Below are 72,089 nucleotides of genomic sequence, written 5' to 3' on the forward strand. Positions count from 1 at the left end.
TGAAGATCGGGGCAGCCTCCGCCGACGGGTGCGTCCGCCGGTGGAGGGCACGCATGAAAGATTGGCTTCTGCAAACAGAAAACTCGACAACAGTAGACTGAGACCGGTGTTGTGTTTCGTTCGATCGTTGTCATGTCATGCGAGAGTTTCGTTTGGGACTACAGGGCGTCCGTATGTCCGTGCATATTTACAGGAGATAAATGGTGTTGGTCAATCTTGGTTGGCTAATTAATGGCTTATGCCACGAAGGTTTACCATGGGCAATAGGCCGAAAGGCAGTTGAGTTGCAATATTATTTTGTGATATCCCTTGTGAAACTCTTTAGGTTTAACTATTTGTTTGTCAAATAGTAATATGGAGTGTTCAAATAAATTGCATGCAACCATTCTTTCGGTTCCTGTTCATACAACAAAGGTCATGAAAGGGGTGAAATCAAAGCCCCTACAAGCCCAAGTATGTGTCCTATACTCCTATGTTTATTTTGTTCGACTAAGAAGTGACAGTAGCGGTTCAGTGGTGAACCAGTGATGGTGTCAAAGTTAAAAGGTGGTTCGGGTCTGCCGGTATAACGAAGTGCAACGAGGTTGTATGTCAACTTAGTTTTGGTGTTCATCGAGTTAAAGGTTTCAGTAATGGTGTGTCGTCACCGTGTGTCGGGGTGGTTGAAACTTTGTGTGTCGAGCAATGATGATGTGACATCACCGTGTGTCGGGATGGTTAGATCTCCGTGTGTCGGGGACGCGATGATGTGACATCACCGTGTGTCGGGATGATTAAATCTCCGTGTGTTGGGGTCGTTAAGTGGGTTGGATTGATGACCCAAAAGTCCCGAGTGATAAGTCTTGCTACAGGAAGGACAAGGTGGGGTCTTCCTGTAACCACCCTCCGGCGTGAGAATCAGTAACGTTCGTAATGAAGTAGACTAAGTATAGTCAGAATACAAGTGAGTGTGAGTATGAATCAATACCTCATGCAGGTTGACAGGGTATTTATAGCCAAAGGAGGTAGGAATGTGATTGGGCCAGCTGTCCTCTTCTAAAAGGTCTCGATAACTGCCTGGACACGTGTCCTCTTATGATAGGTTGAGCTATACGTTCCATGTGCATGGGTGTAACAACCTAGACACGCGTCACCTAATGATAGGACGAATTGCACCCTAGCCATGTGCACGGTTATAACAAACTGGCCATGTGTCCTTCTCTCATTGGTGAGCAAGTCACGTATTCTTCAAGTAACAATCGTGGACGTTCTGGAGTATAGTTAGTTATTGACAGCTGTCCCGTTGGCTTTGCCTTCTGAACATTCTGGCGGACAGATGTCCTGTCCTGCGGGTGACTTCTGAGGGTGCCAGGATGCTTCCGCATGTGGTACGAGGATGTTCTTCCTCACCCATGATATGCGGGTGATCCGAATGTCCCACGGGTGATATATGAGAGGTTCCTTAATGACCCGCGGGTAGTACTTAAGGGTATTTGGGTCTTTTTGGTACCCTACCTCTATACTCTTTTCTCGCCGACTTTTAATCATGCAACGAATGATCAATGGCATACATTGGATGATGGTGTCCCTCATTTAAGTGTCTACGCAACTTTTTCCTACTTCTCGTGCTCGTGTTTTGTCATTGCCGTGATCTTAAACATTACACTCCTCTACCGCCCAATGTTTAACTTGCCTCGAGGGTGGGCGTTTCTGGCTACTTTTTGTATGGGTTTGGGAATGGTCTCTAATTCATGGGTGGTCAAGTTGTTGGTTACGCTGCAGCTGATGCAGTTCAGGTTAGTTTTAACTTCTAAAGTCTGTATGAGTAGTGTTAGGAATCAAGTGGCACATCATAAACCCAAACACACAATCAAGAGCACACGATGTCACACAGTTTAGAAAATAAATGATAACGATACATATGTAAAAAAATAACCGTGGTGGGAATCTAAGTTCAAGGGCTACAACGAGGTTATTCATTATATACAAGTGTAACGATTACAATTACATAGCAGGAGTATTTGTAAGATAGACTAGGGTTAATAACTTACCGAATAAGAAACATAAACATGGGCCGAAGCCCAAAGCCCTCATAAAACCCATAAAGTAGTATTGTACAATCCAACAATGCATTTCATGTTATAACTTATTATGTTGTTGTGAACTAGTTTCGGACACTTCCACGGTTACACTTGTATGTACCTTTTGGACTGTGCTCTTTTTTGGCGAATATCACAAATCGTCGAGAAGAACATGTGTGCTTCTCGTTATTCATGTTTATTGTAGCTGTTGGAGTTCCAATGCCGTCTTTTGGACACCACAACCATTAAATACAGATCCTTAAAATTGTATAATCAACATTGTACAAGGCGAAAACAAATTCGATTACAAAGGCACAATGCATATAAGAATTTATTAGTCTAGTATCAAACTAAGAGTTGTATCATACTATGATAGGCAGGGCAGACCCAAATAGGTTCGATCGAGGACCCGGGGCACCAATGTTTTTTAAAAATTACTTAGAGACGGTATATTAAATTTTGTAAGGACCCCATAAATATTAATACTTGGAACCCATACTTTTAAGATTGAATTGATCTAATGAAAAGTCTCTGGTTTTACCTTTGAGAGGTTGCAGTCAAGTCTCACCATGCTTTGTTTTAATTTGTTGTTTTTTATATTTTTTTTATATTCTAGTTAATATTAGTTATTTAGTTAGGGTATTGAGATTTTGTTGTCTTTTTTGTTATTTTATATCCTAGTCAGTATTAGTTATTTAGTTAGAGTATTTGTGTCTTTCGTTAGTTTCTCTCATTTAGATATCATAACCATGCAACATATATAATGGCAACGTGGGTTTTGCATATTATTTAATTATTTATCTTGTTTATGTATATTATAATTAAACATTTATTTGTGTTAGAGTTAATTTTTCATGTTTTGATCCTGTATGTAAGACTATATATATATATATATGTACTTACGTTTATGTTTTCCAAGTATGGATAAAAATGAATTAAGAGTATATGTTATATCTAGTTTCTAATCTAGATTCTTTCTACTTACTCGTTTCCAATGACACCATATTTCCGTGTTTTATTATGTTCCTCGTCTCGACCCGAGCCGAATAACGAACAACCCAAAAATTTTGTAAACCGAAAAACTAGGACCCCATTGGCAAAAAATACTGGGTCCGCCACTGATCATGGGAATAAGTTGAATTTATGGGCATTAATTCAGTACATTCATCAGTATAAATGTAAGAATTTGTTTTGTTTATTAATGATATTCTAGTTACCTAATGGCACTTTGGAACATAAGTGACCCAACACAAGAAAGTATCCATCAAAAGTAAATAAATTATAAGTTATGACTATGTTAAAAAGCAAAAAATAATAACTAATATTGATTTGGTGTGTAAAATTTTATATACAAAATACGGGCTTAAATGAATGGGGTATTTGGGTTCAATCATTAAAAATACAAAAAAAATTCAAAAGATATATATGCCGAGGTGATCGGGCGGAAGCAGTCACCCCCCCCCTCTCAAAACCTTTAGTGCGTGTTTGGATCGGGCAATTGGACCCGTTATCATCCTTATTTTCTGTCAACAGAATCAAACACCAAGTATATTAAATCATGTGCTATGTTGTTTCTAAGATGATATCAGTTTTTTTAACATAAAGCACACTCATTTTTGTCACCTCTGCCGAAGGCCATTCAGTTTTCAAGGAAGAGAGTGTATGTAAGCCAACTCCAAGCTCATGTTGTTTAATTTACTAGACTCGAGCTTGTAGCTTGACTTATTAATAATGTTCAAGCTTGAGCTCGGCTTAAGCTTTGTTAGAACAATCATGTAAGACTTGAACCTAAAACCTTTCAATTTTTTACTGTCTTAAAGGCTTTGGCCTATTATCAATGGGCCAGCGGTCCCTAAACAAAGTATATTGTTTAGGTATTCTTATCGGTTATCATTATCTATATATAATTATATTTCTTATATTAAACTTAACTTAGGGTTAATATATATTAACATTAAATATACAAAAATCTAAAAAGAATTAACTCCAAATAACACCATACAACATAGCCCATAACCGCCATAGACCATTATTAATAATTTGCAACTTAATTTCAACCCTAAATATTTATTATATATTGCATTCCGTTTCTTCTTTTATAAACCCTAAACCCTAGAAGTACATCCATTCATATAGATAATCAAATGTCAAACAACATACCTGATGAGATCCACCTGGAAATCATGAAGCGGCTTCCTGTCAAATAGTTGATTTGATTCCGTTCGGTCTCCAAAACATGGAAGTCTGTCATAGGTAGCTCTGATTTTATTATTAAGCATTACAAGTGCCACCACACACATTCACACTCGCAACATCTGCTTTTAAAGTGTATACATAATCGTACATGGGGTGCTGATCCGATTGATAATCACTTTTTCTCGGTTTTTGATGATGGTACTTTTCCCGAATATGTTCCTATATTGGTTAAGATGATTCAATACCCATGCGTCGTAATTGGCAGTTCTCACGGGTTAATGTGTTTGCAAGATAGTAAAAAGGGCGTTGTTTTACTTTGGAACGTGTCGATTAGAAAAGTTGTTGCTGTTTTTGAGCCTCGACACTACTTACTTGAAAAAACTGTTCTCGGTTTTGGGGTTTGTGGTGAGACCAACGACCCTAAGATTGTCATGGTTGACAGGTTGGAGTACCATGGTATGGGAAGTGTAACCGACATTCAAGTTTTTACGTTAAGCACTGGGGCTTGGAGAAATTCGTATGGTAATCTCCCTCGTGAATCGATTGATTTTGTTTCTTCTGGTGGGGTGGTTATAAATGGACTTTTTTACTGGCTTGCTTATGATAGGAATAGTATGGATGGTGACCGGAAGTATGTGATTATTTCGTTTGATATGACAAGTGAAGAATTTGGAGAAATAACTGTCCCTTGTAATTTAAGCTACGCAAAAATATTTAAGCTTAGGGAGTCTCTTGTTGTAGTTGATCGACATAAATATTGTGACAAATATACAGGTCACGATGTATGGATGATGGGGGACGGTGTTCCAAAATCGTTTACAAAGCTATTTACTTTTACAACAAAAAAAAATGAAGGTATAATAGGATTTCGAAAGAATGGTGAACCTATAATTGATGGAGGAGAAGAACTTGTTGTTTACGACCCCAGCAAAAAACGCTTTAACAGTCTCGGGATTGAGGGATCACGTAGATCATTTGAGGTGTACGACTACATGAAGACACTACTTCTTGATAAGCCAAATTTTATGGTTTATAATGACTTTTGAAAGTGAAGAGTTAAACTGTATTTAAGTTATCTGATACAGTATATTTTTAAATTTCATTTTAGTAGCACTCTATTGCATTGGATTATTATAGTGTCATTCATTTAAGTCTGCACAGCTTTTTTCTATGTTTTTTTATTGCAATAATCTACAACATTTGCACTCCTATACATTAGATGATGGTGCATATATCCCTCATTTAAGTGTCTACACAGCTTTTTTCTACTTCTCGTGCTCGTGTTATGTCCTTGCCATGATCTTAAACATTACACTCCTCTACCGCCGAATGTTTAACTTGCCTCGAGGGGGGCCATTTCTAGCTGGCTTTTTGTTTGGATTCGGGAATGGTCTCCGGTTCATGGGTGGTCAAGTTGTTGGTGTTAAACGTGTCCAACACCAAATCAGAGACTCCTAGAATCTTGGAGAATATTTAATATAATAATTAGTTTATTATTATAAGATAAGTTAGTCTTATTTTATTTAAACCTATTTGTGTTGTGTGTATTTGAGTTAGTATAGGATTAGTCATGTATGGGTTCTATATAAGCCGTACATTGTATTAGTAATTAGTAAGTTTTTCTCGTTTGTCGTTTTCTTAATAATAGAGTCGATCGTGTGTTGATCAAATCTCGTGTTTGTGTTCTTGATTCACCCGCTGAAAGTTTAACAAGTGGTATCAGAGCCTAGCGCTCGTACAGGGAAACGGTTTGAAGATCGGGGCAGCCTCCGCCGACGGGTGCGTCCTCCGGTGGAGGGCACGCATGAAAGATTGGCTTCTGCAAACAGAAAACTCGACAACAGTAGACTGAGACCGGTGTTGTGTTTCGTTCGATCGTTGTCATGTCATGCGAGAGTTTCGTTTGGGACTACAGGGCGTCCGTATGTCCGTGCATATTTACAGGAGATAAATGGTGTTGGTCAATCTTGGTTGGCTAATTAATGGCTTATGCCACGAAGGTTTACCATGGGCAATAGGCCGAAAGGCAGTTGAGTTGCAATATTATTTTGTGATATCCCTTGTGAAACTCTTTAGGTTTAACTATTTGTTTGTCAAATAGTAATATGGAGTGTTCAAATAAATTGCATGCAACCATTCTTTCGGTTCCTGTTCATACAACAAAGGTCATGAAAGGGGTGAAATCAAAGCCCCTACAAGCCCAAGTATGTGTCCTATACTCCTATGTTTATTTTGTTCGACTAAGAAGTGACAGTAGCGGTTCAGTGGTGAACCAGTGATGGTGTCAAAGTTAAAAGGTGGTTCGGGTCTGCCGGTATAACGAATTGCAACGAGGTTGTATGTCAACTTAGTTTTGGTGTTCATCGAGTTAAAGGTTTCAGTAATGGTGTGTCGTCACTGTGTGTCGGGGTGGTTGAAACTTTGTGTGTCGAGCAATGATGATGTGACATCACCGTGTGTCGGGATGGTTAGATCTCCGTGTGTCGGGGACGCGATGATGTGACATCACCGTGTGTCGGGATGATTAAATCTCCGTGTGTTGGGGTCGTTAAGTGGGTTGGATTGATGACCCAAAAGTCCCGAGTGATAACATTATTGGGCTGTCCAAACGGGACAACAACATCATACGTTCGGGTCCGGTTTCGGGACTAGATCATGGCGTACGGAGCTGCAGCAAATTGAGGTGTTTGGAAGCTGCATGGGACCTGAAACCAGTGGTCAAACGGTACCAAATAGTAGTGGTTTGGGGCTGCCAATTATAACCATAAATGGGATTTCACTTTCGGTAAGACCAAGTGTGATATCGAGGCTAAATCGGCGTGAACAAACTGTGTTCATAGGAGAGTGTCGAAGATGATCAAGGCGCGCAACAGGGTTGTTATTTGGAGAAGAGTTGAATAATCCTGTGTGGATTAAAAAAAGTAACCGATCGAAACATAAATTCCAAGTTCGTGTGAAGACGTGTGACGAGTCCAAAGAAATACGAGTGTTGCGGGCCGTGAAAGATCTTGAAGGAACAAGTATGAATCTAGAGGGAGTGTTGGAATTGAACACTTGAGCCGAAGCCAGAAGACGTGACCTGTTGCATTGAGTCATAGGGTTGTTTCGAGTCGAGGTGCTTCGTGTGTGTCACGGTTAGAAGAAGCTTGGTGTTGAGAGGGAGTGTTAAACGTGTCCAACACCAAATCAGATCAGAGACTCCTAGAATCTTGGAGAATATTTAATATAATAATTAGTTTATTATTATAAGATAAGTTAGTCTTATTTTATTTAAACCTATTTGTGTTGGATTCAAATTGTGTATTTGAGTTAGTATACGATTAGCCATGTATGGGTTCTATATAAGCCGTACATTGTATTAGTAATTATTAAGTTTTTCTCGTTTGTCGTTTTCTTAATAATAGAGTCGATCGTGTGTTGATCAAATCTCGTGTTTGTGTTATTGATTCACCCGCTGAAAGTTTAACAATTGGTTACGCTGCAGTTGATGCGGTTTAGGTTAGTTCTAACTTCTAAAGTCTGTACAGTAGTGTCAAGAATCAAGTGGCGCAACGGAAATCCAAATACACAATCGAGCCAACACAATGTCACACGGTACATAAAATAAATTATAACAATTGAAATGTTAAAAAAAATTATGTGGTGGAGATCTTTCCACGAGCTACAACTAGGTTATTTTGTTATACACAGGTGTAAAGATTACAATCACATAGCAAAAGTATTAGTAAGATATAGACTAGGGTTAATAAGTTGCGGAATAAGAAACATAAACATGGGTCCAAGCCCAAAACCAAAAGCCTTCATAAAACCTCACTAGCAATATTGTACAACCCACCGATCAATGCAAGTTTATGGTTAACTTATTATGTTGTGAACTTATTTCAGGCACTTCCACTTGTAAGTACCATTTGGGGTGTGCTCTTTTTTGGCGAATACCACAAATCGTCGAGGGGAACATGCGTGCTTCTCGTAGGCATGTTATTCATGTTTATTGTGGCTGTTGGAGTTCCAATGGCGTCGTTTGAACAACGAAAACATTAAATACAGATCCTTAAAATTGTATAATCAACATTGTACAGGACGAAAAGCAATTCGATTACAAAGGCACACAACGCATATAAGAATTTATTAGTCTAGTATCAAACTAAGAGTTGTATCATACTATCATAGATTCATAGGAATAAGTTGAATTTATGGGCTTGTATTAATTCGTACATTCATGTATCGATCGTCAGTATAAATGTAAGAATTTGGTTTTGTTTATTAATGATATTCTAGTTACCTAATGGCACTTTGGAACAGATGTGATCCAACACAAGAAAGTATTCATCAAAAGTAAATAAATTAGTTATGATTATGTTAAAAAGCAAATATAATTCTATATAGAGGTTTAAAAATGCTTAATTTATTTTTTATTTTTTTGTTTTTTAGGTTTTTTGCTCATTTATGGTTTACCAATAAGTGGATCGAAAATGTCGTTAGAAGAGCTCAAGGCTAAACTCTAAAGTGGATTGTAAAACCGATAACTTTTAAATATATATCTCTAATGAAGTTCTAACATGTGGGAATACGATGAAAGACATTTTTTACGTACGATTTGTCGACTTCTTTTCGAGATAAATATACTTCTAAGTGTTAAAAGGCACACAATCACCACTTATTAAAGTTGGAGTTTTAGTGGAAAAAAAACTTTTTGTAGGTTCCGAGAATGGATCTAACAACGTATTCTTGGATCAATCTCCTTGTGATCTATCGGAAATCACTCACAAGAGAACCGAGATCTCGGATCTTGTTTGGGTTCGGTTTATTACCGGAAGTAGAGAGAGAGAGAGAGAGAGAGAGAGAGAGTTGGTGTGAAGATAAGGTTTTTTCTCAAAAGAGGTTATGAGATGCATGGGCACAATGGGCTCTAAGTACATGGCATCGGTCCCAAAACATACAATAAACGAAACCGAGAAGCTAATAAGATACATCGTAAATCGTAAATGAAATAAATAAATGACTATTGAACAAGGCTGCCCCTACAACGGCTTCCTGTCAAATCGTTGATTCGATTCCTTTCGGTCGCCAAAACATGGAAGTCTATGATAGGTCGCTCTAATTTTATTATTAAGCATTACAAGTGCCACCACACAGACTCACACTCGCAACATCTGCTTGTAAAGTATAGAAATATCCGTTCATGGTGTGATGATCTGGTTGATGATCACTACAAATATGTTTCGGGGTTTGGAGAAGTTTATATGACAACCTCCCTCGTAAATCGCTTGACTTCTCTTATTCTGATGGGGTTATAGTAATGGATTTATTACTGAACTGCTAGGAACATGATTTCTATGGATGGTGATCACTGCAAGCATGTGATTATTTCGTTTGATATGACAAGTGAAGAATTTGGAGAAGTAACCATTCCACGTAGTTTAAACCTCGTGCAAATATCAAAGCTAGGGGAGTCTCTTGTTTTAGTTGGTCAACATGCACGCAGTGTCATTAATTCAAGTTACAATGTATGGTTGATGGGGGGATGTTGTTCCAAAATCGTTTACAAAGCTATTTACTTTTACATCAAAAGAAGATGCATATATAATGGGATTTCGGAATAGTGGCGAACTTATAATTGATGTTCCAATATCGTCTGAACGTGGAGAACTTGTTGTTTACGATCCCAACACAAATCACTTCAATAGTCTTGGGATTGAGGGACGACATTATTTTTTTGATGTGAGTAATTACATCGAGACATTACTTCTGCTTGATAAGCCAAATTTTATGGTTTATAATGACATTTGAAAGAGAAGAGTTAAGAACAAAAGGCTTTTGAAATTGCATTTAAGTTATTTTGGTTTAGTTTTAAATTACATTTTCTCAGCACTCTATTGCATTGGATTATTATAGCGTCATTCATATAAGTCTACACAGTTTATTAGCACTTGTTTAGCCATGAACCGGCCAGAACCATTATCACTAATCTAACTAGGCCAAAACCTTATTAATTAAGTTGTTATTGCACTTTTGGAGATTTTTGGGTCCATATTATTTTTCTTATTAGCCATTCAACCCATGTTGGGTCCTTATTGCTTTAAAGTTTTTCTTTAATACATAAAAAAAATTTTCTCGAAAATTTGCAAACTGGCCTTAATCAGACGACGGCCGGGGTTGGTATCCCTCTGGGCCAGCGTTGACGGAGGCCGGATCGAACTGCTGATTATGCTGCAACATGAGTTCATTTTGAGTGCATGGTGTTTTTTTAAACAGTGAAACATCATTTTAAAAAAATGTCTACATACATTATTTTGATAAATTGCAACTCTTATATTTCATAGAAACATCCAAACGATTTACAATGAAGTGGCAGGTAAGCGGGCAACAAGCTGCGCCGCAACCCCCTTTTGGATAGCAAACCCAATCCGACTAAAAACAAAGTTTTGATTCTTATGGGCTGATACGTTACTATACACAACTTTCTGAACCCTATTCAAAAGGTCCACGGCATCGGAGCCAAGAAACCAAAAGTGTCAGAGGCGAAGGGAATAAACACGTGTTGATTCTCCAAACAAGCTCTCTCGTGTTTAGCAACCTTGCCCGATGCCGCCTTCAATGCTGCCTGGCCTGCTACAAATCCAGTGTCCCTAATCCCAACAAGAGGGGACACTCCTGTGAGGTCGACACAAGCGTGTTTTCCCCTACCCACCCAAAAACAAGTATATCGGCCGGTCGTAATGTAGATCTTCCTTCTTGAGGATCCGTAAGAAAGTTTACGGGAGCTTCCTTTTTAGCCGAAATTCCTTTTGATAAACATTCGGAAAATTATTTAGAGAATAATCAATCATATTTATTATCAATAAAGAAATCAAAAAGGCCTTTCAGGAATTCTTTATTGTTCCAAAACGTGTTGTTCCGGACATGCAAATCAGCCCACACCAGACCGTCCCGGGCCCATCACGTGAGAGGTAAATCAGCCTCAATCAGCGACAAGGCGATTGGCGCTTAGGATCGGTTTCGAACCCACAACTTCTAGGTTATTGTTCCAAGTCTTACGCCCCCTTAACCAACTAAGCTACACGGCGGGGACTTTTAGGAATTCTTTAAAGATTGCCTTAGAAGTTAAAACTAGCATTTACTGTTGTATTTAAACTGGCCACCTATCTTTGTAAATTTGTAACTTTCTATTGATCGTTAGTCAAAAGGACTAAAACCAAGGATTTAACGGAAAATGGATGATCGTCAGTCAAAATGACTATAACCAATGTATTTTTCTATTTAATGGACAAAGAGTGAAAATTAACTTTTTGAGGCACCCAATTTATAAATCAACTATGTTTAAAGAACGAAAATTGTAATTATGTCTATACAAATTGTAATTTGAGCTCGACTCATTTAATTTACTAAGCTCGAGCTTCTTATTTTTCAAACACGAGCGTAATAACCTGAACAAAGTGCGTTGGTAGCTTCTAGTTTACTACATATTGGTGCATCCAATTCCAATTCTTATTGATGTTGACTATTGAATCAATGCCAAATACAATTACTCTTACTTATTTTAATTACTATCCTAACCTAGTTCTCCTAAATCCTAGCATGATCACACTATCCACGACCCCACAATATCATATTGTCCTCGTTTAACAGATGTTGAAACTCAAGTAAACAGTCAATCTAGCGTCGCCTCACGCTACCTTGGATCTTGCCAGAAAACGAAAATCTTATAGGCAAAATCATTTTTACCATACGCAACGTATAATATTATACGAAACCTGGGTTGAGATTAACATAAAGAAAAATTAATCTTTCATTTTCTAGGCTACATGGCAAAACCGTATTATATATATATATATATATATATATGGTCATGTTTAGCTTATCTAGGTCAATGTGTTGGATTGGAAGCGGGTTCCAACTAGATCACGTGTTCTGGTTAGTAAGACGTGATAGTTAAAGCCTAAAGGCACGCCATGTAGGAGTCACCTAGGCGGAGGGGTGATCATATACTTACTATCGCTTAAGATGTGTTATGGGTAGCGAAAAGAGAAATGTGAGGTGCTTCTTTACGATTGACTCCGCCAACTAATACATATTTCTTAAAAATTAAATCACCACCTTTCACATCGCCTTTCACGCTTGAAAACACCCAAGATCAAAATCATGTTCACATTCGATCACTTGATGGAAGACGTGGTGTGTGTGAGAGAGAAGAGTGGGATCTATATTCCGTCCACCCCCCCCCCCCCTTTCCTTTTTTAAAGTAACGGACCATAGCGTTTGTTTAAAGCAACTCATGGAATAAGATCCATATGACCCAATTTTATACCCTACCTCCCTTGTATAAAGCATGACCAAAGGTTACTAGATTTGTACTTTGTCTCTACCACCTGGCTAACATCACTTCTTGTTTGTCTTCCAATAATCTTGGAGTCTTTTTTGAATCCGACCTACCCGCTATAGGTATTCAAATCTTTTTGGTTTTTACCATGTTAAGGTTGTGTTTTAAACATGACTTTCAATCATCCCAGTTATATTCTGACTGAAAGTTTAAATGATATTTCCAAAATTAAAAGTTTAGTATATTTTATTATTATTATTATTATTATTATTATTATTATTATTATTATTATTATTAAGTCGAACTGAATAACGAACCAAATTCGTATCCAACTTCAAATTTCAAAATTCAATAATTTGATTCAATTAAAACTTGGGAACCCTTCTATTTGATGAGTATAATAGTGACTATAATTATACCGCAATATATGATTTAGCATATAACATGATATTATAGCTTACAAGTTACAACCCTTGACTAATTTTAATTTAAAAAAACATATTAATTTTGTTATAATTCTATTTCTATACAAATATGGATTTTTAATTCTCTCTCTTTTTCTTTCTTTTTTTACAAAAACAAATTTTTTTGGATATATTGAATCATTGGTGCATATAACTTGTTTAATTATCTTGAACATGCAAAAGGTGATATTAACTTTTTAAAAATGTTTTGTCTTGGTCCATAATTGGTTGGAATATGTCATTTTCTTGTCCCTATTTTTATTTGTGGTGGTTTGCTTATTGTAACATGATATTATAGCTTAAGATTCTTTCAGTCACCTCCTCTGCCATGGTGAGTTTGACTTTTTTTAGTCAAGATGCAACCCTGTTATTGACTCATCTTCTTTATGTTTCAAACAGGAAAATATAATTTATATGTTGTAACACCTTAATCTATTCAAGATTTTTGAATATGCTAAGACCCTTTAATCTTTCTGCTATTTTGGATTCAGGGTTTCCCCGAATCCCGTTTCTTGATCACTTATACAACCGAGGGACTCGGTTCGGTTTTGAACATGTATTTAGTGGACAGCAAAGGAGGAGCGATAGCATGCATGCTGCTCGCGCTGCTCTTCTTAGGAACCTGGCCCGCCATTCTAACTCTGTTAGAAAGACGTGGCCGGCTTCCTCAACATACTTACCTCGATTACACGGTCACCAATCTTTTGGCTGCTGTCATAATTGCCTTCACTTTTGGGGAGTTTGGTCATTCTAATGATGATATGCCCAATTTCCTAGACCAGCTTTCTCAGGCATTATGCAGCGTTCAACCGAATGCCTCAATGAATCTTGCATGCATTATTCAAAAGTTGCATTATTGCTGCAGAATAATTGGCCGAGTGTTCTGTTTGCAATGGCGGGCGGGATAGTTTTGAGCCTCGGGAATCTGTTGACGCAATATGCTTGGGCATTCGTTGGTTTATCAGTAACCAATGTGATATGTGCAAGTATTAGTGTCCTTATAGGTATTATCATTATCATCATCAACGTCGTCATCATGATCTTGAGTTTTCACGGGTTTCTTTTATCATGAGCCACAGGTACGACTATGAACTACTTTTTGGACGACAAGATCAATAAAGCCGAGATACTATTCTCGGGTGTTGCTTGTTTCTTGATTGCTTTTTGTCTTGGATCTTTGGTGCATGCATCCAATGCAAAAGATATTCAAGCAAAGCTTGATAAACCAAAAGGGTATGTATATCTTCTTGCTTCGAAAACAATCATTTAGGTTTTGGAACTCTAATGACATAATTACCCGATTCTTGACAGGTTAATCAGTAACGAGTCAAACACGAGTTCAAGTAACAAAGCAAAAGCAGGGACCGCCAAGTTCCTTATTGAGCTTGAGAGCCAAAGAGCAATCAAGGTGTTTGGGATTAGCACATTGATTGGTTTGACAATATGTTTCGTTGCGGGAATTTGTTTCTCTCTTTTCTCGCCGGCTTTTAATCTTGCAACGAATGACCAATGGCATACATTGGATGACGGTGTCCCTCATTTAAGTGTCTACACAGCTTTTTTCTACTTTTCGTGCTCGTGTTTTGTGATCGCCATTATCTTAAACATTACACTCCTTTACCGCCCCGCCTTCAACTTGCCTCGGTCTTCAATCCGAGCGTATTTAAACGACTGGGACGGTCGAGGTTGGGCATTTCTGGCTGGCTTTTTGTGTGGGTTCGGGAATGGTCTCCAGTTTATGGGAGGCCAGGCTGCTGGTTATGCTGCAGCTGATGCGGGTCAGGTTAGTTCTAACTTTTAAAGTCTGTATAAGCAGTACTGTACAGCCCACCAATGCATCTTTATGCGGGTCGGGTCGGCTCACAAGTCAACCAGTGGGGGCATCTGCATTTAAGTTCTTCCATTATTGTACCATGTTGATATGTGGCACAACTAAAATTTTTTTACACAATTATTGCTAAGGTCTAGTTTGTTGTACTATATGGTACAACTAACCAATGCATATGATTCATAACATGTAGTGGTGGCAAAAATGCTTAGGATTCAGACTAGTAATATTAAAAAGGTAAAAGTAAAAATCTAATTCCTTTATAATAAAAAGATTTCTAAGTTTTTTTTGTTTTTTTTTCAGGCTATTCCACTTGTGTGTACCTTTTGGGGTGTGCTTCTTTTCGGTGAATACCATAATTCGTCGAGGAGAACATATGTACTTCTTGCAGGCATGTTATCCATGTTTGTTGTGGCGGTTGGACTTCTAGTGGCGTCATCGGGACACCGTAAACATTAAACACATTGCCTTAAATCAAAAGAAAAATATGTTACGCTGCAAGCCTGCAAGTTTCAATCAACTTATAATCAAAACAGCAAGGGACATATAAGACTTTTTGGCCTTGTTATCAAAACTGAAGGTTGTAATATATAATGCAATTTCGATACTACAATCATGAGTACCGATGTACATACAATCATTAAAATTGTTTCAAGAACCTGAATCCAATAAAAATGTTTTAAATTTTGTCTGTATATGTAAAATCTTCTAGTTTATCTTTTTATCTGGACTCGCGCGGTTCCAGGTTGCCCTCCACGTGATTGATGACGACAAAAGTCGTTCGGTTTTCCAACCAGATGATTGAAGCTGCCAATTATGGTAAAAACGTTAAATTTATGTAATCTTATAATAATTATATATTTAAATAAAATATACGAATGCAATGAACCTTCAAAACAAAAGCTTCGTAGTGTTTGTCCATCCATATTTGGCTATCCATATGTAACGATGTAGGGTTATGATTTAGAAGATTTGCCATGACAAGAGCATGAATATACCCCTGCATGACATCACCGGTAGTTGAATCTTTATGCATAATAATGCTGATGATTCCTTTCTTCTCAAGTAACAAGTATTTTGCTGAAACGCAAACAGCAATAACCAATATAATATAAGTATTCCATTTGACATATAATATTATTATTTTAAATAGAACTTGGTAATCTTAACCTTTCCCGTATTGAGATTCAGCAGAACCTAGTAACTCCTTCCTGTTTGTTGACATGTAAAATAAACATAATGGGTAAGTAAACGTCCAGACGTTAAGGTTCAAAGTTTTTTAAGGAATTATAAACTTACATTTCCAGGCTGTTTAGTGAAGAAACTCTGACACCTAAGCGAACACGTGTGTACAAAGACTTGGTACTTTTTGAGCTCCAAGAACTGACCCATAATGGTAAAACATGCTCCAACACCGAGACCTCTTTTGGTGAAAAAACTGCATAATGCAAAAGGACAATTTAAGTTATCATGCACCTTGATTATGCTTACAATATAACTAGTTTGTATTAGTCGTTTTAAAATTAAATAATAATAATAATAGGCTGTATTGACCTCCTTTATCTCACCTTGATCAGTTTTCATGAAATGCATTAAAAGAATTGAGCTTCTTTCGCAGTTTAATGTCGTCAGATTAAGGCATCTAACAGCTTTGTAATTAGCTACAAACCACCAGAACATGAAATACAGAAAAGTAATTAATTTACGTTAAGTACAACAAACTTATAAATGCAATGTGACTCTGAAATCATGAAGTGGAAGAATAAACTAACCATACATGTGGAACACTGTGAGCGACAAAAATGAGAACCATATGATCATTGGATGTCCCATTGTGATGTGTGCAAGAATCATTCCTAAAGCCATTCCAATCATTGTTGCAACCGTCTCTTGGCTTCCTTCCTATCAGAAAACATAAACATTATAAGATTATAGGATAATATTAAATGGGTTGAAATTGCTTAGAAATTTACCTTTGCAGATATATCTGCGGCATTATTCTGAAGAGCAAAATGCTGTGTCAAAGCAGCCCTAGTTGCTCCACTGGCAACACCAGCTAAAAAGAATATTTGATCATATTTAAACGGTTTAACTAATTTTCAAATACGCCACAACGCCAATGACTTACTGAAAGATCTTGACAAGCTCCCTATGCAAACAATGAATACAAATGCTGAAGGAAACAATGGAGAAACAAGGTCCATCAACATTCCTGCAACAGAAAAAAGTTAGCAAAAAAAAAAAAATTCAAGCAACCTCTAGTGAGTTAAAGGACCATTATTCCCTTACAAAAATAAGAACTTTATTAATTATCCTACTGCAAAGTGCAAAGTCAGCATACAGTAGAGCAATACCAAGATCATTCATGAGATCAGCAACCAAACGCCACATTTTAGCATTGCTGTCTAGGTTTGAGCCCTGGAAAGAACAAAAAAACTCTCATGACTGAGTGTTTTATCATTGATTTAATGCATAGAGATATAACAGACCTCTGAATGCATAAATGTTATCTATTTTAGCCTAATGTTTTGGTAGTTTACTTGCTGATAACTACATACTAATTGTACACGTAGCATACAGAGACCCCTGGGTACTTATGGGTTCATCGCAGACGCGAGGCGTTGCCGCGTTGCTATGTACAACTAAATAAGCTTTCTTGTCAATCAGAAGCTATGTCTCTCACAATGCTTCGCATATCAACCCTTTTATCAAGCAAACCTTACTACAATTCTTGACCACTTTGCTTGTTTTACACTTCCGTCTCTAACAAACCCTAATTATGACCAAGTTTGACCAACATTCATCTATGTCTTTAAAAACGTGCATGTGCAAACAGAAATAGCCTACAATATGCAGAACAGAACAATACCTGGTAGAATGTGAACATGACACCTCCAAGCATTCCTGTTAAATCCCTCAAAAACCACTGAAAAGTAGCCCCAATTACAGTTGCTGATTTCTCCCCAACTCCTATAGCACTCAAAAGAGCCTAGCAAAACATATCCAACCGAATGATTTCAACACAAATTTGAAATTGAAAAGATTTCGAAAGGTACAAATTCAACTGTAAAACATAAACTTTACCTGTGTAGAAAGCATTGTCCTTATGTATGTCGAGAGTCCCTATGAGCAGAGATTGAATCAGTTACAATTTAGTATGTGCAAAGTCGGCTCGGTTATAGAAGACTGCTTAACCATAAGAGACTGGTTGGTTAACTGTCCAATTCGGTTAATTGTCCAGTATATTTTTTAATATATTGTTTTTTCTATGCTTCAGTTAAAATCGGTTCATTTATGATGTTCCAAGCTCAATTATGAAGTTTTGAAGCTAAAATATACCAATTGCAAGCTTGTTATGGTGTTCCAAGCTCCGTTATAGACGATTGCAACATGAATTTATATGTTCGAATCTACAAATGGAGGTATAAAATATGGAAAACACAAACATACAAGGTTCGATTCGGTTTGGTTTCGGTTAAATCAGTTACTGAGAACACATTAACTGTAATCATAACCGAATAGTCGATTAACCAGATTCACTGTCTGTTATGGTTAGTTTCGGACAAAGTCAGTTAACAAAGACGCATTAACCATAACCATAACAAGCGACTGATTAACCAGATTCACATAAACATAACCTATCCGTTATGTTGATCATGCTTAATTTCAAAAAATTTCAACTATTATTTTCAGTTAACGGTTCGGTTTTAGCTAAAGTCGATTAACAAAGCCACATTAACCATAACCATAACCAAATGATCAGTTAACCATATTCAACCAAACATAACCAATCATTTTTGTCAGTTATGTGTAATTTCATTTAATTTTCTCACTTAACGGTTCGGTTTCAGCTAAAATCGAAGACACAATTACCCTAACCATAACCAAATGATCAGTTAACCAGATTCCACTTAAACATAACCTATCAGTTAAGTCAGTTAATATTTTCAGTTAACAGTTTGGTTTTCGGTTTTTGCTACAATAAATGCAATGTGAATCGAAAATAATCGAATATCAAACCTGCAATAAGTCCCATGTTTGAAAAGGAATGTAATCAGGTGTCACACTGTTTGGAAAACCCTAACAATTAATAAACTAATTACATCAATACACAATAACTAATAATATATTATAATATATTAACTAATTAATTACCTCTGGAACGAATGCTTCTATGAACCTTCTGGAGAAAACGTTGAACCGGTTACCGAGTTTTTTAACGGTGAAAGATGATGATGACGGCGTTATAACGGCGGTTAACGATAGCTTGTTCGATGAAGTACCGTTCCATTCTTCAACTGTAATTTGAGAGTCGATTTGTTCGTTCATTGAATCCAATTGAATGATTGATTATTAATCGTCTTCTTCAGTACAACAGTTGCAGGTTGTTCTGTGATTAGTTGACTTGAATACTTGAATTCAAACTGTTAGACCCTTCGCTTTAGATTAAGTGCAATTAAGGTCCTTTACATTTTCATAACGAAGCTCGACGGGGGTATCCGAAACTTAAAAACATGTGTCTGTGTTCGGGAATGAGATGAGGTTCGTTCCCAAGTATTTATATTTTCCATATATGAAATGAATAGTGAAAACGTTCTCAGATTCTCAGTTTTTCTCTATAGTTTCTTGTGTTTATCTTTGTTTGTCAAATTATCTCTCTTCTTTCGACAAGAACAACATACGTATCTAGTAAGAAAAAAAACAAAAACTTCTATGTGTGTATCTATACGTTCTTTTAAAGATGTCTATATGTCTAAACAAATAAAGCTAAGGCTTATGAAAGTATTGAAAAAACTAAGCACCTAAGACAAATCCCCCCCCCCCCCTCCTCGCTTTATAAAAAAAATGTTTTTCCCGTGACAGTAGACCAAGTCCACTTTTGCTCTTACCCCATATATAGTGAGTTTCTACTGTCCACATGCTCAAATCATCACAATCTTTCATCCTGTTGCTTATTCCTAATGTAACCCCCTCTAATGTCATCACAAATGTATCCTAATAATCCTCCCACACAAAAAAAGAATAAAAAAAAAAAGAAAACAAACAAAAAAAATTTACTTCCTTATTCGGTTCGTCCTTGTGTACCCCACATCCATCTCATCTTTGTCTCTCTGTTAGACTGTCACCTTCAACTTTAATACTTGTGTATTTTATATGGACCAACAATCTTGTCGAATTACAAACCTACAAATTTCCACTTTAATTTTTTTGGGAACTTTTTGTCACACAATACTCTCGTCTCTCCACTTGCATCAACTCTATAGACACAATCGACTACATCACATCTACAACTTAATCACTCCCAAGTCCCAACAATCAATTTTAAATACTTGAACCTAACTTGTTCTTAAAACCGAACTTACAAGTCAGCTTTTAATCAAAACTATTATAACCCTAAACTCATAAAAGTGATAAATAGATTATTTGAAATTTAATAATTTCTATTGAATAGGACATTATTTTACATAGACAACAACCAAAGGATCAAGAATGTAATTTTTTGAAAATAAATACAACATAAACAAAAACAAAAACATGTTGATTCGATGTTCTTGTTGGCTTTCCTATGATGTGGAGAAGACAAGTTATCCGTTTGATCAAACACTTCTCATCTTCATCTTCATCTTCATCTTCATCTTCATCTTCATCATCACCACCATCACTTTACTCCTTCCTTAAACCCTCAATCTTCACCATCAAACCACCCAATTCAAACCCACCTTTAAATACCCAAAACCCATCTCAAAACCCTAATCTTGAATTTGAATCCACCCACCAACCCACAAAAAATCTTGAATCCACAATCCAAATATCCATCCAAGAATCCAACACAAATGAAGCATGGAAACACTTCAAAACCCTTACATCATCAACAACAATATTACCAAGTAAACATATCATTAACTTATTAATCACTCATTTATGTTCCAAATACAATGACACCCATAATCTCAAAAGGGCTTTTGCCACTTTAATGTTTGTGTTAGAAAAAAACCCTAATTTATTACATTACAACACTATTCAAAGATTCTTGGATTGTATAAAGGCTACAAATAGTGCTAATGGTGTTAATGGTGCACCTGCTTTTGCTTTGGTTAAAACCATGTTCAAGAATAGATTTTTTATGCCTTTTGGGATGTGGGGTGAGGCGTTAGTCGAGATTAGTCGGAAAACGCGTCGGTTTACTGAGTTTTTCGAGGTTTTTAGCGAGAGTTGTCGGGTTGCGATGGACGAAAAGATGGAATCTTTGAAGCCGGATTTGGATGCGTGTAATGCCGCGTTGGAGGGTTGTTGTTGTGAAATTGAATCGGTTACGGATGCGCATAAGGTGGTGGATGTAATGGCGGTGTTGGGTGTTCGTCCTGACGAGACGAGTTTCGGGTGGCTTGCTTATTTGTATGCGGTTAAAGGGGTCGACGAGAAGGTAACGGAGTTGGAAGATTTGGTGGGTAAGTTTGGTTTTTCGGATAAAAGTTTGTTTGTTAGTAAGTTGGTTAGCGGGTACGTGAAATCGGGTAATCTTGAATCGGTTTCGACTAGTATATTGCATAGTTTGAGAACATTAGACGGTAAAGGTTTAAACTTTCGTGAAGAGACGTATGGTGAGATAGTGAAAGGGTTTCTTGAACATGGTAGCGTAAAAGATTTAGCAAGTTTGATACTTGAAGCTCAGAAGTTAGAATCTGAAACCGTATTAGTTGAAAAATCTGTCGGTTATGGTATTGTAAACGCATGTGTTAATCTCGGGTTATTAGAAAAGGCGCATAGTGTTCTTGATGAAATGAATGCTCAAGGAGGTTCGGTTGGACTTGGTGTTTATGTGTCGATATTAAAGGCGTATGGCAAAGAACAAAGAACCGCAGAGGCTGCACAATTGGTATCGGAAATGTGCGCTTTAGGGTTGGATCTTGATGTGAGTATATTTGATTTGTTAATAGATGTTTCTATGTCGAGTCAAGATTTTCAGTCAGCGTTTTCGCTTTTTAGAGATATGCGAGAAGCAAGAATACCCGAACTAATGGGAAGTTATTTAACAATAATGACGGGTTTAACCGAAAACCATCGACCCGAGCTTATGGCGTTTTTTTTAGACGAAGTGGTGGAAGACCCGCGAGTGAAAATCGGGACCCACGACTGGAATTCGATTATTCACGCGTTTTGTAAAGCGGGTCGGTTAGAAGATGCCAGAAGGACGTTTAGGAGAATGGTTTTTCTTCAGTTTGAACCGACCGAGCAAACGTATCTTTCTTTGGTTAACGGGTACATGAACGCTGGGAATTATTTTAACGTTTTGATGATGTGGAACGAAGTTAAGAAACGGTTGTCGTTTAATGATGAAAAGGGGTTTAAATTGGATCATGGTTTGGTTGATGCTTTGCTTTACGCTTTAGTGAAAGGCGGTTTCTTTGATGCGGTTATGCAAGTTGTCGAGAAGTCTCAAGAGATGAAGATATTTGTCGATAAATGGAGGTATAAACAAGTGTTCATGGAGAATCATAAGAAGCTTAATGTTTCTAAATTGAGAAAGAGAAGTATTAAGAAAATGGAAGCTCTTATTGCTTTCAAAAACTGGGCCGGTTTGAATGCTTGATGTGGAACCTGGGCTGCGACAAACAACAAACGATGAGAGTCGAGATAGATGTATAAACAGATGGATCTTTTATACATTTAGTCCATGATTCGACTCGGTGAGGTTGATTATTATACTGACGGCTAGAGGCTGCGAAATGGGCAGGTCATGTTGTGTTCTTAGCATGCTAAAGTTGGTTTTTTTAGCGCGGGTAAAAAGTGGTCGGGTCAGGCCGGGCTGACCCTCAAGCACATTTTTGTTCTTTTGAGTTTTTTAAATTGTGAAATTTGATTATAAGTTTTGTAATAAGGTTATATGTATCTTAATAGTTGTGTGTTAATTACTTAATAATTATTTATTTTTTTGCCTGTTTAATGATATGTTTGAATTAAGCTTTGGTATATTAAAGATTTAAGTCTGGTTTTGGATGATGACTGATAAAAATGTAGATACACCATTAGAAAGAACATTAAACTTTCTTGAATTTTCAAGATTTTAAACGAACTCAACACACGCTCGACTCAAACAGTGGAAAACATAAAGATTCAAAACTTTCTTTGGGTGGTTTCTAGATCGAAGAATACGGTAATGGATTGAGATCGTTGGTCGGTTGGTGTAAATTCAAAGTTTAAAACTTTGTTGTTTCCTTTGTTTGTTCAGTTCTAGCGTTTTGCTAGTCTGTTGTTAATATATTGTCGCCTTAAAAAAATGAGAGAGAACTATATATTTTTAACATCTCTTTCTCTTTCGAGGAAATTTATTTGAATTTTTTTTACCCTACTTGGCAAAATAAGTGGGCAAGATCGATTAACTGGTTAAAACATATTTGAGACAAAAATAAACCATAATAAAAATATTAATTTATTTCGGGTCAAAACGATACCAAAATGGGCCTGTATCAATATGAGATTACGAGCCATTTTAAGTGGGAAAAAGTATATTGATGCCGATCAATATGAGTCCGTTCTAAGTTAGCAAACTTTTTATAGTAAAAAGTTCACTAATATAAATTATAAAACTAGGATTTAGGACCGCGCGCTTCGCGACGGGACCATTAAGTCGAACAAAAAAACATAAGTAAAAACATTAAACCATAAGCTCGCTGCAAATTGATGCGAAGTCAGCCGGTATCATGTTACGACATCAAAAACAAAAGAAATAAATCTGTCAATGTCAAAATACAACAAATTATCATGTGTATAGCAAAAAAAAACCGGCACGTTACAGTTGTGATCCAACACACATTCGATTAGTATCAGTGGTACCAACACAAATTCGTAATCATAAATTTGTAAGCCAAAAAAAAATATTTTAAATGAGAGGTATCAAACGTTGAAACGCGGATATAAAACCATGTGACGATGAGATATTTTTAAATTATAGAAAACGTTTTGGTCAAAGTTTAAGAAAATCGTTTAACCGACAAATAAAATATATAAATCCGATACTTGTCCAAGTTTAATGTTAAAAATATAGTTTGTTAAATATTTTTGTTAGTTGAAAAAAAATAAAGGAAATAAAAACACTCATTTTTATTTATGGATTTTGCCTAGTGATTTAATATAAAACATTAAACTATTAAATAGTATGATTGAATCCTCATTTTAATATATATATATATATATTAATAACATATATGTCATTCAATCACTTTAAGATAAATTCTTTACACCAATGAGCTGGTGGTGATACGAAAAGGAAGTGACTGTGTTTCATGTGACCTAGATTCGATTAATGCTTTCATCATTTAGTTTCGGTGGCATCAGGTGACGATGGGAAACTAGACGAGTAGATGGCGTTCATTACTTGGACTGTCGTGCCTTCGAGAAAGTGTTCACAGACGTGTTGGCCTTAGATGAAGGTTTTTCACAGATCGAAAGACGAGTGTATCCCAATGAGTAGCTCGTTAAAAAAAATCATATGGAATTATTTTTACCAGTCAAAATATAGCAAAAGGGACAATCTAATTCTTGTTTGTGAAAAGACTAAAGAGGGAATAATGGCATATACCCAGAATTGTTTTCTTATAATAACTAAAGAAACTGAATTTAATCTGCTCACTGCTGCAAGAATGCCACTAAAGCAATAAACTTTAGATCATAATACACAAGGGTTTTTGTTTTTGTGCTGCTATGCTATGATGGTAATCACTAATCAACTCTATCCTTTGTTTTTAACAATCATATTCTTGATTACACACTTCAAGTTTGTTTTTTTTATCAATCTTTCACCTAATTTAAGTGTTCAGTATATCATTTAAGTTCAACAGTAGAGCTTTATGCAAGTAATTAATTAGTAATCTTGTTAGGGTTTGTTTGCATCAGCTATTAAATTTCAACTGTTTTATCAGTTAGATTGCTATTATATAAGCATGTTTCAGTGGCATCGGACGCGTAATCAACGACGTGACGCCTGATGCGTGTAACTGATGTCTGACGGGTTAACCAGTAGGGGTGTGCATGGTTCTGTTTGTTTGGTTTTTGAACTTTTTAAAACTGTTCGGTTTCGATCTTTTTTTTTTTTTTGGCCAATTGAGCTTGAATATTTTGGGCGGAAAATAAAAAAATTTGGGCTTGAATCATTTTGTTAATTAATATCTAACTGGTTATTATGCATTTAAGCTAAAATATTTCAGTTACTTATATATATTAAATTCTTATAAATTAGTTGATTTTTAAAGTAAAATATGAAAAGTGAAAATCTATAAATTCAGTTTGGTTTTCTAAACCAAAACTGAACCGTAAGTTCTGTTTTTACAAAAAACATGAAAACCAAACCGTTGGTTTTTGTTTCGGTTTGGTTCTTATTGTTTTTCGGTTTGAGCTCGATTTTTTCGGTTTCATGCGCACCTCTATTAACCGGCATCGGACGTGTTACTGGCGCCAGACACGTTAACTAGTGTCGCAAGTGTCACAGGCACCTGATGTGTTAATCGATGTCAGACGGGTAACCAATGACTTATGTAGATGATTGCTAATAAGCATATTTCTGATGTGATTTCGAATACAGGGAGGGATGATTCGAGTTCTAGAGCTCACATTGCTAGTAGGGTTCTTGGTCCTGTTGACCCTTAAAGAAGTGACATCACATGAAGATCATCCTTTTGCAAAAATTGGCATACATCAAGTGACATTTGCTTTAAATGATGCTGCATATGTGAAAGCTTCTCCTGAGATTCTAGGATCAAAAGTATGACATACATGATATTTACTGAAGTAACTAACATTTTAGTTTTTTATATCAGTTTTGGAGTTGAAAAGTGGCATTGACATCTAAATTTTGATTTGTTTCCAACTTTCTTCGCGGAAGTGTAGGCTATGTTTGAATATTGATTTTCATTGTCACATATCTACGGTTAAAAGTTGTTGGGGGTGTAAACGAGCTGAGTTGAGCAGATACCGAAATTGTATTGGATTTTTTAACTTACGAGAGCTCGAGCTCTATTATAAAAGCTCAACCATGGCTCGTGAGTAGTTTCTCTAGCTCAAGACTTGCTCGGGCTCGGCTCGTTTAATAATTATATTATACGCATTTATAAATATTTTTTTAATATATTTTAGTTATAATTTTATTATCAAACATAATATGTAGTATTTTGTTATTTATCATAATTTTGTATATAATAGTATATTAGATAAATATAATAATAATAATAGGGCTCGTTTAGGCTCGCATATCAGCTCAAGCTCGATAAGTGAAGCTCGGCTCGTGTGAGCTCAGGCTAGAGCTATTCTTGAGATCGTTTAGCTCGGCTTGAGTCAAGCTTTTAGCGAGCCGATCTCAAGTAGCTCACTAGAGGCTTGGCTCGTTTACACCAGAGTTGATGCTATACATACACCATCCGAAATCTGCACACCAGTATGACTTTTGCAAACCACATACGTGCCATGTTTGTCACATCATATAGGCTGTATAAAGCAAACTCTTACATCATACAAGCCCGTATGAGTTTTGACACAACACAACACAACACTGTCACATCAGTCAGTTCCAGCTAAGCTATACGAGTCCGTATAACACCTTGTGCAGGCCCGTACGGACATTTTCACCATATCATACGTGCCATATAGTGTCATACACTCATACGGCCTGTATGATTTGGCAAAAAGTCATGTGGGCCGCATGACTTGTCAGTGGTGTATGGATCGTATGTCGGTGGTGTTTTTTAACACTAATCTAGATCATATTAAAAACTTATGCTGCTTTCTTTTTTTGTTTTTCTAGGACCAAAATTCTGAATGGGTGACTGTAAATATTAATAATCCGAACCCGTCTATTGATGATTGGATTGGAGTATTCTCCCCTGCCAATTTCAGGTTCATATAATGTTTCTTTATATATGTTGTTTTAATGTAGTTCGAGCTAAAACATGCATATTTAATCCATGATATATTATTACTTTCAGTGATTCTACATGCCTTCCTGAAAATTCAAGGTTTAGCCCTCCATATTTGTGCTCTGCGCCTATTAAGGTTTTTTTTTTTTATTTTTTTTTTTTATTTTTTTTTTTTTTGCAAATTTTATTAAAAGTTTGAGTTTTTACAGTTCTTGGCTAATTATGAAACTTATATTGCAGTTTCAATATGCAAATTACACCAACCCTGATTACAAGGTTACAGGAGAAGCGTCATTAAAGCTTCAGTTGATCAACCAAAGATCCGACTTCTCGTTCGCATTATTCACAGGAGGATTATCAACTGTAACTTCTACGTTTTTACTTTTTTTTATAAATCTTCTTTTAGTGTTAATTTGATTTTACAGTATTATAAGTTTCTAACTTAATGTTGACAGCCAAAACTGGTGGCAGTTTCAAATACAGTTGCTTTTGAAAACCCGAATGCACCAGTTTACCCTCGGTTAGCACACGGAAAGACGTGGGATGAAGTGAGTTTCACATTTTTCATCATGCACACTTTTTATCATTAGTATCTACATACACACTTATGCATACGCTTATAAATTTCAGATGACTGTAACGTGGACAAGTGGATATGGAATCAATGAAGCCGAACCGTTCGTCGAATGGGGTAAAAATGGTGGAGATCAGAGGCGTTCGGTTGCTGGAACTTTGACGTTTGACCGTCGTAGCATGTGCGGTGTGTAAATCAATCATTATATTTTCAAAAACATAATTTATAAGTCTCGTAAAGTTAAAAAAAAAAATCATATGTTGCAACATTGTATAGTTATAAACAATCATTTATTACAAATATTTATTGTTTTATAAATATGTGTATGCGTATGTATAGGTGCACCAGCAAGAACCGTGGGTTGGCGTGATCCTGGTTATATTCATACCAGCTTCTTGAAAGACTTATGGCCTAATCAAGTGTATGTTATACGGTTATACCATTTCATTAAAAACAGACTTTGGTTGACTTTTGGCCCGTTTGACTCACTCGCCAAGTCAACCCTTATAATAAGTTAACGGGTCAAAATTGCCACCTCTAAAATCTTATAAAATTTGTGATCATGTTTATGTAGGTATACATACAAGCTAGGACACAAGTTGTTGAATGGTACAATCGTCTGGAGCCGAATGTACAAGTTCAAATCTTCTCCATTTCCGGGCCAAGACTCTCTGCAACGTGTTATAATTTTTGGTGATATGGGAAAGGTGTTGTTGTTGTTATTATTATTATTATTCAGACATTGGTTTTTGTACAGTTTATTGGATTTCATATAAAGTTTGTTATTTTCTATATTAATGTGAACAAAATGCAGGACGAGGCCGATGGCTCTAACGAATACAACAATTTCCAGCCCGGGTCCCTTAACACTACGAAGCAACTCATTGATGACCTGGAAAACTATGACATAGTTTTCCATATTGGAGATATATGTTATGCAAATGGTTATCTTTCACAATGGGATCAGTTTACTTCTCAGATAGAACCAATCGCCTCGACCGTGCCTTATATGACTGCAAGTTATTGACTTTTTTACATGGTTGACCTCAAGACTCAAACTTTACATCTTATTTCAAAAAGGGTTTATTTATAAAGTTTTGATCTTGATTCTTGAATAATTAATTAATAATCTTTACTTTGTAGCGGTAACCATGAACGTGACTGGCCTGATTCAGGATCGTTTTACGAGAACAATGATTCAGGCGGAGAATGCGGTGTTGTGGCTCAAACTATGTTTCAAGTTCCAACTATTAATAAAGATAAATTCTGGTATGTTATAATGGGTCAAATTATTCTACGAACAGAAATGAGAAGGATTTTTAGTCACACAAAAAAAACCCTCAAAAAAATTAAAATAAATAAATAAATTATAACTCAAAATTTAATAAAAAAACGAAAAATGTAAAAACACAAAAATGTTTCCACCGTCTTTCTCGTTCTCATTAAAAAAAACACAATGGTAAGTGAAAAAAGTCTGTGTCTTTTTGTTTATCATTGTGTTTTGTTTTTATTTTCGTCATTGATTGTGTCTTTTTTCCTTGACATTGTGTCTTTTTTAAAATTTATGTTGTGTTATATTACTCCACATTGTGCTATATTTTGTTCGGCATTGTGTTATATTTTACGATCTATTGTGTCTTTTTTTAGTTATAATTGTGTCTTTTGTTCATTTTCGTCATTGCGTCTTTGATCTCGACATTGTATCTTTTCGTCAATTTTTTTTGTATTTTATTTAACTTTTTTTTGAACGGGAATGACAGTGGAAACATTTTAGTTTTTTATTTATATATTGAGTTATGATTTTTTTATTATTTTTTATGAATTTATTTTTAAGGGATTTTTTTGTGTGGTCACAAATCCTTCTCACACTTCTCATTTTTGTCTCCCTTTGTATTTTAACTTTACCCTGTTATAATAAAGATAAATAATTTTCAATAAAACTGACTTTGACTTTGACTTTGACTTTATTAGGTACTGGACGGACTATGGCCTGTTTAGGTTCTGCATTGCTGACTCAGAGCATGACTGGAGAGAAGGAACCGAGCAGTACAATTTCATCGAACAATGTTTTGCATCGGTTGACAGACGAAAGCAACCGTGGCTAATATTTATCGCGCATCGCGTATTGGGATATTCTTCTTCTTTGAATTATGCAGTTGAAGGTTCATTTGGAGAGCCAATGGGCAGAGATAGCCTTCAAAAGCTTTGGCAGAAATATAAAGTCGATATAGCCGTTTATGGTCATGAACACAATTATGAAAGGACCTGTCCGGTTTATGAGGTATGTCTATAACGGTAGCAATTTCAGCCCATTTCCGTCGGGTTATATTTCATCTCAAACGGGTCAAATCAGTGTCTAGCGTTGTAAACGAGCCGATCCAGTGTGGGCTCGAACTTAAACGAGTTGGCTTGGCTTTTTTATTTTAATGAGCTAAGAATTCGAGCTTGGGCTTTGGCTTGTAAAAAGCTCGAGCCACCCCATTATTTTTTGGATCGTTTATTAACGACTTGGAAAGTCAAGCTCGAACTCAGCTCGTAAAAAGCTTGAGTTGAGCCAGGGTAGGGTACGGGCTCGAGCCGGAACTTAAACGAACCAGATTGGCTTGGCTTGTTTATTCCAACGAGCTGGAAAGTCGAGCTTGAGCTCGGCTCGCTTATATTAACGAGTAAAAAAGTCGAGCTCAAGCCATCTTGTTAAATTTTTTTATTTTTTTTTTACAAATATCGATGTATATAGACAATTTTTTTTGACATACACGTAATACAAAATAAATAAACTAGAGAATTTATAACATTATATGTGTTATTATTATTGTTTTTTTTTATATTTTTATAGATCAAGAGGCAGACAAAATATTTTATGTATTACTTTATAAATTTTATTATTACTATTATTGTATGTATTTAAATTTGGGGTTTAATTCAAACAGGCCAATCGACCGGGCCCTGAGCCGAGCCAACCCTAACTTAGCTCAACTTGTTTGCAAACATTATTTTCGAGCGAGCCACGAGCTTTTGAAACAGCCCTATATAAATATAAATGTCATCATATTATTCCAATTAGCATGTGTGTAATCATATTAAATAACTAATTGTTTGTAAAATATATCTTAAAAAATCTAGTTTTATTTGTTATCATAAGTTCATAACTAATATATATTGCTTGTGATTAAATGATTCAGAATATTTGCATGAGTAATGAGAAGAACCATTACAAAGGCGGCTTAAACGGTACGATACACGTCGTGGCTGGAGGCGCTGGGGCGTCCCTCACACCGTTTGCACCGTTAAAAACCACTTGGAGCGTTTACAGAGACTATGATCATGGGTTCTTAAAACTTACCGCATTTGATCATTCTACACTATTGTTCGAGTACAAAAAGAGCCGAGATGGGAAAGTTTATGACTCGTTCATGGTTTCTCGGGACTATAGAGACATTTTAGCGTGTACGGTCGATAGTTGCTCGAGTACAACCCTTGCATCTTGAAGATTATGTAAAGTAATAGTGTGTTGAACATGTTGTTTAATGTGATTATCATTTGTAAGGATGCATTAATAATTGAAGAAAAGTATCAATGTGTAGAACATGTAGTTTAATGTGTTTTTTGATAAATGTCTAACTTGGTTTTCTCCTAGTCATAGTAACTAGTAAGCAAAAAGATTTAACAAATTGAGTAAAAAAGGTATTAATGGCCTCGCCCGGGTTCGAACCGGAGACCTTCAGTGTGTTAGACTGACGTGATAACCAACTACACCACGAAACCTATATATTATAGCTTCTAGCCATAGGACTAATATTATGTATCATATCCAAACAAGGGTCATATTTAATATTCAATCTCTTATGACTTTTAACAATTGCAGTACATTTATATAGAAGAGAAATCGACAAATCGTGCATAAAAAATATATTTCATCGTATTCCCACATGTTACAACTATATAAGAAAATATATTTAAAGTGCTGGATTTTAAAATCGGCTTTAGAGTGTAGCCTCGAGCTCTTCTAATGACATTTTCGATCCGTTTGTGAAAATTAAGAACAGTTGTCATGTCAGTTAGCTACAATGAAAGTGGATCAAAACATATGAAAAGTGTATTCAAACTTCAAGAAACTTTTAAATCTTTCTATAAAAATGGTACAACTATTTACTTTTAGTAAATACTTTTGTGTTGGATTGCTTTTGATGCACACTGCTATTGGGTAACTAGAATATTATTAATAAATAATAAACAAAACCAAATTCCTCATTTATATTTTATACTGATAAATGAATGTACCGAATAAAAGCCCATAAATTCAATTTATTCCTATGATAGTATGATACAACTTTCAATTTGATATTGGATTAATATATAAATTCTTATGTGCTGTGTGCCTTTGTTATATCAAACTTGTTTTCTTCCTATACAATGTTGATAATTTCTCTTTTTAAGGTGGCGCGTTTAATGTTTTCGGTATCCTGACGACGCCATTAGAACTCCAACAGCCACAATAAACATGGACAACATGCCTGCGAGTAGCACGTATGTTCTTCTCGACGATTAAGTTTAAATACACTTTTGGACAAGATACGGTACGGTAATGGTACTCACAAGTGGTATTACTTATGGTTGATGTAGTAGTTTTTTTGGACTTTGCACTTTATATATCAAATCTGTTTTGGACTTTGTTTAATATATTTGTATCATTTTTATATTTTTTTGGGTCGTACCCTTACCGTACCCGTATCTTGGATTTTGATTTTTGTCATTTCCCATACCTGTAACGTCCCCGTTTCCTGGTCCCGTGCTACTTAGGCTAAGACTATCGGAGTATCTAATCCCATTCGCTTCCATAGTTTTCGTCTCTCAGTGTCAGCGTCGACCCGACAAAGTGCTTTCACCATTGGTGTTCTTTTCGATCTCTATGCATTTCACTGCTCCACCAGAAATTCCCTCGGCCCCTCCGTGCTCCAGCTTGGTAGTTTCCAACGGATGTTAAGAGTTGAGCCCTGGGATTGGACGGCAGACTTAAAAAGCCACCTGAGTCAGAACTCAAAGCCCGTATCAAGAAACCAGAACCCTTTCTCGAGGTTCAAAACGGTCAAACTAAGCCCGATTCTCCAACCCCTTAAACCGCATAACATAACATAACATAATACAAAACCATAAAACCACAATGCACATAGTAAAAGATGATACTAATTGTATAGATAAAGCAATGATTAAGTAACACATATACCAACTGCAACTTCATATTATGATAAAATCTAAAGAGGAAAAACTTTCTTATGTTTAAAATAAAGCAAGAAACAAATATACAAAACACCACATAACACTGCACTGATAGACACCACCCAGTTGAACCTGGTTGGCTCATTGAATACTTCATCTTCAAAGTTCATTCCAAATACGGCCGTCACGACCGCAAACACGGTCGCCAAAAAAGTAGCCGCCGTCAACAGCAGCTCAAACTTTATCAGCTTGTTCTGGACATTACCCTTGTTACCATATATCATAGAAAATCATTAGTAAAATGCTGAAACGGTTAAGACGGTTATAGAAAGAGTAACGAACGTGTTGCTTACAAGTTTAATGTTGATCAGATCTTCGGTGTCATCAATGTATTCCTTGAGCTGCAGTTGGAAAATTTAAATGAGGTTAATTTATGTAAAGGAAAATCTTATTAGTTTGTATGAAGATATTAAAAATGATAAAAAGATGGCTTGTGATTATAAATTTATAATACATGTACTTTACTATATGTTCCAAAATTGTAAAAAAACATATATATATATATATATATATAGGGGAGGGTTATTTTGAGAACCATGGTGAGTTTTAAGAACTTTAAGAACTCAATTTTGAACCACACATTTAATTAAATGATTTGATATATGTGGCTGAGATTAAATTTATTTAAAAAATGAAGCAGGAGAGAGAATAAGTATTTTTGATAATTATACAAGTTTAAACGTTAGTTACACATGTGTAAAAAGTCGATTCGGTGTGTAAAAAAATACCGTAATTTTTTGTACATCACTTACACTTACGTATTACACATGTGTAAAAAAAATTCGAAAAAAAAATTGTTACGTTGAGTTCTTTCGAGTTCTTAAAACTCAAAGTGGTTCTCAAAAGAAATCAATCCTATATATATATATATAGATTAGGATCATGTGAGAACTATTTTGAAATTGAGAACTTTGAGAACCATTTTGGACCAAAAAAAGTTCTTTTTAAAAAAATTATAAAACAAAAAAACGCGAATATAAAAGAAGTAAAAAAACCAAATTTTTTTTATTTTTCATCCCGGTTTCATATAAAAAATTAAAAAATTGAAAATAAAATATAGATTTGCCCAAATTGCATGTATAGTCCCCATCTATCTAAAATTACATGCATAGTCACTATTGTTCATGCAACCGTAACACAGATGGTCATTGGAGTGAACGGAGGTTAATTTTTTTTACATTTTTTAGAATTGACCAAAATGCCCCTTTATTTAAAAAGAAAAGTTTTTCAAAATTACACGTATAGTCCAACTATTCACTCAACTTTTTTGTTGAGTTTTTAGAATTGACCAAAATACCCTTTATTTATAAAGAAGTATTCCAAAATTACACGTTAACTGTAGGCTACTGTCATTCAACCGTAACAGAGATGATCCTTGGAGCAGAAAGAGGTTAACTTTTCTGTTAAGTTGAAAATGACCAAAATGCCCTTTCTCTATTAAAAAAAAGAAAAATGGGGACTTATCTGCAATTGGACAAAAAGGTTTACATGGCCGGTTTCAAGTTTCAAACCTGACCGAACCTTAAACCACAAAAACCGAACAGTTTGGATATCAAGTCTGCTAAGTATATTCGTTAACATCTTACCGAAAGCAACTTGTTTAGAGTGTTATCAATTCCAACAAAGTAGGCTTCCAGCAACATCTCAAGTTGATCTATGTTTTCAGTATCAGCAGTCACAGATGAACTCAACAAGCTTCCATGTTTGTGTGCACTCACATTACTAAACGCCCTCTGCAGTTTATGCGTGTCACTTGTGGACCCCACAGGAGACACGGGAGCCGATTTTGATCCTAATCCCACTCCAGGCTCAATAATAATATTATTATTTCCTTGTACTTGATCGTATAAATCGTTACACGAGTTCCTTTGTTTCTTCTCAGTTAAGTACATCACAGCCATGTCACCATCATCATTCATTAAATGTTCTATTTCATCACAAACCTAAAAAAAATATTTATATAATTACCATAAGTTTTGTAATATATAATTAATCAAGTTTACGCGTACCTTTTGCACCCGTTGAGTCAATGCTAGAAGGTGACCTTTGAATCTACGAACACGTTCAAGATTGAGAGTACTAATAGATTTTGCAAGTTCATCAAGAACAGGATGAATTTCCATTTCTAACTCTTTAACCTATTAATTAAATAGGAATAAATATTTATCATAAAAAAGGTAACTTTACGCCTAAAAAATACAACTTTTAAATCACATTTAGGGGTGTGCGTGGTGTGGTTCGGTGCGGTTTTAGGCTAAAACCAAAACTTCGGTTTTTGGAGTTTTTGAAACCATTCGGTTTTGGTTTTTTCGGTTTCGGTTTTTCGGTTTTTGCCATTTGAGCTTGAAAATTTTAGGCCGAAAAAAAAGTTGGCAAAAAATAATGAATTTAGGTATAGATAATTTTGTTAATTGTAAAATAATAGACTATTATTACATTTGATCAAAAATATTGGAGTTACATATTTATTAAATTCTTATAAATTACTTAATATAATATATATAAAAAAACAAAAAAGTAGGAATTCGGTTCGGTTATTCGGTTTTTTTTACATGCAAAACCAAAACCGAACCGTTAGTGCAGTTTTTACAAAAACATAAAATCAAACCGTCAAAACTTTTTTGCGTCAGTTCGGTTTTTTTGGTTTCTTGCACACCCCTGATCACATTAGACTTTCTAGATTATACCTGAGTATCTAGAGTGAGGCATGCAAACTCCAAAGCTAGTTCCAATGCTCTAAACTCAAATGGTAGGTCATCTAGATATAAACAAACATCATAAAAAAACATATTAACATGAATTAAAATATATAACTTTTTTATAAAAAACTTAACTTTAATATATACCCGAGTTATATTTCTCTTTCTGAAGGCGTTTGCACAATTCGGATTTGTACTGAACAACCGATTCATCCAATGAATTCATAAGAAAAACCTCATCAGCTGTGATTATACATCTAATCTGTTCAAGACTAACTACAATCGCCTTCTCACGACCTAATATCGTTGATGGATATATAAAAAGCGGATCCAAAAGCCGAAGATCTCGAGCAGGTAAAGAACAATGTCTCATTACAGTAGCCTTATCTAACTCCACAACTTTTGAGTTCCCATTTTCCTCAATTTTGATCCAAGAACGGTTTCCGAGCGCATGGCCTCGTTTCTTCAACCCTGGGAAACCGGGCCCGATGAAGTTTTGGCGCCCGCGTTTATCAAGGTTGAATCTTGAGCTATACCCGTTAGCAGGCTCGGTATTATTATGCTGAAGAAATGGACTTCTTGATTCTTGTTCCATTAGGCGTCGGTTTTCTTGATTTTGATATTTGACCGAATGTTTATGTAGTCATATGAATGTACGATGTCTGCATCATTATCTTGGCATATACCCTATATAGAAATTGAGTTTATGTTAGGTTGACCAAATGAATGATTAAAGCTTTTAGAAACGAACGAAGAGCATGAGTTTGTTATGAAATATGCGGTTTTTTAAGAAAAAACACCTTAGTTGTACCGTGCTTATGACGAGCATGATTAAGAGAGTATGAACATGCTATCCAACACAAGAACATACCAAATCATGAAGGGTTGACACCAGCTTGTAACAAGCAGCTTACTTGTCATACCACAGGCCGTATGACCTTTTTCACTTACCATACGGGCCGTATGATACAGCAAAAAAGATCATATGGCGGGCCCGTATGAGCTTTGTCGGTGATCACGTCAGTCATTTCTGTCAGTCAAAAAATTCATACGGGTCGTATGATCTGGTCCTCATACAACCCATATGACCTTTTTTTCGCCATGTCATACTGCCCGTATTGTATGACTTTCAAACAGCCCGTTTGACCATTTTTCACCCTACCATACAGACAATATGACCATATGGATCATATGGTCTCATATCGGCTGTATGATAACGCAAAAAATGTTGTAAGCGGTCACCTCAGTCAAAGGGCCCTATTATTTTACCCTCACACGACCGATCATACAGCCCGTTTGACCGTATGGCACGTCAGTGGTGTTTGTATATGTGCAACCATCAAAAAAAGAAAATACTGATCCTTCATTAGTTACAAATTGTTACAAAAAACCAAACTATATACAAATTAATTCTTGAAAACAATAATAAAACCTAATTTCACTAAACTGAATAAACCCGGAAAAATCATGCGGGTCATATGATCTGGCCCTCATACAACCCATATGGCCTTTTTCGCCATATCATACAGCCCGTGTCATATGACTTTCAAACAGCCCGTTTCCCATTTTTTGCATGTATGATCATACGGGTCGTATCACGTATTATGTCATATGGGCCTTATGATAACACAAAAGTTGTCGTAATCGTCACATCAGTCAATTCTTTGTCAGTCAAAATCACGGGCACTATTATTTAACCCTCACACGACCGATCACACAGCCCGTTTGACCATACGACACGTCAGTGGTGTTTTGCATAGGTGCAACCATAAAAAAATGAAAATACTGATCATTAATTAGTTACAAATTGCTACAAAAAAACCAAACTATAATAAAAATTCAATCTTTAAAACAACAACAACAACAACAACAACAACAATAATAATAATAATAATAAAACCTAATTTCACTGAACTGAATAAACCCTAAATAACAAATACCAAAGCAACAATAAATAATACTTTAATAATTGGGAAGACTATAAACACTACCACAATCTCAATTTCATATTATTAAACTAATTGACGCAATTGATGATCGTATCAGTGATAAATCGTGTAAACCCAATTCGGATAATAATCAAACGGATTGTTATGAGATTAAACAATAATAATAATAATAATAATAATAATAATAAAAGCCCTGAAATTGAAGATATGATACCTTAAAAGATTAAGTGAAGAAGATGGAAATTGTTGTTGTAATGATGATGAAGGATTCCATGGAGATTGGAAAACTTATTTTATTTTTTGTGAACGTAACAGCTTTTTTTTTTCTTTTTTTTTTTTAAATGACACGATAAGTTAATAATAATAATAAAATAATTTCAAGTTAAAAAAAACGAAGTCGTTTTCAATGTGGTGAGTGATAGAAAGCTTGGATGTTTTAATGGAGACCCGGGTATTTTTTTTTATTGTGGTCGAGTGATAGAAAGCTTGGATTTTTTAATGGAGATCCGGGTATTTTTTTATAACCCACTTACAGTATATTGTGAAAGGCATGAGTAGCTCAAATGCGCAATGAAGTAAAATCAAGATCTCTGTGATCTCGGATTCGATAATGAGGGTATTCTGGTTTTATCACCAATGGGTCTTGGGGTGGGTTGGTTTTTTTCGGAACTAGAGATTACTAAGAAACGCTTAAGGGCTCTGTAGTCTGTACGGCTTGATTGGGGCAGCTGGCGGTGGCATTTTGTAATTGGATCATCACGTATGAAGTACATAGAGAAGTCGAGCTAACATGTTTGCCAAATACTTGGTTCAGACGCGCAAATTTTTCTTCCTGTATATTTGGTCCAGACGCATAGTTTGTCAACACATGCCATCAAAAATAGCTTTACTTGATCAATTGGGTAGATCAAGAAAACAACAATTACAGCTTTAATTTGATCAGGACGCACGGATTTTTTAAATTTTTTGTCAGAACATACAGAGATTTCAACTTTTTGGACGAGACGCATAGATTGTCAAATTATTGATCGTGATTCCGTTAATGGGTCAAGTTATATCCAACTAAAACTAAAGCTAAAAGGAATTTATGATATTAATATGATTTAAAGAGTAGTTTCATCGATAACTTTTAATTTTTAGTATGTGCATTCTGCATGCGGCAAAATATGTATAATGAGTTGACGGGTTAACGTGTTGTACACGTTTTAGTAAGAGACAACTCAACATATTTTAGCGTAAAGCAAAATATTAAAATGATATATATTTTTAATTTAATTATTATATATATATTATCCTATTTAATCAATAATGACCATTTTTGCTATTCAATAAAGCTTAGATTCTTATTTAATTTAGCCTCTTCAGCTTTAAGTGACTATATGCATGATTTTAATTTGATATGTAATGATGTAGAGAATTACTTTTACTGGCAACGAGATGTATAAAAAAGAACAACCAAGGCTTATAGTAAGTTGCTAGAGCACATAAACAATTACATAGTTCAGGACAAAGAAAAAACAAATTCTTCAAAGTTAAATAATAAAATTACACCAATGTGTGACAAAGTCCTCAGCTTTAATCAATTTTCATTCATACAAAACTTTGAAACCTCATCTTCTTGTGTCATCTTGTGCTACTGTATAATGTCTTGTATTTAGAATGCAAAGACTAGGGAGGTTGCATCATAGTTTAAGTAATTAAGTGTAAAACAAACAGCACCATAAAGAGTCAAATACAATAAATGATGAAAATAAGATGCAATAAAAGATTTAAGAAAATAGGTATTTCTTTATTATATTGAGTTATATAAACTTAATAGTTTAAATTTGATTTAAAGTTTTTAATTGATTATTAATACAAACAATTTATTATTTTATATAACACAAATCGAGCTACATCTGGATAATGGATAAGTGTGATCAACAAGATGCGCCGCTATCATTATTTGAATCACATTTATTAATATGAATAAATGTGAAAGGATGAGCATTCCGCAATGTCACGATTATAACATTGCCCTCAAATCGAGTGAAATACTAGTGTTTTTAAATTTTAAATATTATGGTTTTATGTAAGAGTGCACATATACTTATATTATAACTCTTTCAAAAATACAAGGATCTAATTACAAAGAGTCGTGAAAGCGGACAACAAGTTACACCACCACCCCATTTTAAATGGCAAATCCGATCCTACTGAAAACAAAGTTATCATTCTGCGCGCGTCGTTGAGTTACCATGCACGACCCACTGAACTTCACGCAGATCCAACAAGAAATTCACAGAGCCTCCTTTTTTGTCGAGATTCTCGCCCGTTTTAACACATCACAATAAACTGAAATAACCGTTAATAACCCGAAAAAAACAATAAACCAAACTGAAACAAAATCCGACGTTTTAATTTTATGTTTTTGTAAAAACCAAACTGAATTTCTAGATTTTTAAATTTTTTTTTTCATTTTAACTAATTTACAAGAAATTAACAAAGAAATAACTTATATATTTTAGTCTAAATATGTAATAATCATTGTTATTAATTAACAAAACGATTTACACCAAAAAAGTTTATTTTGAGCCAAAAAAATTATCTTCGGTCTAAATTTTAAGCTCAAATAAAGAAACCCAAATAAAACCGAGTTGACAAAAACCAAAAAAACACAAACCAAACAGTTTTCAAAAATCTATTTGTTCAAGTTTAACTCAAAACCGATTTAAACCGAACTCTACACACCTTATCCTATCCTACGAAACCTATGAAAGCTGAAAAGGTCCACTCAAGTCACCGACAAGAACCGTTCTTCACACGTTGCAAGCAACCCCACACTTTAGTTGCCGTGTGTTGACTGGCGATCCGTTGACTACCTTGTCACCACTGTTGACTTTGATTATCCACCAATCACACCTTAACTTCAACAAAACATATATCTAAAATCAAACCGTCAAGAAACCTTAGTGTAACAACCTCTTCAAGTTCAACAACAAACTATGAAGAAAAATTTATACACCCTCTTATTATTATTATCTTCTGTTTCCGCCGGCAAGAAACTGGAACTGCAGTCAGTGCACGTGTCCCGACGCTTCCTCACTGGCGGAAACAAAAAGGGGTTCTCCTCTTTTGAATTAACGCTGATTTCCGTAGCAGCGTTAATTGTTTTAATCCTCGTATCATTAATCATTATTTACTTTTATATAAAAAAGACGAAAAGGAGTCCCCGAATCGACACCGCGCCTTCGCCAACACGTACGGGCACCGAACGCCTCGTCGTGTTCAAAGAAGTCAACGGCGTGCCGTTGACTTTCTACTCGGTCGTGCAAGCGACCGGGAACTTCACCGCGAGAAATTGTATCGGATCCGGCGGGTTCGGGTCGACGTACCGGGCGGAAATCTCGCCCGGTACGATAGTCGCGGTGAAGCGGTTAACGATCGAAATGTGTCAAGGGGTCCCGCAATTTAACGCAGAGATTCGGAGTTTAGCGCGTGTTAAACACCCGAATCTCGTGACGTTAATCGGGTACTACGCGAGCCCGACCGAGATGTTTCTCGTGTATAATTATCTCGCAGGCGGGAGCTTAGAAGAGTTCATTCGGTTAAAACGAAACCGCGACACGAGTATACAAGTCGTGACGAAAATCGCACTTAACGTGGCGGTGGCACTCGCGTTTTTACACGACGAGTGTAACCCGCGGATACTCCACCGAGACGTGAAGCCGAGTAATATTTTGTTAGATAATAATTTAAATGCATACTTGTCGGATTTCGGGTTGGCGCGGTTACTCGAGGGGTTTGAGACACATGTCACAACGGGTGTCGCAGGTACTTTTGGTTATGTGGCACCAGAATATGCATTAACGTGTCGGGCGTCAGATAAGTCAGATGTCTATAGCTACGGTGTGATGTTACTAGAATTAATATCGGATAAACGCGCATTGGACCCGTCGTTTTCTAGTCAAGAAAATGGTTATACGATCGTTTCATGGGCCGTGATGTTGCGACGAGAGGGGCGAATGAAGGAGGTTTTCGCTCCCGGGATGTGGGAGGCGGGGCCGGAGACGATGCTGCTGGATTTGTTGCAGTTGGGGTTGATTTGCACGGCCGAGGCCACGCCCGGAAGGCCTACAATGAAGCAAGTGGTGAGGAAGTTGAAGCAGATTCAATATGTTCATGAATCATGAGTCATGACTGTTGAATTGGTCTTTGTGATTAGCAATTTGTATTTATAAATTGCAATGAAATTATTTTTACAGTTTTGGTGACATCAGTTGTGAGTTAAAAATTTTTACTAGAGTTCTATGAGGGGTTATTCGGTTCGAAACTGATTAACCGAAAACCGAAACCGATTAAATTCAAGTTGTTTAATAAAGTTGGTTTTTGGTTCGGTTTTGAACCGAAACCTAATTGGTAATTTAATATTCGGAATCTGAATTTAGTTCAAACCGAATAACTCGATAACAAATATAACTTTGGTTATAAAAAGTAAAAAGAAAAAGAAAAAAAGGTTATTTGGTTTAGTCTGACGAAAATGGAAATGAATTTAAATTCGCTTTTGGTTTGGTTTCGATTGAAAAACTTTCAAGTGAGCGGATAAACACGTCTAGTTTACGTGACCATGCCAGGGGTAAGCATCCGTGTAAACGGGATCTAATGGATTCGTAAAGCCTAAACTTTCGTTTAAAAGTCGAAACTACTATTGAGATGTTATGCATTCAGATTACAGATTTAGAAACACTCATTTGATTTTCAAAAGAGTTTATGCTTTCTATAAGTTTGAAATATTGAAATTTTCACACAAAAAAGACAGCTAAATAACGAATAACCTCACTTTTTATAACTTTATAAAAAAAAGTTAGTTTTTTAAAAAATTTTATTAAGCCCCCGGTGAGGATCGAACTCGTAGCCTTTCGCTTACGAAGCGGACGCAATACCACTATGCTACGGAGGCTGAATCTGCTTGAAAGTCTAATGTTAACTTTATAAATTTTTTAATAAAACAACTATGTTATTTGGAGCATGAAAATATTGTTTCCTACTCGTTTTGTTGGTGTGGGCCAGGGTGTAGACGAGTCGAGCCAGTTGGCTTGCGAGTTGTTTTGTTAAGCTCGGGCTACGGTCATTTATTTATTATCTTTATATATTTTGAGAAAAACTATAATCGAGTCCAAACTTGGCTGTAAAGTGTGAAATTAATACGCAGAAGTTCAAACGATGTAACCTCCAAAGCACATAAGGCTCGACAACTAAACGAGTTTTAATTGAGCTTTAACAAGATTGGATACCAATCGAATAAATTAACGTCGGTTTAAATAGATAATTTTTATATGTTAGTTTAACAATTTATTTTTTGAGATTTTATTATCATACCAATCAAACTCACATTATTGTACTATTGCAACACGACGGTACATAAACAGATCTGACATACCTGATCAATATGCCAAACAAAATACTAGTATTAAAGTAAACAAAGAAAGACTTGAACTTTAATAATTTTAACAGTTTTTAATAATCTATAGATAAAACTAATTCAGCAAATTTATTTTTTTGTTTTCTTTGTTGATTTTTGACTAAAAGTATCCAAGTTTGGCTTTGTCTTCATCTTTCTTGGATTGTTGATTTTTGAGCTCAGACTTTGTTGATAAAAGTTATGGCTCGGGTCCAGTTGGCTTGAAAAGTGATGGCTTAGGTTTGAAAAGAATACAAAAATTGTAATAATTTGTAGTGTAATTTTAGGTTTGAAGATATGAGAAGAGTTACAAATGCTCTTAGTACTTGTAGACGCATCTCCTAGATTTCCTTTCTTCAGTTATTTTTTTGCCCATTTCTTAGTATATTAATAACAAAACTGATTTTTCCAATGTATAAACTAAGAATTCCAATGGTTTTGACTAATATAACCTTCTCAACCACAATTTTTTATTTTTTCTAGGCATTTTACCTCGAAATACGAAATTGTACTATACTATGTATTAAAAAATCAAAGTAATGATAAAGAAATAGTGGATTCCATCGTTTATATGGTTACTTCTTAAATGGTGAGGTCTTCTCTAACATTGTTAACAATATATGACCAACAATTAAACAAAGTAAACATTGAAATGTAATAATGATGTCACGTATTAGTATTTGGATGAAATCAAATAAGCTCCATCGACCTTTAGATATCGTTGTGCAAAGAAATGATTGAATGGATCCGTGCTGAAAAACACACCTTTCACGTATTAGTATTTGGCTGAAATCAAATAAGCTCCACCGACCTTCAGATATCGTTGTGCAAAGAGATGGTTGAATGGACCCGTGCTGAAAAACGCACCTTTAAATGGACCCGTGCTGAAAAACGCACCCCTAAAGCGTTTTTCAGCACGGGTCCATTAAACCATCTCTTTGCGTAACGATATAAAAGTGTGTTTTTCAGCACGGGTCCATTCAACCATTTCTTTGCATAAAGATATCATTTAAGGCAACGGGTTGAGGTTCGACTCGCTGCTTTATTGATGGATAGCAAGGAATATTCAGAAGCTTTGACTTTGCTTTCTCGATTCGCTGCGTTGTTAATGGATAGCAATGAGCATTTAGAAGCTTTGACTTTCTGTTCGAATTTGGTCAAAGAGGTCAGAATACTAGAGGAAATATTACTTCTTGTTGATATTTATTTATTTGTAATAGCCCGCCTAACTCACCGTTGTATCATAATATTGCCTGCTTTAGCCGGGACATACCATCATCGCCTCACGGTTTTACTTTTGGTTGCTCATGTGGAGACTTCTCAGGAGTCACCGATCTTGATATTACTCCCACCTAAGTACGTTTAATTGTGAAGTTCTCTCATCCACTACCATTGAGCGTCCAAAACGCGTTATGCTAGGGAAGGTATATGCTTCCCTTGTAAAAAAAAATGTTTCATCCCCCCCCCCCTCAAACTGATGTGGGATGTTACATTATTGGAAAACAAACTTCATTTTTTTGCTTGTTTCTCTTCCATTCTTGTAGTCTTCAATTCCTCCGAGAGCATAAAAGGCCAAGAAGATTGCATCACTGCGGTATTTTTAGCAAGAGCTGCTATAATGGCATGCTCAAAGGTAAATTGCTACTATGAATCTCTTCGGGTGTGAGTTACAGTGTTATCACCTTAGTTTCATTACCTAACAGTCGGCCACGACGTCCAGTGCGACCCCTGCCATGACTTCACTTCCTCAACAAGCCATTTCAGTACCTTACATATACGAAACGCTAGCATAGTCGTAATAGATATAAATTGCGCTAAAAGTTAAGTTCAAGGCTTCAAGAAGATGCTTGAATATCTCAAACAACTGCTCTAGTACCAACTTGAAATGCCCTGGTAACTCAAAGGTTTGGTTTACACATGCAAAGTAGTTCTTAAATTTCATATCAAACATAAAAGCAGGTGATCTGATGTTTACGTTTTTCATGATTCGAAGCCTGGAATGATTCAGGTATCGCTACTTTCTTAATTTGGGGAGCTCGATAACTAATCCCCTAATGTTTCCATTCACAGATCTTAACGAAAACCGAACTTTAAACAATTTTCATACTTTTAAAGGGCCTGAACTAATTTCGGTTCAATCAACCTGCCCAACACAACACAACATAACATTTACATCACAATGCAAGTTTTTGGATATTTTGAAACCGTTCGATTTCGATTTTTCAGTTTTCATTTTGGTATCGGTTCGGTTACAATTTTTTCGGTTTTTGACATTTGAGCTTGAAAAATTTTGGCAGAAAAAAAAATTTGGCAAAAAATAATGAATTTAGGTATAAATAATTTAGTTAATTGTTAACTAATACACTATTATACATTTGACCAAAAATATTTTATTTACATATATTTATTGAATTCTTATAAATTACTTCAAATAAAAAATAAAAAAAATAAAAATTTAGGAATTCGGTTTGGTTCGGTTTTTCCGGTATTTATTACATGCAAAACCAAAACCGAACGGTTAGTTTGGTTTTTACAAAAAAAAAACATAAAACCAAACAGTCGGTTTTTGTTTTTGTTCGGTCTTTCTGGTTTGGATTTTTTGGTTTTTTCGGTTTCGGAACGATTTTTTCAGTTTCTTGCACACCCTTAAATAATTGTGAGAATGAAGATTATAATCCTTCTAACCTGCATAAGTTCTGCTCCAAAAGTGTCATAAAGAGAAGAAAGATGTCTATGAACAATAGGATCTTGATCCAAGTGAGCTTTATAATCCGCAAGTGCGGTTTCAAACAGCTTCAACGATCTCTTGGCGTAAGCATCCGCAACAGCTTGCATTGCAACAAGTTCCGGGCCGAAAACAGCTTTCGAAGATATATTCCCTGCCACATCATCGGCCCGGTTCACCATGATCTTGCATAGTAACATGTACTTGAGACTATAAACAGCCTGCGGGTCATCAAGCGCGTTAAACGCCTCAAAAGCTTCGAAAAAGTAGCTGTAAGCGGTTTTATAATCCTTTTCTTCAGCATGAAGAATCCCACTTTGTAAATCGATGGCGCCTTGCTGAGCTGGCGGCACATAGATTGCGTTTGCAGCCGTTCTAGCAGTGGTTAATGCAGCCTTTGCTTTCGGAAGATCTGTTAACGAAAAGTGAAGTTTACTTTCTAGTAAACCGATATCGACAAGCAGCAGTTTGTCATCGAGTCTTCTAACCTCTTTGACCAGACTCGAAAGCAAAGTCAAAGCGTTTGAAAACTCGTAGTTGTCCATCAACAGCGCAGCAAGTCGTGCCTCGACCCGTTGTCTTAAAAAAGTGCGCTTTTCAGCCCAAGTCCATTCAATAATATCTTTACATAACGATATTTGAATGTTGGTGGAGTTTGGTATTTTAGAAACCGAGTCGATGACTCCCCTAACGATTTTTGCGGTTTTGGCTTTTGGGATGAGGGAGAAAAGCGGTTTTAATGCGGTCAACAGACCACGAAGATCCTCGCCTCGGGTTTCTTCCGTGAGGAGTTGTGAAAGTTTTGTGATTGCTTGTTCTTTGACCCGCAGGGCTTCGGGAGATGATGCGGGGTTATTTAGAATCTGGTAGAGTAGGGTGATAGCGTCGGGTCGGGTTTTGGGTTCGAAAGCGAGGTTAAGTGAGTCTTGAAGATTTAATGATGACATGGTGGGTTATGTTAAAAGCTGCATAAAATAATAAGCAACATGGTTAAGAATACAAAATCAATATTTAATGGTGTGACATTGCAGCCTTAAGTATTTAACTTTATTAATGCTTACCGACCGACACGAACCCATTGATACCATCAAAGTGACAACACTAAACGTAAACTGTTATTTGTTTCTTTTATAAAATTACCTTGAAAAAAAAACATTATGGATTTGCTACCATGAGAAAATAACTCAAAAGTCGAATTGTTTTATAAAAAGGACAAAAACAAGTACTTAAGTTAATGGCTAAATTAATACAAAACAAAAGAAAACAAAGAAATTTAAAACTTACTAGATCGAGACGAATGAATAAAATTGTGTAGAGAAATCAGACACTTCAATTCTTAATGTTAATTAATAATAATTGTTTTGAAGTCTTGCCAATACTTATACCAACTCAATTTGTTTTTCCTGACTTGTCGTCCAAGTTTACCGGCCCATGTATATACTGAAGAGGTATATACCCGCCTCAACACCGAGTGAGGCGGGTCAACCCACAAGATATAGACAAGAGGCTTGAAATCAAGACATTATGAAGGCACAAAGCCAAAACCCATGCGCATGGCGCATATCAGATATGCTCACGCATCACATATGCTCACGCGTATCATATGCTCACGCACCATATATGCTCACGCATATCACATCTGCGCGTGACGCATCTGCGCGTGACGCATATCACATGCTCACGCATATCGCATCTGCGCGTGGAGCATCCGCGCGTGGCGCATATCACATGCTTGTGCATATCACATCTGCGCGTGAGAATAAAGAGAAGACCTCGCGCATCCTCAGGATAGGCGTATATCACACATGCACATAATCAACCTCGTCCTTATCCAAATCAGGATAAGGACAACCTTGATTGTGCACGTCAGACAACCTTCCAGAAGGTATCTTTTTAAGGAATAAGAATATGCTGATGTTGACAGCTGCCAATGAAAGGTGGACAACTCAGCAAAACCCATGTGCAATTAATTAATGAAAAAGCACCAGGTGTCCCAAGGACACGTGGCGCGAAGCAATAGGAGGAGGCCAAAAAGGCCCTAATTGGGTCTGAGCCCAATCATTGGAAACCCTAGCACTATAAATACCACATCAACTCCACAAGGAGAGGTATGCCCTATTACACAGTATTACGCATTATTAAGTAATACATTCCAATTCCTTACTCTCAGATTATTATTTTCTCCTACAAACTCTTATTCTCACACCGGAGGGTTACCCCAAAGAGGACCCCTCTGTCCCTTTCTGAGGGGTAAGTTTACGGTGCTGTTCATTTTGTAGGTGGAAGAATCCAGATTCCAAAGAACCATCGGTGAAATAGCATAATCACACCCAAGGAAAGTTGATCGTCTACCTGTGAGTCGATCCACGTTTCTTCATTGGCGCCAGCAGAACCAACGGCGCTGGCACCGGCGCCAGCAGTGCCGCCAGCAGCTTGTACGCCAGCAATGACTCCTATGAAAAAATCAACAAAAAGAAATGGTTCTGACTTGATCTAAAAAGAGAAAAGTCAGAAAATAAAAGTGCAATACATACCTTGGCGCACCGCCGTTCGCGAGTTAAACATCGCCATGAAGTCCATTCTCCCCTTTTTTGAGGGGAAAACAGGGGACTTCGAAGCGACCTCCGGCGCAGCCTCGGCACCTTGTTGCGCCTGAGGTTGATCCACCATCGTTGCCGGCTCTACAAGCATTTGAGAGAAAAGATTCATTAGTAATCCTATCAGAATAACGCTCATAAAACCATAAAGTATAAAGTATACCTGTCGAAGAGGAAACGGCAGGCGCAACGCCGCTTCCCTTTTCCGCCGCGCGAAGGGAGGAGGTAGCGGCACCATACCTCGTGTGGACAGGAGGTCTGCCCACATTTTGAGGCAGGGAAGACAAGGAAAATTTGGAGGTAAACTCCTGGGTTTTCTCAAGTCCCCTCGCCTGAGTAGGAGGATCCTGAGCAACAGGGGCAACATCTTTCTTCTGTTTCTTACTGGCCCCTGCGCCAGTTTTCCCCTTAGCTTTACGCTTTAGTTGGGGCACCTCAGCCTCCTCCTCTTCCGCGAGCTCCAGCTCGTAGTTCTCAAGCGCGTCTACAATACACGCAACAGAAAGGTTAGCCAAATCTGGTATTATAAAGGCATAAGCATAAGTACAAAGGCTTACCAGACGCGTCGCTGTCAAAGCGAAATCCCAGATCAACAAGGATGAACATGTCATCGAAGCGATCGGGGAAGCCAACCTCCCCAGCGCCCAGCGCGACGGAGCCACCCTCCATATGCTCATCATAGGCGGCGTGGACATACTCCTTGCTGACTGCACAAAACAAGTCAAATAATATCAGCAAAACGAATTATATTCGCGCAGAAGTAATGCAATGAGTTAACTTACACAAGCTGTCAACTTGGATAACGGGCTCAGTCGCGCTGTCGGCCTACCTCCTACTCATACCAACCCCCACCAGCGCCTCCTCGCAAATGTTCTTGGCGGGGGATGGTTCGGCAGTCAACTTTTTTACCCAGGCGCCAGTTGGGTTCTTGAAGACACCCACATCCGCAGGCGCAGAAGAGATCGCGCGCATGGTCATGCGGATGGGGATCACACCAGCCCTGATATAGAAAAATCTCTCAGACCAGTCATGAAGGCTCTTGAATGAAACAGTGCAGCACTTGACCTTCTGACTGCGAGGAATAAATGAGAACCAAGAATCTTGGATCTTGGGCTTATAAAAAAACTGAAAGCGCCGAGGGGTGGGCTCCTCGCGCTGAGATTTGCACATGAACTCAAAGTGAGTCATGCGCACGAGTCCAAACGGATGGACTTGGGATATATGAATCCCATAAAACCTAAGCAGCGCACCCACAAACCTTGTCATCGGGAGACGAAGGTTGCAGTGGGTGAAAAAATGGCAATACAGGGATATATAGCCGGTAGGCGGGTCCGCCGCCGTTTGCCCGGCCGCCGGCAACATGCAGCCATACTCAGGGAGAAAACCCTGAGAGGCGATAAGGCTGTCAAAATCGGACTGCCTCAGTTTACAGGGGATCTCATCCCACTTCTTCACTGCCTTGGTCTTCCCTACCTCCTCCGATGAGGCCTCAGCAGCCCTCTTCCCCTTGCCGGTCTTCTTCAACGTAGACATTACTAACGATTTCACGCGGCGATTGCTGGGGGAGATTGTGTTATCGGGGCTATCAGACATACAACAGAGTCAGGCACAAGTTGCTTCTGAAGAACGGAAATCTGGAAGATAGGCACTTAATCGGAATAGAAAGAAAGGAAAGCTCTGAATAAACAACAAAGAAGATGAAGAATAAAAACTCTAAGGGCTTGCTTTTATAGGCCCAGGAGAGAGAAAAATTGGTACTGATCGGACTTCACGCGCCCTCACTCGCAGGTGTAAGCCAACGCGAGCGCGACACGTGTCCCTGACACTGTGTGAGGGGACACGAAAAGAAACGATACAGGTGCTGCCAGAGTTCACGCGCCACCACTCGCAGGTACGGACCAACGCGAGCGCGACACGTGTTCCTGACACTATGTGAGGGGACATGAAAGGCAACTGTAGCACCTCGAGCACATGAAAAGTCTGACACGTCTCTATCACTGACGCATGTCAGCAACAACCAACCACGTACAGGGACGATTCGTTTCAACCAAAAGGATAGAATTTCGCGCAACGATGAGTAATAAGAAGAAAAAGACAAAACCCTACTAAAAGAGCAAACTATTAAGTCTAATATCTATCTTACATCGCTCGCACGAGACAAGACACACATTAGACTGGGGGGCTTGAAGAGGTATATACCCGCCTCAACACCGAGCGAGGCGGGTCAACCCACAAGATATAGACAAGAGGCTTGAAATCAAGACATTATGAAGGCACAAAGCCAAAACCTATGCGCATGGCGCATATCACATATGCTCACGCATCACATGCTAAGGCATCACATATGCTCATGCATCACATATGCTCAGGCATCACATATGCTCACGCATCACATATGCTCACGCGTATCACATGCTCACGCACCATATATGCTCACGCATATCACATCTGCGCGTGACGCATCCGCGCGTGACGCATATCACATGCTCACGCATATCACATCTGCGCGTGGCGCATCCGCGCGTGGCGCATATCACATGCTTGTGCATATCACATCTGCGCGTGAGAATAAAGAGAAGACATCGCGCATCCTCAGGATAGGCGCATATCACACATGCACATAATCAACCTCGTCCTTATCCAAATCAGGATAAGGACAACCTTGATTGTGCACGTCAGACAACCTTCCAGAAGGTATCTTTTTAAGGAATAAGAATATGCTGATGTTGACAGCTGCCAATGAAAGGTGGACAACTCAGCAAAACCCATGTGCAATTAATCAATGAAAAAGCACCAGGTGTCCCAAGGACACGTGGCGCGAAGCAATAGGAGGAGGCCAAAAAGGCCCTAATTGGGTCTGAGCCCAATCATTGGAAACCCTAGCACTATAAATACCACATCAACTCCACAAGGAGAGGTATGCCCTATTACACAGTATTACGCATTATTAAGTAATACATTCCAATTCCTTACTCTCAGATTATTATCTTCTCCTACAAACTCTTATTCTCACACCGGAGAGTTACCCCAAAGAGGACCCCTCTGTCCCTTTCTGAGGGGTAAGTTTACGGTGCTGTTCATTTTGTAGGTGGAAGAATCCAGATTCCAAAGAACCATCGGTGAAATAGCATAATCACACCCGAGGAAAGTTGATCGTCTACCTGTGAGTCGATCCACGTTTCTTCATATACATTTATTCAGCCCAACAGCCCATTTTCTTGCACACACTTTTTTTCTCTCTTCTTAACCATTTTTAATTATATCTATATTATGGATACTATATATAATGCATCAATAAAGGATAAATTAAGACGCTTGAATTACGAAATTTACAAGTAATAAGCTACAAAGTACAACTTTAAACAAGAACAAAAATATCATTATAACATCAAAACTCATATGTTTCTTAAGTTGTTTTAAAACTTTTGTATATAAAAAAGTACATTTCCCCTTTCAATTATAATAAACTTTTGTAAATTTAATGTATAGTTGCAATTATTATCCTTTATCTTTACTCATATTTTAATTATACTTTCAATTTTAACCCAACTTCCTACATGATTTTTAAACGTTAAAAAAACTTTTTCATACGTTAATATATATTTTTTAAAAATTCTACCATTAAAACGAACATATTTCTCTCTTTAATTTGAGTATGATATTGTTATAGTTTCTTTTCAGTTAAAAAAAGTAAGTTTTTGTGTATGAGTGTTTGCGGTATGGTTTTGATGAGTTTCAAGTTAAATCGTGAACTAAAATATTAGTAACATTTTTTTGTTGTCGAAAACCGAAACCGAACCATTAAAAGTGAAAACGACTGGCCAAAAGCTAAAGAAAAAAATCAACCGCGAAATCAAACCAATGATCGGTTTAAATGGTTTTATGGTTTCAAACCAAGCAATGAATACCCATAAACTTGATACATGATTACAAAATTTATGTTTTCCGCTGCATCGCGCGGACACTTGTTTAGTTAGTTAGTATATGTATTAAAAAAGGGATTTTTCCCTCCTCACAAAAATACTATTTAATTATTTTTTAAATTTTATTTTCTTATTAATTAACTTTTATCTATATTTATATATATTCTAACCTTATAAAAAATACATAGAGATCTAGGGGAATGTTAACCTACAAATAAAATTAACGTGCTAACCATGATAATCAAGTAGAGTAATTATGTAATTACTCTACTTGTATATATAATTACTCTACTTGATTATCACGTTTAGCACGTTAATTTTATTTGTATTTGATCCAAACCCTAGAGATCTATACATTATGACTTGGTTTTTATTCCCTTTACTTTCTTTTTGTTTTCAACTAATTATAAAATTTAACAAACTAAAATTTTAAATTTTAAAATTGGGCAAGTGTCGATTTTACATGTTTTATCTATCGGTTAAACTATTTCTTTTTCACTTTGCTTTCGTATTTCTTATAGTTGGTCTTACAATAACCGAAACTTTTATCATGATTTAAAAATAACTCATCATCACATGTTTTTATATTCACGCTTCGACGATTGCACATTTAAAATATGTTTTTTTCTTGCAAAAATTATGTTTACGAATTTATGTTGGTGTCGCCGATACTAACAGAATTTGCACCGGTTCGCAACTATAACGTGTCGGTTTTTTGGTTTTACATATGATAATTTGTTGTGTTTTGGCATTGACGGGTTTATTTATTTTGTTTAGTTCCAATGTCGTAACCTGTTACAGGATGAATTCGCATCAACTCGCAGCGCGCTCGTGGTTTAACATTTTGACGTATGTATTTTTGTTCGGTTCAATAGTATGTCCCGTCGCGAAGTGCGGGTCCTAAATCTTAGTATACATATTAAAAGGATGATTTTCTTCCTCTCACAAATATACTATTCAATTTACTATTTAAATTCATAATATTTTATTTGAATTTTATTTTCTTATTACTTTATCATTTGTTATATATATTTTAACCTTTAAAAACACATTAAAGATTTTTATTTCCTTTTCTTTAGTTTTTTGTTTCAAATAATTATAATATTTAACAAACTAAAACTTTAAACTTTAAACTTGGGTAAGTGTCAGTTTTACATCATTATTTGTCGGTTGAACGATTTTTTTAACTTTGCTCTCGTATTTTATTTATAGTTGGTCTTCACAACGACAGAAACTTTTTTCATGATTTAAAAATATCCCATCGTCACATGTTTTTATATCCACGTTTCGACGTTTGATACCACGTCTTAAAAATATGTTTTTTTTGGCTTACAAATTCATGTTTACGAATTTGTGCTAGTGTGGCCGATAGTAATTGAATTTGCATCGGTTCGCAGCTATAACCTACTGGTTTTTTTTTATTTTACATATGACAATTTGTTGTATGGCGTTGACAGATTTATTTCTTTTGTTTAGTTTTGATGTCGTAGATTGATACTGGATGATTTCGCATCGACTCGCAACGCGTTTGTGGTTTAACATTTTTACGTATGTTTTTTTATTTGGTTCGATGGTCTCGTTACGAAGCATGGTGTCTTGAATCCTAGTTATTATTATTATTATTATTATTTTTATTTTTATTATTCAACAAAGTCTAAAAAGTGGCCACGAACTTGTACATTTTTTTTAATTCTCTGTTATGCCCATTTGTCATTCTTCCTAACTGGTCCAAACCACACCTATAGAGCTGATCAAATGAACTATTGATATTCTCCAAACCCGGGAATCGAACCTATTGTCTGATTAGTTGGGGTCTTGTTCAATTTATGTTCACCCATATAGAAGCAAACAGGTCTTAGAGCATTCACATGCAATACCATATATTTAAATCCAAAAGTACATTAAAAATCATTAAATTTTATCTCTCATTTCAATTAAATAATATTTTCTTTATACCTTTATCATTATTTTTTTTCCTTTTTTTATACTTTTATCATTATCATTTTTCTTTTTACTCACAACAACTTTCATAATATACTAAAAAGTTATAGGGTGTGAATAATAACTTTTCAGATATAAAAAAAATCACTGCATTTATCTCTTCTTCACCCATAACACCTTAAACCACTCCATAAATTATAAAAAAACTACACTCCATTTTTTGATGGATTAAATGTGAATGCCCTTACCCTCGAGCCCCCGATTAATGGTACTTTTAGAATTCGGGACCCAAATCTAGTGCAACGTAAACTAACAAGCCGAGGCCGAAAGGAATGAAATGTAATGTGGAAAACCATAAGATCAATAAATCATAACTTAGAGACGGTAAAATATTGATCATTTGACAAACTCCTACGAATTTTATAAAACAAAATGTTTATGAAACAAAGTACTGAAAAGGTTTCAAAATAAGTTTAAGCTTCTTTTTGTTGTACATTTTATACAAAAACAAGTATATATCTATATATACTTATGGACTAGTTTAAGAACTTATGGACTAGTCAAATATAAACAAGGACTAAGGGGTATATTGTGTAAATACCCAATAAAGGGGGTAAACCCTACAAAATATCTAGCCACCATCTTCACGCATAACCTCATTTCCTTTATCACAAAGAAACTGAGAGAGAATACCATCGCGCTGGGAATCATATATCATCATCATCATCAAATCCTTCAGAATAATCTCGGCCCCTTTAAAAATGCTTGGCTTTTTGTTAAGATTCATGAGTAGAAACTCTAGGGGTTGGTAATGGATCAACAAAGTAATAATCTTGAATTAATTCAGGCTTCGAATCATGCATAATCTAAAGATCAGGTTCGTTGATTTTTATGTTGAATATGTAGTTTAGGAACTAGTTTACATGTGTAAACCCAACCTCTAGACACCCTGGGTTCAAGGCGTTTCAAGTTGGTATCAGAGCAATTGTTTGAGATATTCGGGCATCTCCTAATGTCTGAACTTAAACTGATAACGGGATATAATAATGGATGTAAGGAAGTGCATTTTATGTTCTTCCATGTAGTTTGATTTACTGTTCAGTACCGGCCGGTTGGACCGGTTAAACCGAATTTCGCACAACAAACCATAATTTTAATCCCGGTATTTTTGGCCGTTTCACTAGAACATCGCACCGGCGTTTTTGTTTTTCTAAAATACTGGTTTTCACCGGTAAACCGGTTTTAAGTACGAGATTTTGATATTTGCGGCCATGTTTTTTTTCAAAATTACTTTTAACCCAACAGTTAACATTCAAACGTGTAAACTTATGACAATTTTTTTTTTAAATTGAGTGCTTTTGTATTATTTTTTTTAATATAGATTAACTTTTGGATTATTGTTGTTACGAAATCGTTTACTTTTGGGTAAACTATTCAACCGGTTGAACCTCCCGATATAACTCGGTTCAACTGGTTGTACCATTTTTTAACTCAATCCGGTACAAGTAAAATACTGGTTTTTTAAACATTGGTTCAGTTGATATAACCTGGAGTCAGTAAGTATATTTTATGAGGTGAAAGTTTTGTAGAATATAATGATTGTCTAAAATTGGGTAAGGACTAGAACACAAGGAGTTATGTGAAGGATTAATAACACTTGATCAACGTTCTTAACCGTTTACCTTAGTTATAGTGTTCTAAATTTATACCTTTTGTGACAAGGTTAGCGTTTCATATCTCTTAGGTACTGAAATGTTGGTTAAGGAAGTGGAAGTCGTGGTTGACCCAGGGTAATGGCAAAATATCAAATGAAATTATGAGTAATCATGTTGATGATGTGATTAATGAAACTGAGAATGAGAACAGTGTAACTCACACCCAAAGTGAGCCAGAGGAGCAATTTACTTTTGAGCCTACTATGAGAGCAGTTCTAGCTAAAGAAATTAATGCGGTTATGAAATTGTCTTTGCTTGCTATGCTCTCAGACGCATTAAAAACTGCAAGAAAGGAAGAGAAGGCTGAGGCTGGGGGAAAAGCAAGAAAGAATGCCGAGAACCATATCGATATTGGGAAAAAAAATAAGTAGGAAACCCTAAAATCAGCGTCGTGGCCTCAATATAGAAAGAAACTTTAGAGAACACACAGTTTGACATACGATGTAACACAACTATGTAAACATACGCACGGATTAGCTAAGAACACAAACCCTATGTCGTAATTCAAGGTAATTACATGATGTTACCATATCGACTTAGCAGTAAATTAAACTATAAGGAAGAACTTATATTTTATATATTGAACAGCGAATCGAAGAACTTCAAATATGATGAGACAACTGACATCCTAGTCCGGTTTTCCAGCAAACTTTTTGTCCAATATCATGTGTGACGCTCCACTGGGCGCAGCTCAATCAAACTAGCCAGAAAGATTGCGTCAGTCTCAAGAGTTGCAGTTAAGATTGCATCAGTTTTTGGTTCTTCAAATATGACAAGATAACCAACACCACGTCCAATGATCCAACAAACTTTTTGTCCAATATCATTTGTGATAGTTTCTTCTCCAGATGTTCTACCAGCAAATAGGTAAAATAAAATAAAGAGTTGCTATAAGAAAGACTAGACAAAAGTCACCTAATGTAAGATTATATTGCTACTGTAATAGTAAAAATTTGTAATCATATGACACTGGTTATTTAAAAAGTGCAAAGCTATACTCATACCACTAACATGCTATTCATACATTATTAACAAAAATGGTTATCCCTAAAAATAATAGTTTTACGATATCATGCTTACATTTACCACACCCGCCAAGGCGGAATCGCGAGGTGTAACGAACATGGATTCAAAGTATATGATTACTGCAGATACGAACATGCATTTGAATACAAATTAAAAGTACTGAGTTGTACAAAACATAGTACTTGTCTCAATAATACAAGTTTTAACATTTTGCGAATATGACATGACACAGAGCGTTATACAAGTATAATCTTCAAAAAGCTTATTCTATTTTGCATTATCGTTTCCTACGTTGTTTTATCTTTGACGCAGTGTTCAATTTTCTAGAAAGCATACTTAAAACGTCAACATAATGTTGGTGAGTTCACATGTTGGTATAAACATTCTGGTCCTTAAAGCTGATATTGCACCAAGTTGAATATATGGCTTTGGAGGAGATCATATTCGATATGAACCTAATATGTAACATTCGTCAATTTTCAAGCTCGAAACCCGACCCGTTTCAAATGTACGATGTATTCGAACCTTCAATTATTATTAAAAACAATAATTTATTGAATATTTATGATCATTACGTTTATGATTATCATAATGTTTTATTATTTATTATATTGTTGTCTAAAGCATTACATTTGATCAAGGCCAATTTAATTCGTTTATGTTTTGTTTGAATTTGTAATGATGATCATAAATACACTTGAGTATATTTTAACCATTATTATTTCATCAATTAAGATTAATTGCATATTTTGAATGACATTCGTCGATATATATTTATTTTGATCGATTTATCGTCTTTTGATTTATTATGGATGTTGTGACATGCACCCAGACTCATTTCCAACTTATATGCATGATCCTTTATAATCAAAAGCTCATAAAACTTATTTAATTGGTCAAATCCTAGTTTCAAGCCATTAAGACTAGCCTTATGACTAGTTATTTGCATTTAATTCATTTTGCCTTATTATTAACGAATCCTTGGCTATATAAAGAGCACTCTACCTATGCTCGTTCTTTGTCACAACCCAACTTCCGCTACAATTCATTTTAGCTTTCTCTTTGGTGCTCAACAACCAAGTTTGACTTTAAATTCTATTATTTCGTTTAGCATTCCCCGGGTAATTAATATGATGTTTTCAGTTGTCTACATATGTTGTCATTATCATGTTGTCAAAATAATTGACATATGTGATAACGACATATTCCCGCACTCGGTTCGTTAGTGTTTGGTTATGTTCAAGAACATACTTTTCTCAATTCAAAACCTTTTGAATATGACTTTCGAAATTTATAACATTATTTTCACATCCTAAAAATGTTGGACATAAACCTGACTCAACCCCGGGTTCGTATCCGACAAAAAAAATGAACTAGTCACTTAACCCTTTCTTTTCTTAATAAAATCTGGTTCGTTATTTAAAAACGAACCGAACTCGTTAATATTGACTAATTAATAAATATTAACCACATGTTTCTTTATAAACCTAAAACATAATGATTTAAAACCAAAACAAACAATTTCTTGAATTATAGAGTGTAATATATATTTTCCAAAATTTACCTTTAAATTATATAAACCGTGTATCGAACCCGCGACTTCTTTACTTGTCTTTTTTTTCCTTTATCATCATTATGAAACTAGAATATTTTTCTCATCTAGGGTCACTCGTAGAACCAAACTACGTCGGTTCACTCGCTTAAGACCTCATTCGCTTCTTTGATTATTTACGCGTAACTTTCATGTGCGTTTTTCATAACCCCATTTTCATCTTTTAACAGTTTGGGGTGTAGTACGTTACAAATTTTTATTGTTATTTTCATGTTCATGTTGTAAACCAAATTCACATATGTGTTTCATATGTATTTGTTTCATATCATAATGCCTGTAAATTACGTGATTACGTGCTAGTTGTTTTTTTTACTATTTTTGTTGGTGGAAGTGACTCATACGCATGCATACACATCCTCATAGTGGGAGCGTCCGACGGGACGCGCCTGCGCCACCTAATTCTTCAACTTATGTTGGAATGCTTGGTGCCTCATCTAATAATCCTAGTAGGTTGGCGAACGGTTCCCTGGTAGATTTGACTTATGTCAAGCGAACAGGAATATCGTGTATTTATTTTATTTTACTTTATGATTGAGACGTTACATCTTAACTTGTGAATTTTCTAGTTTTCATATATACATATGCAAAACTTTATGAATTCTTACCAACATTATTGTTGACAAAATATATTATTATAAACATGCTGCAGGTTGAAGTTTAATTTGAGGATTAAAGACCAGATAGTTGCATACCATAATGAAATTCAAAGTTATTGTATTGTTATTCGATTAATGCCAAATTGTGTACTTGTGATTTAATGAAATAACGTAATTATATTCGTCACATTAATAGTGCCATGAGTTTGTGAGCAATCTGTATGTACTGTCTAGACATATTACGCCGAAGGTCGGGGTGCTACACAATACCTCAATTGAATGTTTTGATCACGAGGTAAGTTCTATAAACTTCTCAATTTAATCAAAAGTCACGAACATTTAACTATGAACGTGGACACGTTTAAGGACGAATTAAATAGGGTGGTTAAGTGGTTTGTGCAAGAATACTTGGAGATTGTGAAACCGAATTATGTCCAAGGAAAACTCGATTAATAATATAAACAACCATTGGCGGTATAATGTAAATAGTAGGAGGAAAGCTTGTATGTTCAAAAAAAAATAATATAAACAACCAAGATCTGATGGCCATCAAAATAACATACCAAAATATTGTTCAACCAAAACCAGATCAACAAATTGCTTAGCTTATAAAACTCATATTTTTATCACAATTAATTCTAACAACCATAGTTGGTGTAGCCTAAATCAATGTCGAATAGCTTTATGTATTTTATTTAAGATGAGCAAATGATATCGGGCACCTGTACCGATACCAATACCGAACTGAGCATTTCGGTACCAGTACCAAATTTTTAAGAAAAAAGTGGTATGTACCGGTATTTACTGAATTTTTGACTACGGTACCAGTACCATACTGATACCGTACTGGTACTAAACAACAAATTTTCAGTACCGGTACCGATACCAAAATTTTAGAAAATTAGGAATTGATACAGTTCGGTACCAAGCTCATCCTTTTTTATTTTATTACATAAATCTTAAATTCAAACTAAACTAACAGAATAGTTAACTACACCAAATACTTCAACTGTCAAGCTACTTGGCAATGTATTTTGTTACTAGGCTTATATAATATATCTACAAAAATAAAAATATTCTTACGTTATACGATTCAGTTTGGTTTTGTGCTACCGTTTTTTTTTTTTTTTTTTGCGTAAATCGTACACCAAACCGTTCGCTATGGTTTGAAATTTTTGAATTCGATTGACCGGACGTTAAAGAAAAAAACGACCATGTAACCAAACCAATGATCATTGTGGTCGGTTTCATGGTTTTAAAACGAACAGTGAACATGTAACATCCTACTTTCGGTTATTATAATAAAAATAAATTTCGTTATTTCATAGTGGGTCGTTATCGGTTTAGATAAATAGAATACGAGTTGGGCTAGTGTTGGGTAAATGAATATGGGTTATGGACTTGGGTTAGGAAAGAAAGAAGGAAAGATCAGGGGCTTAAGCCCATGATCCATAAATATATAAACCCTTAATATCTATTTAATCCTCATTCACACATATTCCATACACCACTCAAAACACACACTTAAGATTTCTCTCTAGTTCTTCCTTATCTCTAGCCGAAATCAAGAAGGAAACCGAGCACCGACCTGAGGTAAAATAGTTTAATATTGTACGAGCCTAAACCGTTAGTTATAGTCGCGTAACGACGAGCCGACACCGTTAAACCGTTTAAATCACAAGATTCGGGTGGAATCGGGTATAAACCGGACCTAAGATGAGTTTAGGGATCACCCTAGCTCAAATCTGGATCAAACGGGACGAAAAACGATGAAAACGGTGGAAGAACGAGTGAGATCTCGTTTTTCCGGCGAAAACGCGGTTTTCAGGCGATGACAGCGCCGGAAAGGCGGCGCCGGAAAAGATAAAGGTGCCAGGGAATGTTCCCTGACCTAACTCTGGTTCCCTAAGGAAACTTAGAGAACTAGAGGGTGATTCTTTAGCTAGTTCGCTAAGGAAACTTAGAGAACTAGAGGGTGATTCGTTAGCTAGTTCGCTAAGGGAACTTAGAGAACTAGAGGGTGATTCGTTAGCTAGTTCGCTAAGGAAACTTAGAGAACTAGGGGGTGATTCTTTAGCTAGTTCGTTATGGGAGCTTAGCGAATCAGAGGGTGATTCGTTAGCTAATTCGTTATGGGAGCTTAGCGAATCAGAGGGTGATTCGTTAGCTAGTTCGTTATGGGAGCTTAGCGAATCAGAGGGTGATTCGTTAGCTAGTTCGTTATGGGAGCTTAGCGAATCAGAGGGTGATTCGTTAGCTAGTTCGTTATGAGAGCTTAGCGAATCAGAGGGTGATTCGTTAGCTAGTTCGTTATGGGAGCTTAGCGAATCAGAGGGTGATTCTCTACCCAATTCGTTAAGGGAAAAGTAACGAACTAGAAGTTTAATATAAAGACAGAATGGTCCCTGGACTTAGAAAAGAATTATATAATTACATAACAGCCCTTGAAGTTTGGCAATTTATGAAAGATACCTTTAAAGGTAAATGAGTAACGATTAACTAACCAGGTAATGAAGTAAAACAGCTTAGACGTGTAAGACTAATTAAGTAGCAATGATATGACTAGAGCGGTACTTAATACTGTAATTATTATACAGTTAGTCGTGCACAGCTCAAGAAGGGAATAACCGTAAACGGTGAACGCAACCGCATTGAGGTGAGTTTCTAGCCCCACTTCTGTGTTATGTTTTCGGGGCTGTGTGCATACTCGATATTTTTGTTAATACACTTATCCTAAGTGATAAGTGTATGCCTTATATGAATGATGTGAAATGTATGAATGATTGCTTGTTAGTACGTGAACGATCTTCGGATATTGCACGTACTGTCAGGTTGTAGTGTTACGTATAAGGTAAGTATAATGTATTTGCTTATATGTATGAATGCGATAAAGTTAACAAACGAAGGAAAGGCATAGTTGTATGGTAACGAAGAGGGACCAGACCCTAATAATATCTGTGATGTTAGGGACCAGACCCTAATAATATCTGTGATGTTAGGGACCAGACCCTAATAATATCTGTGAGGTTATAGGGCGAAAGGCTCTTTAAAACGTATGATTATGTATGTAAAGAAAGTATGAAGGTAAGAATGAAAGTATATGCACTTATGCGTGTAGGAAAGAAAGTTAAGAGGTTAAGTATGAAATGTAAGAAGGTATTGTATGATTATATGATTAACTAGAACTCACTCAGCGTAGCTGACTTTTAGTATGCACGCAGGTGAGTAGAACGAGGCAGGTAGCTTGAGGAGGACGCATGGCAGAGTTGGACGAAGCTGGCATCTGAAGATTTTGCTATGATGTTTTATTTTAAAAGACTATGTTTTGTTTTTAAATGACTATGAATGCTCGATAAGACAAGAATTATGGTTATGGAATGTAATGGTTTGAATGTTTTTAATGTTCCGCGAATATTTTAATTAACTCTGATATTTAGAACTGCGTTTATGAGTAAATCCAACGTTCAAAGTAGGGCTACCGGTAACGGGGCCTTACAGAACACCACTACGGTGAACAGCTAATGAACATGAGAAAACTTATGTGTTAGGTTACAAATCTTAGACTTAAATTGTCCAAAGGTATTTTAGGGCATGCCATAGGTCACGCCATACATTAACTACTAGCAAACAAATTGAGCATAATAACAAGTGAATTTCACGACTTTATTTTACTGGTTTTACTTCTTGAGGAAAACTAAACAACAAATACGTTATAATAAAAAAAAATCAAGGTTACACTTCAATACATGAATATATGAGTTGAAATTAGCGTCAATCCGCGCCCAGTCCCTACATTACTGTCACCCAGTAACCAATTAGCCTTTGATCCTACGAATAGTACTATTGGGCCGGGACACCCTATCATGGTTATAACCTTTTTAAAAGGTTGCATTTGAAAGAAAAGTTGCATTATGCAATAAAAAAAATGGTTGCATTAGCTTTAATGCAATTTCATCTAATACAATTGTTTTTATAGAATAAAAGTTACGTTAGTTCAATGGCCGCATATTATTATTTCACCTTGTTTGTGAGGGGTATTAATTAGGTAGAGCCTATACACAAACTTTCCTTTTGTTTATTTAAATTTTGGTTTTTAGAACAAATTACTTAAACGCCTTCACATGCAACGAGTGAAATTGAATTGTTTAAAGCACCCAATCTATAATTTATCAATGTTTAAAAGAATAGTTACTTTTTGGTTCTTTTGAGTGTTTGATGTGGGTCTAAGTGTAGAATATCCGAAGATTGCGCTTTCAAAGATGCTGCACAAATACAATAATTGCTTAACGTACATTAGGTACAAGAATATTTATATTCATGAAATCGATCCATGAAATCAAATCACAAGATCTCGAAATCGTCAATACATATCCAATTAATCATTGGTTCACCGAAATAAACAGTTTTGGATCGTTAATCGATCATTTTACTTTTCTTTACGAAAACCTTCTTGAGCGTTTTAGTATTTTTGGCTGAGCGTTTTGGTATTTTGGCTGAGCGTTTTAGTATTTTTGCCATTGAGCGTGATTCGCGTACCTGTTGTACGTTAAGCAATTATTTTACGATAACCTTCCCATATATATATATATATATATATATATATATATATCACCAAGAATCTCTGGAAATTGATTTACATTTTGTTTGGGATATGCTTTGATGGCTTCTCATGATTTGCTATGTTGCCATTAGAGGTGCACAAATCGGGTATCTTTAGGAACTGGTTCAGGTATGGTCAACAAAAGTCAAAACCGAGTCGGGTAGGAACGGTTCCGGATATAGTCGGGTATTTGATGGGGTTTCGGGTCGGGTCGGGTCGGGTTTTGACCGGGTATTCCCGATTTCGGGTACAGCTCCAGGGAGATATCCTATACCGGATTGTGCCCACGGGTTGGTACAGGTAGGATCCGGTTGCGCGTCATGTCCGTAACCTGATAATTTATATTTTGTGCACCTCTAGTTGCTATGTTACTAAAGGACTTTTAACAGATCAATTTGATTCTACGGTTTAGTTTGCGGTTTAGTTTGCTCGAGGAATATTAGAGATAATTCACAAGAATGATTATTGTTTTATTGGCTTTTTCAAAAAGTAATTTTGAAAAGTCAAGATTTTGGACTTTTATAAAATTGTTTTTTAATCATTTAAAAAAGCTAAAATAAAAAATATTTATATGATTGCCAAACACCATTTAACTTATTGGTTTTTTGAAAATACCAGTAAGTCAATATGTGTTTTCAAACTCAATCTCAAACATGATTGTCCTTTATCCTCTATTGTCACCATCTATGACAATCGGTTGATGTAAACACAATTTAATCAGTGATTTGTTTGTTTTTTTGTTATGTTTTTTTAGCACAAATGTTACTCGTTTACACTTTACGTCAATAATTCTATCAAATGGGTTACCTCACATTGGCAATTCATCAATATTTAATCTTCATTTACATTATGTTCTTAATTTTCTTTGGTTAGTGTTTTAACAATAAACTTTTATGTTTGCCTACAAGTATAAACGACTAAACGAGGAGAGTTGGGCTTGCCTAAGCTTGAGCTTGAGCTTGAGCTTGAGCTTGAGCTTGGCTTGTTTAATGTAAGAGAGATATAGCTCAAACTCGGTTCGTTTCTTAATCATTTAATTAATTATCTTTAATTCTTTATATACATATATAATTATATCTTTATGTATATCTTCAAATACAATTGTATATAGTTGACACAATATACCGTTTAGTTATATTTATTTTGTTTATGTAAATAAGAGGTTCTTAAGTCTATGATTCACGTGATATGTAATTGGCAAACATTGAATCATTTTACAAGATATTAAACAAGTAAGATAGCATGTGACAAAATTTGACCCGTCTACCATTTAAAGAAAAGCAACAAACCTATGAGAATATAAATTTAATTAAATGTTGAAAAAGAAGGAACTCATGACTTCAATATAAATTGAAATGTAAATATCATACAATAATATATGTGAAAATTTCTACATTCACCATAGTTTTAGAAGTCACTTGGTCTGTTGGATATTCGGATAAATATAAATTGGAAACTGTAATTGAATAGGAATTTAGGGTTTATGTATAAATTGAAATTGATTATGAATTTATGGTTTAAAATTTGTCCATTCTAAAATTAGGGAACTTATAAGATTTTTTTGGAAAGACCAATAATATTAATAAACGAAAGGGGGACAACTAGCAAGAAGCAAGAAGCCCAAACAAACAGAAAAAGTCACAACCGAGTACAAAAGCCCTATAAGGGGAAATTAATAAAGCTAAACTTGCACCATTTCTCCCAATCAAGGCTCGAGACCTTGCCACGATGTTTCACCCACAAGAAGGAAGCGGACTTAATGTCGTTGACCACTTTGGACATATGAAAAGGCACATTATTGAAAATAATGTCGTTTCTGGCTTTCCATATCATCCAACAAGTAACTGCCGAGATGGATTGCACCGCTTTACATTCTTCTTTGTTCTTTATTAAATTATCCGGGTAACCGAGCATCTCCTCCAACGTGCCAAAACTGACCCGTTTAGGAAGTTTGACCCAGTCATGTATAATAGACCATACTCACTTGGAGACACCACAATTTATCATAAGATGTTGTGATGTTTCAACAAAGTCTCCACAAAACACACATTGTAAATCCTCCAACATAACCCCTCTTTTGGACAGCTTCCATTTAGTTAAAATGCGGTCGAGTAACAGCCTCCGCATGAAGCAATTTATTTTCAAAGGAACCCCTCGACAACCGGTGTATTTAGATTATCAATTTCCCACCTAAGGGATTTCACCAAAAAGAACGACCGCGAGTCGTCTGAACCCTTCCATAACCACTTGTCCGGGTTGCGAGTAATATGTACCGAGGATATCAAAGCAATACATGCGTCCAATTCAGCAATTTCCCGTGACGATAACCTCTGACTTAGCCATCTCCAAATCCATTCTAGCACATCATTCCTCCATTCATAGCAATTTGCAACTAACACATCTTTCTTTAGTTCCAAGGAGAAAATTGAGGGAAAGAGAATTCTAGAGGTTGATCGGAAGTCCAACCAAAAGTAAATATTATCACCCATACCCATTTGAGGAGAAAGTCTCTCCTGTAACTTCAGGTGAGCAACCAACATGCCAATGTGCTTCCAAGCTCCACCTAAGGACGACTTAATTGGCATAGCCTCCCATTTGTTCATGCATCTATGAATAGCGGTTATAGTTTTTACCCACAGTGAGCCATTTTCACTCTTAAAACGTTTTAGCCATTTGGCCAACAAGGCGATGTTTGCAGCCCGTAAACTACCAACTCCGAGACCACCCCGTTTTTTGTCTAGAATAATCTTATTCCAGGCGACCCAACTGATTTTGACCTTCTCTTCCGAAGCTCCCCAAAGGAATTTTCTACGTTTACTTTCCAATTGTTTAAGAACCTTGATTGGAGCTTGAAATAAAGAGAAGTAATATGTGCTCAAACTACCCAAAACCGATTTAATAAGTGTTAACCGACCCCCAAAAGACAAGACTTTCGTCTTCCATTTGGAAAGTTTTGAGTCAAATTTGTCTAAGATGGGCTGCCAATTACGGTAGCGACTCATGTTAGCACCTATCGGGATACCCAAGTGGGTAAAAGGTAGTTTACCGGCTTTACACTTCACGCGATGCGCTTCCCTAACGACCAACGACATGTCAACTTTAACCCCAAAAAGTGTACTTTTGCTTAAATTTACCTTTAGACCAGATACGACATGAAAACATCCAAGAATGTGGTATTTTTAAACGAAAATTACAAGAAAATGATGATATCGATCAACTAAAAACACTATTGTATGAAATAGCGTAAAAAAATTCGGTTATTATATGAAATAAGGTAAAAAAATTCGTTTACATTGTATAAAATACGATAAGTAAAACTTTTTTTGAACGTTATCCCTGAAATTATGGTCTAGATCCACTACTGCTTGTTGAATTGTCAATGAAAAAAACTCAAAACTTCACTTCACAATCAACATCATTGTCTTCTAGAAATATGTTTGATGAAACAAAAAACGTATTCCTTACGTATTAGATGTTGTCCTTAGACGTAGAACTCAGTCTTATACATCAATATCTGTAGAGAATAAAGATTAGATGTAATTAATATCAAACTTTTCTTTTGATTTTAGTTTGTTTGTCTTTTCTAGTTTTCTTATAGATTTTGTTTCTTAATCTTACTTGCATCTTCACACTTGAAAGACGATATATATATATATATATATATATATATATATATATATATATATATATATATACTTGTAGAGGTAGGGTACTAAACCTATCATTAAATACATAATCGAGGCTCCCGCCGAGGATAATGGACAGGCGCCATGCATAAGTCATGGCGCCAAAGCGATGAATAACATGTCCTCATATAATAAATATTTTCTGACACATTGGGAATGGGAGCGCCAAAGATCTCCGAGAGCATGGGGCAAAAATGAAGGACTACTGGGGTATCTAATCCCATTCGCTCCCCTAGCTTTCGTCTCTCAGTGTCAGTGTCGGCCCAGCAGAGTGCTTTCGCCGTTGGTGTTCTTTCCGATCTCTATGCATTTCACCGCTCCACTGGAAATTCCCTCTAATATTCATCGTAAATAACGTCCATCCAATAAGAGATAAACAACATATGGCCAATAGTACGACATGTCACAATCAAATGGCCACGACGCCCACCAACTACCTGGAGCACACGTGGAAGGGACATGATTGGTGGAGAGCCTGACAGGGCAGTTGACCATATTCTTACTCTCCTCTCTAACGGCTATAAATACCAACATGTCTCCAAATGGTAAAGGATCTGGCATCTAATACTCTCAACTCTCTCTCTCTATATATATATATATATACTTATTACAAATAGTATACTGATTCTCACGCTGGGGATGGTTACGAGAGGATCTCCCCCCCCCCCCCCCAATTTCCCTCGTAACGAGCTCACGATGTTTTGTTTTGTAGGTGTACTAATCATTTGCGCCAAGAAGGAATATAACTCATCGTGGGAAATATTAGATCATCACCCTTGGACTAAGTAAATAGACCTAGGGGGTTTCGTGTTTCTTCAATACTGACTTGATTCAATTATTAAGACATTTAAATAACATAGTTTAACAATTGGTAACCAAGCCAAGGACACCATTTCAGAGATCAAATTGACACAATAAATTTTTATTTTTCTTAAAGGCCAAAATCATTAATTGAACATAAATGAAGTGTCAAAAATTCAATGAACTGAAAATGAAATCAACATCAGCAAAAAGCAAATAATTAAGTCTGAGGAAGGAAAAACTTGTGATTAACAAAATGGACCACACTAATCTTCTTATCACAAAAAAGAAGTTCTATCATTGATTTTGACATCTCTTTTATCTCAAAATAAGTTCATAGATAGTGATAGTGATAGTTAAAATATAAATTGTTATAACTTGAATTGTAACAACCCCTTTGTAATTAGCTCAAGCATGTTTTGAGTTAAAGGTAAATCACACAAAGGAATATAAACCATTTATCCTTGAAATGATACATTTTAAATGAAGTAAAGAAGTTAGAGGTGTCAAATTTAGACATTTTTACTTACTAATAATAATAATAATAATAATAATAATAATAATAATAATAAAGAAGTAATCTTTGGTATGAATTCAAGATGCACTAAACATGTTCATGATAGCCGAGATTCTTAACCTCACATTTCATATTTGTCTTATGCTTTAATTATTTGATGCTTTAATTATTGTTAATGTCACTTCCATGTCCAATTTTCTTTTCTTAGAAACATAAGATGAGTATCAAATTAAATGAATATTAGATTTTAATAATCTCAAAACTATTGACCGACACTAAGTACAACTTAGAAGCCAAGGGTACGCCGATACCTGATTAATTGAAGGCTTTTTGTTAAATCACATGTTCATAAATGTTTTTAGTAAGTTTGATACGTGGCTTATGTTACTACTTGATGTGTAGCATTCACTATTAGAAAAAGAGATGTTTTTCTACAACTGAATTGTAGGAATTTGTTGGAAAAATTCAGTTTCTAACAAAAAAGTTGTTGGAAAAACACATGCTTGAAAATCGTTTTCAACCGTTTTCCAACAACTTTTCTTACAAAATTGCTACAAAAACATGTGGTTGTAAACTTCCTACAACTTTCCTACAAAAACTATTCATAATGTTTATTATATAATATTGTAGCAAAGTTTGAGCATATTTTTTTGTTGGAAATCTGTTGGAATTACTTGTTATAGGAAATTTGTAGGAAGTTTTTGTGAAAAAATGACTTGTTTTCTAGTAGTGATTTGTGTTTAAGAGTCTAGACTATGTCTCTGTCACTGGACCACTAACTCTAGGACTATGTTCGAATTCATAATCGTAATACTAATACAAAACATTATTTAAAGAGGCATCTGTGGACCAAATTTTCTTTTGAAACTATTATAGTTTGAGATAAAGAATTCAGTTGGGAATCGATGGTCCAAACTGAACTTTAAAAAGTCAAAAAACCACCCACAAAAATTTTACCTAACTAATTATGTTAACAAAGAAAACTATGTGATCTAGGGACATAAACCCATCACTACAAGTTGGTGATAAAACCCATTTTTATATCTAGTGATTGCAACACAAGTAGAACATGATATCATTCAAGGTGTACATTACAACCCATGACCATGACTAATGAATGAATCGACTTGTTGTGGGTTTATTTACGTAAAAGTTTTTATAAACTGAATCCTCGTACTTTTTAGTTCAAACTAACATTCGAAACCAAAATCTGAAGTCATCATAGATATGAAATGAACCAAAGTGAATTTTTTGTTACCGGTTTTCATAAGTTTATAATATTTTATGACATCTTAGTCTCGGCTACTAAAATCTTTTAACATCTATAGCACGCTAACTCGAGGTACCAAACGTAGCTCGAACGTTAGGACTCAAGTAAGAACATCAACAGTCTTAAGATATCCTTCAATATAGTAAAAACTTTCCTATAGGTAGCATGTGTATACTTTGTTGAAATTGAGATATGTTAATTATGTATTTATTAATAAAAGAGAAATTTAATGCTTACAATCAATTTATAATATTTCATTCACATTAACTATTTTTTTTCCTTTCTTTCTTTCTTTCTTAGGTTGATTTATGTATAGTTTATATCTAATATATTATAATTTTTTAATAAAAAAAGTGTTTTGTTAATAAACATACAAAGCCCTTACAAAGTTGTATGAACATAATAATTGTATGATTGTGGTATCACATCATTCAATCACATTTTAAGAAATCAGGTTCTAATCTAGTCCTAGTCAATTTTCTTACGTCTTCAAAAATAGAAGTGTTTATTTCGAAAGAAAAAGGTAATATTATTTATAAATGAACAAAAAAATTTACCACACTTTTTTATACAGACTGAATTTATGTTTTAGCTAACCTTGAAAAATAAACGGATGGCATATGTTGTTTACTTGTATTATAACTTTGATCCACACCTATCATACATTATTACATTTTATAGGGAACAAAGTTGCAATACGAGTAAACCACCACAACATCTAGTCAATCTCTCTCCTTAGGTTAGCACATTACCCTATTTGGCAATCATGTTCCAACTCTAGAAACCCTTGTGAACGAAACACGTGTTTATAAGTTGCATCATGTCATCTCACGTAACATCCTGATAATGTTCTTGTGTGCAGGCCTGACTCACATACATATGCCTCGTAAGTAAATCTTCTCCCACCACCATTAAGAACTTCAGAGTGACATTAACTTGCCAAATACCCCAAACCGTGAAAACTACCCTAAAACTATTCATCACCAACTAACGTCCTTTAATCCAAAAAATGAGCTATTGATCCCTCATATGATCAGGTTCATTAGTTTCGTCATGTCTTGAGGAGTGACCCCAACTCCCGATCAACCAGCATTTTTTACGTGCGCTTTTTTATAGTTATTAGGGCTCTTTAAAAGGAAAAAAAAATAAATATGTGTAACTAGAAACCCAATATTGTTAAACTTATTTTTGAGTAGACCCGATTCCTTTATATTATAACATATTATACCCCCTATATATGATGATGATATGTCAATTTGTAGTAGTTACCTATATAGCTAGATTCCTAAGAAAATGGGGTAGTATATATATAAAAAGATAAAGTCGTGAATATGATGATGTGGGGTTTTGATTATTTTTAGATCACTAATTTAGACCCATCTTGCCTTTAAATTTGATGGTAAGTGATACCCGAAACCCCTCTTACTCTTTTCATCATGTCATGTGTGATTCATCTTTTCCCATACCACTTGCAATTTGATAGGTTTATAATTTTTTTTATGAAGATCAAAAGTATGTAAAGATCGTGTGTATACAAATTAGTTTAATGGTTTTTTTTTTCATATAACATAGCCAAGAAGTAAAAGTTTAAATTTCAAAGTACATATAAATGAAATACATGACACACTTTTTTTAATAATGATAGCTACGCGAAAATTTAATTGATACACATGAAATATTAAGGTGTGTTTGGTTTGAGCTTTTAAAAATTGCTTATTTGCTTTTAAAAAAACTTCGATTTGATGCTTTTGAAGCTTTAGAATGAATTTTAACCAAACAACTTTTGTTTTTAAAAAAAATCGCAATTTTTAATAGCTTAGCCAAACATCCTCTAAGACATATACTAAAAGAACATAATACTAAAAAGTTAGAAAAATGCATGTGGCCTAGTGGTATTATGGTGTGTGGGAAATGTATCTATCAAAATTTCATAATGTTAAGGGTTAAAATCGTGTGGTGGACAAATGTGTAAATGTAGAAGTAAGATTAAAAGGCATGTGTTAACGGTTAACCATTGAAAATATGTAAAAAGTTGTTGACGTACTGAAGATGCTTAAAACTGACCATGCGGTGCGTCTTGGGGGATTCTTACCCACGTCCTTCTATAGACGAACGATTAGAGAGGGAGACAACCTTTGTGATGTAGGGAGGAGCAAAGAGAATGCGAAGAAATCCTCATTAGTAAGAGAGTATGAGTCACTATCAATCCGTTAAGAGGACCTCATCAAGTATTTTCTTACACATAGTATAAATACCTTGTATCTTATAAGAGAAGAGAGGAGACTTTTTAAACTTGAAAAATGTATGTGTATTCTTAGTACAATAAAAGGTTACTTCGTTGTTATCTGTTGTCGAGTTTTAAACGTA

The 72,089-nt window shown here is 35.7% G+C and overlaps 4 protein-coding genes, 2 non-coding genes and 3 pseudogenes across 7 annotated transcripts; 4 read left to right on the forward strand and 5 right to left on the reverse strand.

Moving 5' to 3' along the window:
* Positions 1-13,234: 13,234 nt before the first annotated feature.
* LOC143617434 (ureide permease 1-like) lies at positions 13,235-15,463 on the forward strand. The gene is made up of 6 exons (XM_077089997.1): positions 13,235-13,371; positions 13,532-13,831; positions 13,906-14,044; positions 14,120-14,273; positions 14,352-14,823; positions 15,172-15,463. The coding sequence occupies exons 1-6, from the start codon at positions 13,369-13,371 to the stop codon at positions 15,325-15,327; spliced, it is 1,224 nt and encodes a 407-aa protein (XP_076946112.1). The 5' UTR covers positions 13,235-13,368; the 3' UTR covers positions 15,328-15,463.
* LOC143617433 (protein root UVB sensitive 3-like) lies at positions 15,432-19,230 on the reverse strand. Its single transcript, XM_077089996.1, has 13 exons — positions 19,024-19,230; positions 18,889-18,948; positions 17,953-17,991; positions 17,738-17,857; positions 17,223-17,286; positions 16,997-17,080; positions 16,842-16,924; positions 16,641-16,770; positions 16,437-16,529; positions 16,168-16,306; positions 16,039-16,079; positions 15,758-15,948; positions 15,432-15,675 (listed from the first exon to the last, which is right to left on the reverse strand). The coding sequence occupies exons 1-13, from the start codon at positions 19,195-19,197 to the stop codon at positions 15,577-15,579; spliced, it is 1,317 nt and encodes a 438-aa protein (XP_076946111.1). The 5' UTR covers positions 19,198-19,230; the 3' UTR covers positions 15,432-15,576.
* Positions 19,231-20,437: 1,207 nt separating this feature from the next.
* Positions 20,438-22,764, forward strand: LOC143617431 (pentatricopeptide repeat-containing protein At1g69290 pseudogene; annotated as a pseudogene).
* Positions 22,765-24,498: 1,734 nt separating this feature from the next.
* LOC143617427 (putative inactive purple acid phosphatase 1) lies at positions 24,499-30,934 on the forward strand. Its single transcript, XM_077089992.1, has 13 exons — positions 24,499-24,581; positions 25,448-25,627; positions 26,663-26,754; positions 26,844-26,910; positions 27,015-27,137; positions 27,230-27,322; positions 27,405-27,534; positions 27,688-27,769; positions 27,923-28,055; positions 28,163-28,361; positions 28,485-28,617; positions 29,320-29,629; positions 30,531-30,934. Exons 1-13 carry the CDS (start codon positions 24,576-24,578, stop codon positions 30,834-30,836), a joined length of 1,854 nt encoding a protein of 617 aa, XP_076946107.1. The 5' UTR covers positions 24,499-24,575; the 3' UTR covers positions 30,837-30,934.
* Positions 30,935-31,039: 105 nt separating this feature from the next.
* Positions 31,040-31,113, reverse strand: TRNAV-AAC (transfer RNA valine (anticodon AAC)). Its single transcript has one exon. It is a non-coding gene; the product is annotated as a tRNA-Val (tRNA).
* A 1,454-nt stretch (positions 31,114-32,567) lies between these two features.
* LOC143617425 (magnesium transporter MRS2-5-like) lies at positions 32,568-37,580 on the reverse strand. Of its 2 annotated transcripts, XM_077089990.1 has the most exons (7): positions 37,488-37,580; positions 35,472-36,011; positions 35,313-35,383; positions 34,635-34,763; positions 34,212-34,568; positions 32,919-32,966; positions 32,568-32,831 (listed from the first exon to the last, which is right to left on the reverse strand). In XM_077089990.1, exons 2-7 carry the CDS (start codon positions 35,917-35,919, stop codon positions 32,601-32,603), a joined length of 1,284 nt encoding a protein of 427 aa, XP_076946105.1. In that variant the 5' UTR covers positions 35,920-36,011; positions 37,488-37,580; the 3' UTR covers positions 32,568-32,600. The 2 variants fall into 2 exon arrangements, with proteins under 2 accessions (XP_076946105.1, XP_076946106.1); XM_077089991.1 differs by lacking the exon at positions 37,488-37,580 and having other exon boundaries at positions 35,472-36,137.
* A 2,618-nt stretch (positions 37,581-40,198) lies between these two features.
* On the forward strand, positions 40,199-41,469 carry LOC143617430 (putative LRR receptor-like serine/threonine-protein kinase RPK1 pseudogene; annotated as a pseudogene).
* Positions 41,470-42,140: 671 nt separating this feature from the next.
* On the reverse strand, positions 42,141-42,212 carry TRNAT-CGU (transfer RNA threonine (anticodon CGU)). Its single transcript has one exon. It is a non-coding gene; the product is annotated as a tRNA-Thr (tRNA).
* Positions 42,213-45,382: 3,170 nt separating this feature from the next.
* Positions 45,383-46,385, reverse strand: LOC143617424 (26S proteasome non-ATPase regulatory subunit 11 homolog pseudogene; annotated as a pseudogene).
* Between the last annotated feature and the right edge of the window lie 25,704 nt (positions 46,386-72,089).

This window comes from Bidens hawaiensis, unplaced genomic scaffold (genome assembly GCF_021521415.1).
Source record: "Bidens hawaiensis isolate Kalapana, Puna unplaced genomic scaffold, B.hawaiensis_p1.1 tig00054781_1, whole genome shotgun sequence".
NCBI classification, from domain to species: domain Eukaryota; kingdom Viridiplantae; phylum Streptophyta; class Magnoliopsida; order Asterales; family Asteraceae; genus Bidens; species Bidens hawaiensis.

Bases quoted from the DNA above. Each gene is read 5' to 3' on its own strand.
- LOC143617434 (XM_077089997.1), top strand. The intron at 13,832-13,905 runs GCATTATGCAGC...TTATTGCTGCAG, and splicing joins TCCTAGACCAGCTTTCTCAG to AATAATTGGCCGAGTGTTCT. The intron at 14,274-14,351 runs GTATGTATATCT...GATTCTTGACAG, and splicing joins AAGCTTGATAAACCAAAAGG to GTTAATCAGTAACGAGTCAA.
- LOC143617433 (XM_077089996.1), bottom strand. From the start codon at position 19,197: ATGAACGAACAAATCGACTCTCAAATTACAGTTGAAGAATGGAACGGT. The intron at 16,307-16,436 runs GTGAGATAAAGG...TGCATTATGCAG, and splicing joins TTTCATGAAAACTGATCAAG to TTTTTTCACCAAAAGAGGTC. The intron at 16,080-16,167 runs GTAAGTTTATAA...GTCAACAAACAG, and splicing joins TCACTAAACAGCCTGGAAAT to GAAGGAGTTACTAGGTTCTG.
- LOC143617427 (XM_077089992.1), top strand. The intron at 25,628-26,662 runs GTATGACATACA...TTGTTTTTCTAG, and splicing joins CTGAGATTCTAGGATCAAAA to GACCAAAATTCTGAATGGGT. The intron at 26,755-26,843 runs GTTCATATAATG...TATTACTTTCAG, and splicing joins TTCTCCCCTGCCAATTTCAG to TGATTCTACATGCCTTCCTG.
- LOC143617425 (XM_077089990.1), bottom strand. From the start codon at position 35,919: ATGGAACAAGAATCAAGAAGTCCATTTCTTCAGCATAATAATACCGAG. The intron at 35,384-35,471 runs GTATATATTAAA...GTTTATATCTAG, and splicing joins GAAAGAGAAATATAACTCGG to ATGACCTACCATTTGAGTTT. The intron at 34,764-35,312 runs GTATAATCTAGA...TTTAATTAATAG, and splicing joins GCCTCACTCTAGATACTCAG to GTTAAAGAGTTAGAAATGGA.